The sequence below is a fragment of the Falco punctatus genome, assembly GCF_963210335.1.
Source record: "Falco punctatus genome assembly, contig: scaffold_23, whole genome shotgun sequence".
Taxonomy (NCBI): Eukaryota; Metazoa; Chordata; class Aves; order Falconiformes; family Falconidae; genus Falco; species Falco punctatus.
In genome coordinates this window covers 2593970-2664491 of record NW_027660078.1, presented here as the reverse complement: position 1 = coordinate 2664491, position 70522 = coordinate 2593970, and the positions used below count along the sequence as shown (strand labels likewise).

At 45.5% G+C, this 70522-nt stretch overlaps 2 protein-coding genes across 2 annotated transcripts; both read left to right on the top strand.

The window, feature by feature from the left end:
* The first annotated feature begins 40290 nt into the window (after positions 1–40290).
* On the top strand, positions 40291–67815 carry LOC308058098 (ankyrin repeat domain-containing protein 26-like). Its single transcript, XM_080412104.1, has 16 exons — positions 40291–40506; positions 43906–44144; positions 44984–45133; positions 46116–46149; positions 46381–46519; positions 48452–48665; positions 50797–50980; positions 51436–51582; positions 52778–53731; positions 54418–54530; positions 54947–55088; positions 56960–57241; positions 57942–58177; positions 58936–59167; positions 65755–65800; positions 67307–67815. The coding sequence occupies exons 1-16, from the start codon at positions 40474–40476 to the stop codon at positions 67453–67455; spliced, it is 3294 nt and encodes a 1097-aa protein (XP_080268230.1). The 5' UTR covers positions 40291–40473; the 3' UTR covers positions 67456–67815.
* Positions 41855–43910, top strand: LOC308058073 (uncharacterized protein; the record flags this gene model as incomplete). The annotated part of the gene is given in 6 exon segments (XM_080412082.1): positions 41855–41903; positions 42161–42234; positions 42237–42275; positions 42278–42581; positions 42584–42618; positions 42622–43910. Coding segments are annotated over 6 exon segments (723 nt in total). The 3' UTR covers positions 42844–43910.
* Positions 67816–70522: the final 2707 nt, after the last annotated feature.

The window sequence follows — 70522 nt, the reverse complement described above, 5'->3', positions numbered from 1 at the left end:
CTCCTGCCTAACCCAACTGGAAGAGTGAGTTCCACCGCATTTTGTTGTGATGTACTGAATGTATTCTTTTTTAAAAGCAGGTGCCACCTTCTTGGCTTTGCGTCACGCTTTGTGCTGTCCCCTTTTTCTACGTACAAGAAACCCCGCTGAAGACAGAGCGTTGATGGTTCTATTCAGCTGCAGGGGAACTGCCATGGCGGCTGTAAGAGAGGGGCAGGGCCGGGCGCAGGCCGGGGGGTTTATCCGTTCTGAGCCCCTCGACCCCAGCTGTGCATATCTGACAGCCCTGCCTCGCTCACAGCCGCTGTCCCAGAGGGAACAAAGCCCAGGAGAGAAAGTTCTCTGTCGGCTCAGGGGAAGCACCATGCAGGGGTGCAGCACCCTCGTGTTGCAGCCAAAGTGATAAACGGGCCTTGCTTAGCGCAGCTCTCCGTGCAAAAACCTCCGTGGCTGCAAGGATCTCAAGCCTCGACTCTGAGCGCTCGATGGAGCTCCCTCCCAGCCAGCCGAGATTCCCGACCGTCCTGACGTGGCGCTTTCCCTCCCAGCAGCGCCCATGCCCATTGAGTGCCTTTCGCTTGCAGCCGGCTCTAATGCCGGCATCAACCCTGCACTCCAGTTTTTGGCCTCTCTGAGTGTTGCTCACTAGGATAGCCCCGAGAGTGACACCCCCTCACCCCCACCCCCCCACCCCCAACCCCCCTGCCGGCTGCCCCCATTGTGTCCATAGGGATAGCGGTTTGCCTGCGGGCATGGTGGGATGGTGTTTCTTCCAGGAACCACATCTGGGGGGGCTTGCGCCGCCCGGGCTCACAGCTGGGGAGGCGGATTCCCCGCTCGCAGGGGCTGGGGGCGAGGGGAAGTGTTTTAGGGTCGGACCGTGGGGGCCGGAGGGAGGGGTTTGAGGGACGGACGCCGAGGAAGGCCTCCTGCCTGCAGCGATGGCTCAGGCCCAGGGCAGGGCTCTTCTCTGGATGCCACGGGGTCGGTTGCAAAGGACCAGGCTGCCCCATGCAGGGAGCAGGTGCGTGCCGGGGCTGCCAGGGGCCCTGCCTGCCTGTTCCCAGCCCAGCCCCAGCTGGGGCCAGCCCTGCGCTGCAGCCCTGGGGCCGAGGCGCACGGAGCCGGGCATTGCTGAGGGTGCTGCACCCTGACGGGCCCCGCCGCCAGCTGCCGGCTGCCCTGGGCTGCCCCTCGCTCTCCCCAGCTCTGCCTGCTGCCAGCGCCGGGGGCACCGCCACGGGGCTTGCCCCCTGCCCACAGCTGCCCTGACCCACATCTGCAGCTGTACGTGGTGCCCACATCGCACAGCTGGGGCGGGGGTGGCAGGTCTCTCTGATGGCAGCCTGGGACTGGGGGCAAAGCCAAGCCCATCCCTCGCTTGTGATCTTTGTCCCCAGGGAGAGCCAGTGCAGACGTGTGCTGCGCTGGGGAGTGTCCCGCGGGGAGGTGACGGCCGACTGCAGAGCAGCACTGAGACCCGCGCGACAGCAACGGCAGCCGGTGGCCACAGAGCAGCCCAGGGGAGCTGGTTCCCTCGACGGGCCCCAAAGCAGCCTTCCTCAGCCCCTGCTTTTGGTGACGTGTGGAGCAGCGCAGGGATGTCTCTCAGGCTTCCAGGCCTGAGGAGGCTTTCCTCCCCAGGGGCACTGTTAGAAATCCTGCTCCCAGGATTAAAGCACCCCTCCCCACCATGGATCCGAGGCTGTGTATCCAGCCCCCTGGAGCTGAGTACAGGTGCCCTGAGTGGTCTCTCAGGGAGGATGGGGCCACCTGCCTGGTGGCTCTGACACAGAAATGATGAGCTGAAGCCCTCTGATGGTGGCTGGCCGGCTCAAAGCCTCCGAGTGCCTCAGCCTCTGTCCCCAGGAGCGTTTATCCCAGGCCCTGTTTCAGGGTGTGAAGATGGGTGCCGGTGATGTCCTGGTGCCTCCGTCTGGCTCCCACTTCAAGGTTGTGATGCCTGAGGTCAGGGTCCACCTGAAGGCCCTGACAGAGATCTCCAGGGACTTTGTGTTCCATCTTGTGTTGCCTCAGGGCTACAACGTGCTGTGGTTTGGGGGCAACAAGGTTATGGTATGCCAGAGGTTAAGCGAGTAAAGCGTTAAAGCGTGTTATTGTTATGGACAGAATGTGGGTTTGTTGGCTCTGAGTTCCTGGGGTTATGGTAGTGTGATCTGATTACGTGTTCTGTGTGTGGTTTTGGTTTGGGTTTTTTTGTTGGTTTTTTTTTTTTTTTTTCGTGTAGTGTGCCTTTTTTCATCTTTTTGGCCTTTGCAGGGTTTGGATGGGTGCCTTTGGTTTTAGGATTTTGGGGTTTTAGTGTTTTTAGGGTTTAGGATTTTTAGGTTTTAGGGTATTTAGGCTTAAGGATGTTTAGGGTTTTTAGGGTTTAGGTTATTTAGGAGTTAGGGTTTTTAGTTTTAAGTGTGATAAGGGGTTAGGATTTAGGTTGTTTAGGGTTTAGGGGGTTTAGGTTTAAGGGTGTTATGTGTTTTTAGGGTTTAGGCTGTTTAGAGTTTTTAAGGGGTTTAGGGTGTTAAGTCTTTTTAGCATTTATGTTGTTTAGGAGTTTTATGGTTTAGGGTTTTGGGGCTTAAGGGTGCTTAGGGGTTTTAGGGTTTACGGTTTTTAGGGGTTTTAGGCTTAAAAAGGTTTAGGCGTTTTAGGGTTTAAGTTGTTTAGGTTTTAGGGTTTTTAAGTTTAACTGTGTTTAGGGTTTTTAAGGTTAAGGGTCTCTAAAATTTAGGGGGTTTATGGCTATAGGGGTTTTTTGGGGGGTTTAGGGTTTTAGGGATGTTTAGGGGTTTTAGGTTTACAGATGTTTAGCGTTTTAGGATTTAGGTTTTTTTAGGGGTTTTAGGTTTAAGGGTGTTTAGTGGTTTTGGGGTTTAGGGTTTTAGGTTATTTAGGGTTTTTAGGTTTAAGTGGGTTTACGGTTGTTAGGTTTAAGGGGGTGTTCAGGGTTAAGGGGTTTTAGGTTTAAGGGTGTTTAATGTCTAAAGGTTTCGTTTTTTTAGGGTTTAGTTTGTTTAAGTTTTAGATTTCTTAGGTTTAAGGGTTTTAAGGGTTTTTAGAGTTTAGCTTGTTTAGGGCTTTAGGATGTTAAGTGTTTTCAGAGTTTAGGTTGTTTAGGGTTTTGATTTAGGGGGTTTAGGGTTTTGGCGTTTTAGGGATTGTAGTGTTTACTTTGTTTAGGTTTTAGGGTTTTTAGGCTTAAGGGTGTTTAGGGTTTAGGTGTTTTAGGGTTTACGTTGTTTAAGATTTTGGGGTTTTAGGTTTAACGATGTTAAGGTTTTTTAGGGTTTAGGTTGTTTAGGGGTTTTAAGGTTTAAGTTGTTTAGGATTTAGAGTTTAGGTTTAAGGGTGTTAAGGGTATTTAGGGTTTAGGTTTTGGGATTTTTTTAGGGTTAAAGGAGGTTTAGGGGTATTAGGGTTTAAGTTGTTTAGGGTTTTAGTGTTTAGGTTGTTTATTGTTTAGTGTTTTTAGGGTTTCGGTTGTTCGATGTTTTTAGTGTTTAGGTTGTTTAGATTTCAGGATTTTTAGGTTTAAGGATGTTTAGGGGTTTTAGGGTTGAGGGGTTTTATGCTTTTTAGGGTTTAGGTTTTTTAGAGTTTCTAGTTTTAAGGGTCTTAAAAATTTAGGGGGTTTAGGGTTTGTGTTTTTTAGGGGGTTTAGGGTTTTTAGGGGTAAGGTTTTTTAGGGTTAAGGGTGTATCGGGTGGTTAGGGGTTTTAGGCTTAAGGAATTTAGGGTTTAGGGGGGGTTAGGTTTAAAGCTGTTCTGTTTTTTTTAGGGTTTATGTTGTTTAGGGCTTTGGGGTTTAGATTGTTTCAGATTTGGGGGTTTTAGGTTTAAGGGTGTTAAGGGTTTTAAAATTGTTTAGGGTTTAGTGGGTTTAGGTCTAAGGGGTTTTAGGGTTTAGGGCTTTTAGGGTTTAGGTTGTTTAGCTTTTAGGGGTTTTAGGTTCAGCGGTGTTAAGGGTTATTGGGATTTAGATAGTTTAAGGCTTTTATGTTTTAGGTTTTTTAGGGGTTTGGAGTTTTAGGGTTTAGTTTATTGGATTTTTAGGCTTAAGGGTGTTTATGGTTTAGGCCTTTATGGTTTTTAGGATTTAGGTTGTATTGGATTTAAGGATTTTAGTTTTAAGAGTGTTAAGAATTTTTATAATTTAGGTTTAAGGGTGTTTAGGTTTTAAGGGTTTTTAGGGTTTAGGTTGTTGAGGGTTAGCGCCAAGCGACTGTCGTTACAGAAGACAAAGGGAGAAGGAGAAAGAAGTGTCTGAACTGTCACATTCTTTGGACACCGCCAAGAGCGAGAGTCCCAGTCTCCCTGTAGAGGATGAGGCTGGGTTAATTAGCATTGATAACATACAGCTGTGGGCTGGCTGGGGGGTGGGTGGGTTGTCTGTTGTAGACAAGGTGCAGGTGTGGCTGGTTCTGTTAAGAGGTTGGGCAGCCAATGAAGAGAGAGGAGGAAGAAGCAGAGAGAAGAGAGTGAGCGAGTGAGCCCTGGGTGAGGAGAGACCAGGAGGAGGTAGCAGAGGGACTGGCATGAAGTGTATGTTGGTATGTGGTGGTAAAAGACCTTGTTGTAGCTTCTAGTTTGGAAAGTGCTGTGACATCTTCTCTCTTGTGCGTCCCAGGCTCTACCTGCCCCTCCTCTGGCCCCGTCTCTTACCTGTACTGCTGTGACTGTTTTGGTGTTGCAGGTTGACTCGAGCCAGACCAAAACTGCTCTTATGTCTCCCCTTCCTCTGCCAGACAGGGGAGAGAAAATACAATGAAAAGTTGGCGAGTCATAGTTGAGGATGGGGAGATCGCTCGGCACTTCTCGTCACGGGTGAAACAGACTGAACTTGGGGAAATGGGTTCAGTCCATTAGCAGGCAAATCAGAGCAGGAGAATGAGAAGTAAAACCAAATCTTCAAAACACCTTTACCCTCAGCTTTCACTTCCATCAGGCTTCGCTTTACTCCCAATTTCCTTGTCTCCCCTCCCCGCTGGGGAATGGCAGTTACAGTCAGTTGATGGATGTCCCATTGATTCTTCTTCTTCCCCTTCCTCGGGGGGAGGTCTTCTCATGCTCTTTCCTGGTTCCAGTGTGGGTCTTTCCCTGGGATGCAGTCCTTTAGGAACAGAGTGCTCTGGCGTGGGACCCCTGCGGGTCCCTGACTGGGATGAAAAACACTTTCATTATGGATACTTCCTCCCTCAGAAAGACAACCATGTGAGCAGAATGTACTACCTGGGACAAATGTCCTTTCCTGAACAGTGGCATGAAGTGGACAGACTGTATTTTTAACTGTCTGCAGGGTGCTGAAGAATGGCCTCATGAGGAAGGCAATCTGAGTCCATGGGCTTCAGTGGGCATGGGCTCACACACTGAGAGACATAACCTTGTGCCATGTATTCCTTTGACCAGGTAAAATCCATGGACCATTCCTGAACCGATCCCTTTCTTAATAAACCTCAAACTTGTAAAATAATGACAGTTTTAATAGGCCCCAGGACAAAAGTCAAAGCCATGGTCTTAATTGGTCACTTCACTGAAGAGAGAGACTGTGTTTGTAAGCTCAGTCTGCTTATAGTCACCGGATTTCTCTTCTGCTTTCTTCTCTGAGGCTGGGGTTCTGCTAGAGCTATTTTAGACCAGGTCCATGTGATGCAATGCAGACTCTGATCAAGACCATTCCATGCTCCATGTCTAGAGGTGGTAGCTCCCTTCTTCCCTCCAAACAGTGAGTTTGAAACTTCCTATTGTATCACATAAAGGTATTTTTGTTGACAGCCCAAAATATTATTGGTTTATGATCTTCTCCAAATAGAAGAATCCATTACATGTGCCATTTCACCTGTAGCTGTGACTACTTTCATTGCCCTCTCAGTCTTCTGTGCGAGTACAAGCAGGTGGCCATCCAGTGGGTTAGCACATGGGCGGACGAGAGAGGCTGAAATCTTTGAAGTGGCTTGTTAGAAGCAGGCAAGGCAAGCAAAAGAATTTACAAGTGCTCATGGTGCTGCAGCCAAAGATATATGTCAAAAAATGTCTGGAGACAGGCTGCAGGGCAAGCATGGGACTGCCTTTTCCCATCATACCCAGAGAAGTTACCATAATTTGGCGTTCTGCTCTTCTGGGCTGGTGGGATGAAGGTTGGGTATAACCTTGAGAGCTTCCGTGCTAAGGAACTCAGAGGAAGAGTCAGGCACAGAATCTAAAAGAAGTGCAGTCACGGGCATGTCCTTTATGGAAGTGCTCTGAAGACGTTCTCAGACTACAGCACACACAACAATTTGGGAAGCATATGGGAGATGACTCAGAAGGATGCAAATAATAATGTCATTTACCATAAGGAAAGGTGCAATTTCCACATTTCTTTCTCTTCTTTGTTCATTATAGCATTGTACACTATTGCCCGCAGCCTGGGACAAAGGGACCTCTGCATGAACCACGACCTCTCTACCATGCCGGGGTCCCACAGGAAATCGGAATCAAGACGCAGCTGTGGACAAGTGGAACCCAGAAACACACATGCTATCTGTATTCTGTCTTCACCCCACACAGTCAAGAAGAAGGTGCCCACAGTGGGGACTGCTCGTGGTCGGCCACCTCACAAAGGGATCGGTGACACGGTTGCCCAGCCCCAGGCATAAAAAGGGCTCTGCTGGCTCAGACTGCCAGACAAGGCAGGTGAGCGACAGCTGCGAGGAGCAGGCACCGAGGGGAGGGCAAGGGGGCTGGGGCTGCCCACAGGAATGGAGTATGACTTCTCTTTTGTTGTTTCTCCTGGGAATTACAGCCAGACTCTTGGAAAAGGACGCAACAAGAGCACGGCTCCTGTCCTTTCTCAGCTCATCACTTGGCGTGAGAGTTCTCAGCATTCTACAGGACACATAAGACGGTCCTGGCTTCTACCCCATCCTGGTTTTTCTGGGAGCCTCCCAACACCATAGGCAAAGGTAGCTTCACAACCCTCTCCCCTGGGTAGCCCAGGGCTGGCCACCAGCCCCGGGGATGTCCCGTCCCGTCCATGCCACAGCAGGCAGAACAGCAGCAGTGGTCCGTGTCATGGTGGCTAAGGGACAGCCTTGGTCCAGGGCAGGTGTTGCCTGGCTGTCTGGGATTCATATGATAGACAGCCTTGGCACAAGGCTGGCCCTGTTCCAGGCAGGGAAGCTGGGGCTGCTCATGGTGATAGAGAGTGGCTGCTGAGGTCCTTGCTTCTCCTGTCCTTGACAGCCACACCTTGGATGAGAGCACTACCACACAATGGCACATTCCTGTGGTCTCCCACCACAGGGAGAGAGCTCTCAACACTGCAAAGGACAGATAAGACAGCCCTGCCCCTCTACGCCATCCCGGACTTGCAGGGAGCCCCCCCAAAACATGGGCAAAGGGGGCTCCACAAAATTCTCCCCTAGGAAGCTGAGGGCTGGGACACAAACAAGGCCCTGGCCCAGCACTGGTCATGTCAGGGCGATGTCACAGGGGGCCAACTGCTTATGCTGGTCAACCTTGCAAAGGGGATGGTGATACGGTTGGCCCCAGATGGCTATAAACAGGGCCGCACAAGACCAGAAATGGCAGAGGAGCAGATGGGCAAGAAAACGCTGAGAGGCTCCGCAACACCAACCGTATCAATAGCCAGTCGTGACCACAGAGACAGCCACAAGATGCCCACAGAGGTGGGCATTGTAACTGTTGTGCCACCCCCCTTATCTCTACTCCATCCAGGTACCATAGGAAGATCAAAGGTGCCCACAGCCATGGATAACGGGAGCATCAGAAGACCCACCTTACCTGCACCCCGTCATCATCCAGCAGGCAACAAGAAGGTGCCCACAGCCATGGGCAAAAGGAGGGATACAGCACCCACCCTGCCCTTATGCCACCCAGCTCCCACAGGCAGCTCAAAGGTGCCCGCAGCCAGGGACAACAGGAGAACCACAAAACCTGCTGTATCTGTACCGCGTCATCCTACAGACAGCAAGAAGGTGCCCGCGGCCATGGGCAAAGGCAGAGCCGCACCACCTGCACGATCCACAACCCACCCTGCTCCCACGGGCAGCTCAAAGGTGCCCGCAGCCAGGGACAAAGGGACCTCTGCAGCAACCGCCACCTCTCTACCATGCCGGGGTCCCACAGGAAATCATAAGCAACACGCAGCCGTGGACAAGTGGATCCCTGCAACACGCACGCTATCTCTATTCTGTCTTCATCCCACTGTCAACAAGAAGGTGCCCACAGCCATGGGCAAAAGGAGGGCTACAGCACCCACCCTGCCCGTAAGGCATCCAGCTCCCACGGGCAGCTCAAAGGTGCCCGCAGCCAGGGACAAAGGGACGTCTGCAGCAACGACCACCTCTCTACCATGCCGGGGTCCCACAGGAAATCATAAGCAACACGCAGCCGTGGACAAGGCGACCTCGACAACACGCACTGTACCTGTTCCCTGTCTTCAACCCACAGTCAACAAGAAGGTGCCCACAGCCATGGGCAAAAGGAGGGCTACAGCACCCACCCTGCCTTATGCCACCCAGCTCCCACGGGCAGCTCAAAGGTGCCCACACACACGGACAACGGGAGCACCACAAAGCCTGCTGTATCTGTACCCCGTCATCCTACAGACAGCAAGAAGGTGCCCGCGGCCATGGGCAAAGGCAGAGCTCCAGCACCCACTCTATCCTCACCACGTACAGCTCCCACAGGCAGCTCAAAGGTGCCCGCAGCCGTGGACAGAGGGAGAGCTGCAAACCCCAGTGTTCCTCTACTCCATCCAGCTCCCACAGGCAGCTCGAATGTGACTGCAGACACAGACAATGGGACCACCAAAACACACATGGTATTTGTACCCCGTTGTCATCCAACAGCCAACAGGAAGGTGGCCACAGCCGTGGGCAAAGAGGGCGCCGCACCACCTACCCGATCTACACCCCACCCAGTTCCCACAGGCAGCTCAAAGGTGCCTGCAGGATTGGGCAAGGGAGCTTTGCAGCAACCACCACCTCTCTACCATGCCGTGGTCCCACAAGCAGCTGGAAGGAACACAATACCACGGACAAGGGGACCTCTGCAACAGCCACTGTAGCTGTACCCTGTCATCATCCAACAGACAGCAAGAAGTACACACAAGAGCATCTGGAGTTCTAGATGAAATTAAATCATTCTTCTCTTATTCCTTCCAAGTATTTTTGGATCCTTGGATGACAGCGCTACCACACAGTGGCACATTCCTGTGGTCTCCCACCACAGGGAGAGAGCTCTCAACACTGCAAAGGACAGATAAGACAGCCCTGCCCCTCTATGCCATCCCAGACTTGCAGGGAGCCCCCCCAAAACATGGGCAAAGGGGGCTCCACAAAATTCTCCCCTTCTCTTATTCCTTCCAAGTACTTTCAGATCCTTCTCTTTACACTGAACAGAGGCATTCGTTCTCAGTGCTCAGCAGTACCTCATGCACAAGCTGGCCTTATTCCAACTTTGATACTTTCTTAAGATAATTGGACAGTAAAGTACAAAGTTTTGCTCCTTAGAGGCAGGTGCCAAGAAACACCATTATCTTCATGGAATCCTGACAGAATTCTGTTACAGATACCGCTTAAATATTTTTCCTGAAAACCAAGGGTGCCTGAGAAGACAGTCCAGGCTGTGGGACCTATGGCAGTTTGGAAGGACAGCAACACAGAGAGAATTATTTGTCCATTTCTGTACCTCACAAGCACTAGGAACTAATGAATTCCCTATTTAGGGAATTAAGTTGTAAATGAAGGATTAGACTGAAATAATTCAGGACATTTCCTTCAAAGACCAAAGTATTCCTTTAATAAATCGCTACTGGTTTAGATTACCCAACACAAATACATCTGGAGCTAGGTTCATTTTCCTCCAGTCCTGTCACAGGCACATGTCGTTTGTCCTAAGAGAGGTCTCAGGACTAGTTTTTGAAAGGGAATCAGACAGCTGAGGTTATCTTTGTCCCAAAGAGTCACTCCCTAAGGGAACACACTGGAGAGACACCACAGTGGAACGACCTACTGCTGGCATCCCTGTCTGGCTTCCCCCCCCAGAGGGTTTTGGAGCTTTTTGCCACCGGGCACACCACCATCTTCTTCCTCTTCTTGGGTGGCATGCTGCCCCGTGGGGACGTCTCTGGCATCCTGAGGGTGTCAGCCAATGTGGGGCACTTGGCCTGTTTGCCAGCAGCCTTGCCTGATCTGGGCACCACCCGGCAGGAGGAGATGCCCGGTGGTGGTGGCAAGAGGGTCAAAATGACCCAGGGCTGCCTCCGCAGCACCTCCTCCACCAGTTGGGCCATGCAGGGTGGATGATGCTGGGGTGCAGTCGGGGGCTGGCCAGGGGACTCTTCAGCAGGATCTGCTGAGGACTCTCTGGGAGACCCTGGTGGGGACCCTCTGAGCATCCCTTCAAGGGGCTCTCCTCTGAAGTGTCCATAGGACCCTCCTGAGAGGGCTCCATGGGACTCTCTGGCAGCCGGGTGGGGAAGACCGCTGCCAGCCCACCCTGCTTGCCTTTGGCGTCCAGCAAGGGGGATGTTGCCACCCTCTGCCAGGAGGGGTTGGTGTCCTCCTGCATTGCAGCCACCACTTGGTCCTTGGGACAGTCGCCCTCCATCATGCACTCCAAGAGGTCAGGGATCCTGTTGAGGGTGGTGGTCAAGACAGGGACATCAGGGACACCACAGTCAGTGTTCTTGCTGTCCCCCAGCCCTGCCACCAGTGATTGCTCCTTGGAGCAGCCACCCTTTGCCACGTACTCTGAGAGCTCCGGGAGCTTGTTGAGGAGGGTGGTCAAGAAGGAGCCGCTGAAAACTTCAAGGAGCTCCAGGATGCTGTCGAGCCAGGTGAGCAGGTCACTGCTGTCCATGGTGGCCGAATGCTCATCCTGAAACTGCAGTTTGTCCTCTGCCAGCTCAGGAGAGGCCTCGTTGAAGGCATCTGGCCCCAGCTTGGGCAGGTCCAGGAGATTCTCTGGGCTTGGCGGGGTGGTCACCACTTCTGAAAAAGCAAACGAAGCCAAGCCACCCCCAGGGTGATGCAAGCCTTCCTTGGTGCAGGTCACCCCCTATGGGCTCTGCCACGCTGCAGACCTCACCTTGGTGCTTGGTCCTGCTTCTGCCAGAGAGCATATCCAGGGTGGGCTCGCAGGGGGTGGCAGCAGGGATGCCATCCTCATTGGCCACCACGTCGTTGTTAAAGGCCTCCAACAGCTTCTGGGCGCTGCCAGGATGGGTGCAGAGCACAGGGGGGACCTGCACGCAGTGCTGAGCCGCAGGGTGTTGGGGTGGCAGGGCCCAGCATGGGCAGGGACGTTCAGCACAGTGCAGCCCGTAGGGTAGAGGGGCTGCCCCTGGCCCACGTCCCATGGGCCCAGTCCCACTGGCTGGTGGGGCACAAGTGTCCCATCACCACTTGCTGTCCCTGGCCATAGGCAGAGGGACAAGGAGCAGGCAGAGGGGGCAGCCGCACAGCGCTGGGGAGCTGCAGCACGTGTGGCAGCTGCACAACCTGCCCCGAGTCCCCCAGGGGCCCCTGCACCCCCTGCCAGGTTGCCTGGGTGGGCTGGTGGGTGATGGTGTGGAGCTGGGAAGGCCAAACGGTGATCAGCAGCCCTGGGACAGAGGGCAGCACACCAGCAGTGACCGATGGCGGCATGGTCAGAGTGGTGAAGCTTGTGCCGGGCACCTCTGATGCCGTCGGCAGCTGGAGGAGGAACCTCTCTGTTGGCAGAAGCGAAGGGGGGTGATGGGGTGAGATGCTGGCCGGCACAGCTGGTTGGGGGTTACCCGGAGGGCAGGAGCACCACGAGGAGCGTGCTGCTCTATGCCGTGGCAGTTGGCCAGCGTGGCGTTTGTTGGGGCAAACAGTGTTCTGGGGTTCCGTCTCCATGGCGATCATTCCGCCAGCACCTGGGTCAGCCAGCGTTGTGACAGTTTGACTTTTAATGACAGAACGACTTCCCATCTCAATGGTTTCCCATCCTGCTGATGCTTTCCTGCCCTCAGCGCTGATTTCCCACCCCCACCATAGTTTCCCATCACAACTGTTTTTTGGTTTGGGAGTTGAGTTTCATGTGAAAGGGGAGTTTTCACCTAAATTTCTGTTGATGTCAGTGGATCCCAAGACCTGGTCAGCTTGTATTCTCTTGCAGCCAGAACTTCCCTCATCTGAAGGCTTCCTTCTGCCTTCTTTCAGCCAGGGCAGGGCTGGGAGGGAGTTTGAGAGAGCCACTCCTCCACTGCCTTGCTTAGGGACCCTGTGGGGAAATTGCTTTGGGGTGGGGGCAATTTGAGAAAACTGGGACCTCAGAGAAGCATAGTATTACAGGAAGCTTTTTAGGGTAAGAGACAGCTGTCGCTTTCAGGATGGCCGGCATTCACCATCCTAAATGTGTGTTGCCACGGCTCCCTAAGCAGCGCAGCCTGCAACCTCAGCACGTGCTGACAGGAGTAACGGGGGCTGGAGCGGAGTGGAGACCCCGCGGCCAGGCTCTGTTATGCTCCTGCAGGAAGGGGAACTTGACGGTACCACAGAGCTGATGAGATGTCCACTGCCATGATTTTCCCTTTTATAACAAATTCTACCAGGGACGAGCAATGACAGAAAAGGCAGGAATATGGTTACACCAGTACTTCACAGTCCCTTGAACTTGTTGTAGTTCCAGCGTACTGGATGGATTGTGCCCAGATTCTTTCTTTTCCAGTGAGTCTGGTGGAAGAGAGGCAGCTCCTGCAACCCACCAGACTCCTTGGAATTTAACTTCTCGTGCTGGCCCTTGGCACTTTGACTCTGGGACTTCCAGTCCCAACTTGATTAGTGTTGCCCAAATGTTTTTCATTGCATCTGTAACGCTTTCTGGCCCTTCTGCCCTGCTGAGGATGCCATCAATGTATCGATACACTGCGGGGCCAGGTGGAATGGTGATCTGTGCTAGGACTGTGGCCGGAGCATTGTGAGCGATAGTGGGGCAGTGTTTGTATCCTTGCAGAAAACTGTTTGAAAACATACTGAGTCCCGCTCCAGGCAAAGGCAAACTGGGCTTTTTCTTGTGCGTGGAGCAGAATCACGAGGAATGCATCCCTAACATGTAAAGCATCTAAAGCTAACCTAACATCTATGTTAACCCTAACGTCCCCCCAAAATCACTGGGTAGCTAGGTTACTGAAAACGAAAGGAGAGGAAACAGCACTGTGAGAATGAAAATACCCCACTAAATCTTTTTGTCTTTTTGTCCCACAAATTTTTTTGTCTACCTATAAAACAGAAGTGTTCTTTCGTGTTAGTCAGAGTATGTTCTGATTTGCACTGCCCCACTAAATGGTTTTATGCTGTAAAGGTTTACTAAGAAATAATTGTTAGTGTTCTTCTTGGTTATGCACCCACATCTTATAATGAAAAAATTAGATGATAACGTCTTTGCTGTGCTACACTGGTCTATAACTGAGAGTTAGGTTGTGTTTTCATTTTAAGCATTCTCAAAAAAGTACGGATAATTACAGCTTTTACTAACAGCACTGCGGCAAATGTGAATTCACTGGTGGGCTTTTAAGCCTCACCTCGGCATGTTTGATGTAGGAACAAACATTACAAGTACTCTAGTATTTTTGCCAATGCTTTCCTGCACAAATTGTATTAAAAGCATAGATTCTTCCGGTCTTCCATGCAGAAAGTATGGTGAGAATAAATCTGATATTAAAATGACTTCTTCAGATGTCAGAGGTTTATTTAGAAATGTCCACTACCTGTATTTTTTCTTATTTACTTGCAGTGGGTCATAACAACCTGCAGAGAAGATATGCAAAGTATGTCATCCCTATTATTTCCATTCCTGGGTTATGATAGCATTTGGCACAGAATTTTAAATCAGTTGCAAAAAGTAATGCTGGGCCACACATATACAGATTGATCCATGATCCCAGGTAGCTGTATGGGATTTGGTAATTTTCTTTAACGAGTAAAGGAAAACTGCATGTATTATGGAAATGAGAATTTAGTGAGACAAAGGGCAGGTCCAGTTCCTTTTTCACTAATACACAGAGATGTTCTAACATATCAAACGAAAAGAATTTCTAAAGAAGTAGACCTTTCTGAGCTGGAGAAGAGGTAGATGAAATAGAAAAGATAGATCTAAAATCTGCAGCAATATATTGCCTCTAAAGGAAGATGTGTTGGGGTTTTTTTCTTTCATGGAAACAAATGAACAATTACTGTGCGATTCTCCAAACTGGAAATTTGCAAAAAGCTGTGTAGCGTGGTTTTCAGTAGTATAAAAAGCAAAAGCTCTTTAGGGTTTCAAGTACCTCTTTGCAACAGCTGTTAAAAATATGCAAACATGCAGATTGTTCCATTGTATGAAAACACCTTCATTTACTACTTATTTGTTATACAGGGAGTAAACTAGCAGTGACAACCGTTGGAAAGTTTTAGATGAATAAAAAAATCCTCCAAACCAGGAAAAATACTGTGCTATCAGGTAGCTGCAGCTTTGCTGTGTGAGCTTATTATTCACGTAGAGACTTTTTCTAAATGTGTCACTTAAGGCAGGGATGGCTTCTAATTCTAAAAAGCCATTTGCCTAGAGCAGTCGCTCATGTGCCACATACAGGATTTTTATGCTAACACTATTAAAAAATTTCCCTAGAAAATTATCCACCTCCTTCAAGTAAATACAACCGATGTCCCTAACTGTCTCAGTTTCCTATTCCACCATAGGTTGCTGTATTTCAAAGACAAAGTTAACCAACGGCTGGTTACTAACCGAGGGCTCAAACCAATTTTTGCAGCAGTCAGGTAGAGAGTTGCCATTTAGTCTGGACCCACTGAAGTGCCAATGTAAATATAAACAAAATAAGGTATATCAAACTTTAGGTTCTCTAGCAAAACAACGGAAAGGATATGAAGAGCTACGTCTTGTCTACTGTCTGTTCCCCATTTGTGTGGTGATCGGCTCCCTGGAAAACAAGAGTCTGGGCTGGTCCTGGCTGTGCCCATGAATATGCCAGCTGAGTGCTGGGTGGTAGCAAGGAGAGCACTAGAGAAAAGCACAGACCCATTGACCCAGCACCGCTGTTCTCATGTTCTTCATGCCTTTGAGGCCTGTTACCCTAAGGCTTAACCCTTAGACTTAATCCTATCTTAAGACTTAACCTTAAGACCCCTGAGACTTAAACTTAAGAAGTAAAGCTGAAACTTAAAGTTTTTAACACTAAGAATTGACCCTAGGTCTTAAATTTAAGACTTAACATTAAGACGTAACCCTAAGACTTAACCTTAAAACTTAACCCTGAGACCTAACCCTAAGACTTAACATTAAGACTTAACCTTAAAACTTAACCCTAAGACTGAACCATAAGACTTAACCTTAAGACATAACCCTGAGACTTAACCCTAAGACTTAACCCTAAGACTTCACCTTAAGACTTAACTGTAAGTTTTAACCTTAAAAATCAACCCTAAGACTCAACATTAAGACTTAACCCTAAGACTTAACCCTAGGACTTAACACTAAGACTTAACCCTGAGACTTAGCCTTAAGAAGTAACCCTGAAACTTAACCTTAAAACTTTAACACTAAAACTTAAATTTAAGACTTAACCCTGAGATTTAACCTTATAAGACTTATCCCTAAGACTTTAACCCTAGGACTTAAATTTAAGACTTCACCCTAAGACTTAATCCTAAAAGTTAACCTTAAGACTTAACCTAAAGACATAACCCTGATACTTAACGTTTAGACTTCACCTTAAAACTTAACCCTAAGACTTAACCCTGAGACTTAATCTTAAAGATTTTAACCCTAAGAATTAACCCTAGGTCTTAAATTTAAGACTTAACCCTAAGACTTAAACTTAAAACTTAACCCTATGATTTAACCATAAGACTTAACCCTAAGACTTAAACATAAGACTTAACCCTAAGACATAACCCTGAGACTTAACCCTAAGACTGAACCCTAAGACTAAACCCTAAGACTTAACCTTAAGACTTAACCCTGAGATTAACCTTGAGACTTAACCCTAAGACTTATCCCCAAGACTTAAAATTAAGACTTAAACTTATTACTTAACCATAAGACTTAACCCTGAGATTAAATCTTAAGACTTTAACCCTAAGACTTAATATTAATACTTAACCTTAAGACAACACCCTAAGACTTAACCCTAAGACATAAACCTAAGATGTAACCTTAAAGACTTAACTATAAGTCTTATCCTTAAGACTTAACCCTAAGACATAACTCCAAGACTTAATCTTAAGTCTTAACCGTAAGACTTAACCCTAAGACTCATCCTTAAGACTTAACCCTAAGACTTAAACTTAAGACTTAACCCTAAGAATTAACCCTAAGACTTAAACCTTAAGATTTAACCTTAAGTCTTAACCCTAAGACATATGCCCTATAGAATAGGTTTTGTATTTGATGTTTTTTATATAAGTATTGCACCAATGACATGAATGAGAGTGGTATAAAAGCAGGAACCGTCCAATACACGAGGGCTGAGAAATGAAGATGCAGACAAGTGAAGTGGTTGGGGTTGGATTTATATGAAGCTTCTACAGAGGGGAAAAAATAGTTTCTTGTTGGAAGAAGGGTTCGCTGGGGTCAAGAAGACGCTCAATATGAGTTACGCATCTTGCTCAACTTTATTAGTTTCTAACACTACTTATATAGAACTGATACACATGCATATTCGTAAAGCAGAAATAGAATTGGTTAGTAGTCTCTAAACGCGCGCGGTTCTCACACCCCTAATTATCATGACTAAAATAAGCATTCTATCCATGTAGCTAATTGTGTTGCTGTGCTTCAGCCTTGTAGTTTGTTACTCCCTATTTTCCCATACCGCTCCCTCTCTTTCTTGGCCCTGCACCTGCTTTCCCAGCAGCTGTAGCTTGTTACAGCCACGGCCTGTTGGCACAACATAATTACTTGGTCTCAGGATTCAAGAATAGCTCAAGGCTACCTTTCTTGTTAACTTCAGCACAGCAACTTCAGCACAATTCTGATTACAGGCCTATTCTAATACCAGGCCTGGATTGTGCAGATCTTCAGAGATTCTAAGGCCACGCTTCTGCAGCCATTCTTCTACAGTTTCTCTTTTAGTTGCTATCTAGATTGAAGAGTATTAGTAATGTCCAGCTGTTGATTTCTGTCTGTGTTTTGAGGATTCTGAGGGGCCTGCCTGTTCCTCAAAGTTCATGTCAGACGGTGACCTTAAGCTTTCCCTTCTCTTTTATGATATGTAGCCACACTCCAGCAGTACCGTCAATCATTTTAATCTGTGACTTGCTTTGTATTCTTACTACCAAAATAACAGGCTCCTTTTGAAGACTGTGTGTGTATATATATATATATATATATGAGCTATCCAGAATTTTGTAAACCTAATCTATCAGTATAAAGGCAGTTGTTATTCTAAAACGAGCTCAGTAAGAAGACTACAAGAGGATGTAATTCAACATACTCTTAAAGTGTATCTCAAAAGAGCTTTCAGATATTTGTATTCGTTTAATTGTACTTGTATAGTGAAGAAACAGAAGAAAGAACAATCTAACACAAAGTCCTGCCTTCAGTCACCAGAGTAATATTTGCAGTCAAACTATGGCTCTTAGATCACAACAGATTCCTTTGGGTTTTGTTAGAAAAAAATACCCGATTGCAGTGTGTGCTTGTGTATTGTTCAAGGAAGAACAATACCTGAGCCTTTTTTATGTGTTAGGAAACAGAAATCCTCATGAACAGCTGCTGATAGTCGAAGGTGCTCAGCTGAGAAAGATGATGAGAGGTTCATCATCTGCGCAGATGCCTGCTGGTGGCAGGCAAAATTTCATACCTTTGGGTTCAATCTTAAGACAGGTCTAATTGTATAATAAAATAAGTTAAAGGTGTATTTCATGTTCTTAGAAATTTCTTCATGCTCATTTAACTGTTTTGTTAGGGCATGGTTGGACAACTGCAGCAGGAGCTTGCTGATGCACTTAAAAAGCAATCTATGCCAGAAGCTTCACTTGAAGTTACTACACACTACCACAGTGACCTGGAGAGAGACAAGCTGCACTTGCAAAAGGAGTTGGAAAGAAAGTTGAAAACTAATGTCCTTAATGTCTGTAACTATATGAAGAAATCTGACTGTAGCTGTTGAAAGTAGGAGCGAATGTTGTACTTTTGCACCACGTTTTGCAGTGTTCTTATGAAAACTGAAGTATAGAGGGAACCAGAGGAGCTTTGCAGGAAAGCTGTAGGGTGATTTTGTGTGTGCGTGGACACGTCATCTTGTTCCCCAAAGTTGCAACCTCATCCTGTCACTTCTAGAGTATTCCTTCTTCCCATCAGCTCCAGCTTCTGTTCTTGGTTATGGTTCCTAAGGTGTGTTTTACGCTCCACATCAACCTTGGCCATAGGTCTTGGATGGGTGGAGGAGAGCTTAGGCCTGTTTCTGTGTGAGTTACTGCATTCTCCTGCGCTCTTGTCTTTTCCGGCCACCTTACTTTTTCTTCTGCCACTGTTGCTTTCACAGATGCAGAAGCAGAACATGCTGGCTCTGACATCCAAGGACTTGCACAGCACGTGGGAGGAGCACTTGAAGTCACGATCCCACCTTGGAAGAGCGCGTTGCTCATCTTGACGAGGAAAAGGCTGAACTGTTGGAACAGGTGAGCCCAGAAAATTCTCCGGGCACCGAGGCAATACCCAGGAGAACCACATGCACCTTCTGGTCAGGTTCTTACATATCATTGCTTTCTGTTATCCCTGCCATTCAGGCTGCGAGTACCTTATCGTCTGGGGGTCACGGAGGAAGCAAATAAAAGCTAGATGGGTATCTTTGTGTAAGTTCTGGAGTGGCTCTGTTGGGAAGAGTTCCCAGTTACTCCCTCTCGGAAGAGAGGGGAGTAACGCCACCGTCACTCGGAACAACTCTGTGCAGTTGGCCTTGCCCAAGGTCACCCCCTGAAGCCTGTCTCGGGCACGAGTTGAGCAGGAGGCAGGTGGGGGTTTGCTTTTCAGAATGGTGTCTTTGCTTCCCAGGGCACAATGCAGTGTGAGGTGATGCAGAAAAAATGAATGCAGTAACTTATTGCTTACTAGTAGCTGACTCAGTCCGTCTTTCCCTTGTCATGGAGACCCAGAAGCAGAGTTCCCAGAAGTGCTGTTGAGGTTGCTCTGGGTGATAGATTCTAGTTTTTAGTTTTGCATCCTTTCTGGCTAATAATAAACAAATAGTGGCCGTTGTGCCCATAACACTATATCCACAGGACCCATCAGCACCCTCTTACCTTCAAAGCCTGAAACTGAATTTCAGCCCAGCCAGCTACCAAGTCCCTGCCAACTAAAACTGGGTAATCACGGGGGGGTTTAATACCATTCTGAAACATTTAATATTGCACAGGAACTGTAGAGTCTCCTGGTCTTGGCTGGGGAGTGACCTGAAAAAAACCCAAGTTTTTGTGGCTGAGCATGCGTGCACTTGAAAAAACACTGGAGAGGAAATACTTCCTCCTGGAAAGAGCAGAGATTGATTGTGTTTACTGTGTATTGCCATCTTGTAAATAAAATCCTGCCTTTCTTCTAATGTCTGGAAAAAAACAAATACACTCAATTAAAAAATGCATTTTGCTCTCCATTCCCCCATTAAATGGTCCGACTGATTACAGAGCTACTCTTGAAATGGCTGCTGCTCATAGCCATTTCCCAAAACTCATAGAATTCGGGTTTTGCAACCTGAATGTACTTGGCTGTGTTTTCAGCAAAAGTCTTTTTTCTGTCTTTTTAAAATTATTATTATTATTATTATAGCTCTTCCTTCTAGAGATCATGTCTGCAATAACGGAATGCTGCTAATACACTGAGGATCAGCTAAGGAAAGTGACTGTACATCAGCCACTTTGGTCGGCGAGAACACTGCCAGAGCAAAGAGGCTTGATAAAGCTGTGAAGGCTCATTCCAGAAAGGAAAAGGAAGGTTCTAGGAGCTGTACCATTATTAGCGATGAAGAAAAAGAAGGTATTTCAAAGGGCTGAATCTCCTTCCTAAAAAGTGGTACCAGATTCCTGTCCTGTTGTAATCAGTATTTTCAGCGCTAATCACAGTGAAGTGTGTCCCTCTCTCTGATGGAGGTTTTCTTTGCCATCTCTCCCATGTTTCACAAATTCATTGGCAAGAGACAGTTTCTAATAGGAAGTAGTGTGCTGGCAAGGTGTTCCATGAGTCAAACCATCTAGGGTATACTGGACTGTGACATCACCCCACAACCATATGGTACTTATAGCAAGGTTTCACCACGCTGAACTACTTAGTGCCATCACCGCAGCAGTAGAATAGGAGGATGGTTCCCAACTTATCTATACCAAAGGCATGACCTGTCTTTAGATTTCTGGACGTTTCCATACCCTCAGTGCGCGTTTCTGTTCTTTTGTGGCAGTGCCAGCTCGGCCACGTTTACTGGAAAGTAACTTTCTGACCCTGTCCTGGCAAGGCAGGTAACTAGATGATGCCTACAGCCCCCCCCCAGCCCCCCTCCCGCTATATTAACCCTTGCTGTTCGTTCCTTTGGCATCCATTTGCCCAGGGCTAACGATGGCACACAAGCAGGACTGCTCAACAAACTAGGAGGCGAATTGCTCGCAGAGCTGTTTTGGCCATAACTCCCTGACGAGATGCCCTTGCCCTGAACGACAAGCGCTTTCCCAGTTTGAGCCATTTTCTTTTAAAACCAACTCGCCCGAGCCGCCCCGCGAGCTCGCAGCGCGGGCCCCGCCGGGGCCAGCGGGGAGCTGCTGCTGCCCGGTACGCCGGCACCCCCCGGGCTTCCCGACAGCGGCCCGAGTGCTCTGCGGGGGGCGCAGCGCCGCCGCCACCCGCCGGGCCTCTCGCTGCCCCCGGCCCCGCTCGGCAGCGCCGCGGCCGGGCACCGCGCGGGAGCCGCCGGGCACCGCGGGGCAGGAAGTGACGTCACTCGCGCTGGACACGCGCCGGAGCAGACCCCGCCCCCGCCAGCAGAGCCCGCCGGCCGTTTAACCGCCGCGCTCGCCGCTGAGGGAGGCGCTGTCCGCCGCTGCCGCGCTGAGGAGCAGCCTGTGCGCTCGGCTTCCCGCCCTCTGGTGGTTCGCTCTGTAGACAGCCGTACCGGGCCGCTGCCCGGGGCCCCCCGATCCCCCGATCCCCCTGCCCCGGGGCCCCCCGATCCCCCGATCCCCCTGCCCGGGGGCCCCCCGATCCCCCGATCCCATTGCCCCGGGGGCCCCCCGATCCCATTGCCCCGGGGGCTCCCCGATCCCCCGATCCCCCTGCCCCGGGGGGACCCCCGATCCCCCGGCCCTGCCCGGGGCCTGCCGCAGCCCGCCGCGTGCCTCCCGCCGTCTCTTCCCTGAGGCGGGACCGTGCCGCGGGATGAAGAGGTTTTTCGGGTTCGGGAGGAAGAAGAAGGGGCGGCCGGCAGCGGCCGGCAGCTCCGCCAAGCCCTTCCCCACCGGTGCCTACGAGCTCCGGCTGAAGGACCTGGGCAAGCTGCACCGTGCGGCCGCCCGTGGCGACCTGGGTCAGGTGCGGCAGAGACTGAAGAAATGCGGCATCGACGAGCGGGACGCGGCGGAGCGGTAAGCGGCGGGGGGCAGCAGCGCCGGGCGGTGCTGGGGCGGGGTGTGGGGGGGTTGCGGGCAGCGCCGGCACCCGCAGGTGCAGCTGCAGCCACCGGCAGCTCAAGGGCGCTGGGAGCGAACGGCAGCATCGCTGCGGGGAGCCTCAGCCTGGGCGGGGAGCCAGGGCTGTGCTGCCAGGAGCCCTTGGAGTCGGCCGAGCATCCCCCGTCTTGTCCTGGTCTTGCCCCGGCCCCCTCCGTGCCCTCGTTCCCGGGGGTGTTGCCTTGCCTGGGGGCGCAGGAGCGGCAGGGGGCCGGCAGCAGCCTGGCCAGGGCGGGTTGCAGAAGGAGCCTCAGGGCCATTCTCCAGGCAGGCTTGGAAGGCAGAGTGCATGCACCTCGGAGGCCTCAGCGTGCGGGGTTAGTAGTTGAGCTGAGCAAGCTGCACTGCCTCAGCTGGGAGTAAAAGAGGGGTAAGCACTGCGTTTAGGAAAGGGTGAATGTGCTGTGTATTGGTGCTGTGTGGACGGTTGCCTGATGTGCCTTTTGTGACTGTGATGTTGCAGCCAAAGCAACATCAGTCTGATTTTAGGTGGCAGTTACTTTGCTGTTTGCTCTGTGGCCTTGGTACAGCTAATTAGTGCCTTGGTTTGGAAGATCTGGGCAGTGCCATGCAGAGGAAGCTGCTGCTTCTGGCAGGTGTTAGGATGTGTGCTTTTGAGTCGAGCACAGCAAGTACTTGGCAGTTATATCTTAGGGAGAAGCCCTGGGCTGCAGCATAGCTCCTCATGATCCACCGTAAGCCTAAGGGAATCAGCTGAAGGTTTTGGGTCTTGGATGTGTCGAGCTGTTAATGCCTTTTCTGAAAAGACTGAGTCAAAACATCCATGACATTCAGAGGAGATGCTGGTTTAATCAGAGTACTTCAGCATCCTGGGCTGTCTTTTCTGAAGACTGGACTTTTGCCAGCCAGCTAGCTTATTGCCCTGAAAACACCTGAAACTGTCTAGATTTGTAGGAAGGCAATGAAGAGTGCAGTCAGTCAGCATGTGGGCTGTGTGCCTGAGTGTTGCCAGCCAGTGTTTGTTTATGCAGCTGGAGGTGGGGGATGCCATTTAAGGTGGCTTGAGTGCACTTTTGTGCATAATTCAGCTGCCAGAGTCAAGGTGCACGATGGCATTTATGGAAATAGTTCGGAACGTTTCTCTCTTTTTCTTCTTACTGCTTACTGATTCAGTCATCAGTGAGTCACCAGCTCTTAGCAGACCCTGGTATGAAATTTTGCTAGTTTTTGCGTTTCAAGTTCATCTTGTCTAGAAAGCTTTTTTTCCTCTGAAGGGTTTCCTTCTGTGTGCCAGGCAATTATCAGTGTTATAACAGGACAAATACAGTCACAAACTGTAAAAAACAAGCCGGGGGCGGGGGGGCAGACGGAGGGAAGAAAGAAAAGGCAGCATACTATGATGAGCACTGTGGTGGTTTTGCCATGATAATGCCCAGTGCTGAACAGCGAGGCTGAGAGCAATTCGGTGGACAGAGCCTGCCTACTTGCTGCAGCCACTGCCCTCTGTACCAGCCATGGGGGTTGCAAGGCCACCTGTGCCCTCTTAGTGCTTGTGGGTGTGATGTGTTGTGAGTGACCACCAGATGCAGTTGTGTTTCAGGGCTTCGTGTTGGAAGACTTGGTATCATTGGAAACAGAGGTGAAGAATAGGAAATAATGCAAAGTAACGGCAAAAATGTGTGCATTGGTTGTATGAATATCTCAGTTTTGCTGCTCAGGATTTCCAAAAGCAAAATCCTGCACCAGGAACATGGCAAGGATCACACAAACAGGTTCCTTCCATAAAGTGGGTCCTGTAGCCCATACGACCTCCCGAAAGTGTGCTTGATACAGCATCAGTTAGGAGCAGGCAGCTTTCAGAGGTGGTCTAGCAAAACCTTCAGCCTCACTGACAGAGACGGGCAAAAGTCAGCACAGAGCTGGAAGCACTGTAGGCACAATGCCAGCTAGTCATGGATCCTGGGTCAGAGCTCATCGCTAAGGGAGATTTACCGTGTCAGCTGCCTGTCAGACTGAACTCCAGCGCTTTCATTGCTTGGCTTGTAGCTGCTGGGTTGTCGGCTCAAGGGCCATTCAAAGTGCGTACTGCCAACCTGCTGTTTCCCAGTGGGGTTGTTTCGTGGCTGCTCAGCATCAGCAGTTCTCCTCTACTCTATAGGTGATCAGCGTAGCAGCAACAGGAGCAGGAACAGAATCTGGGCAGTGTCCCCAGGGCTGGGTGGCAGAAGAACTTCGGTGTTACTGGAGGCCTCTTGCAGGGACAGGCAACCCTGAACACTGATGGTCTCTGCCAGCCTGTTCCCTGAAGTGGATCTTCTGTGGAGCACAGCAGGCCTTGCTCCAAGCAGAGCCGTCTCCTGTTGACAGACTGAGAGGCTTGGTTGAGGAGGACAGCAACAAGTCCACAAGTTTTCTGAAGGCTTTTCTGTTTGCAGAGCTGATAGTGACTACTTCACGTCTGTCATGCTTCTTAGTGGTTGGTAGTAGCAGCTTTCAGAGGATTGTGGACTCCTTCATAACCAGTCCTGGTTAGCTTTCAGATAATCTCAGCCAGTCATTTCTTCAGAGATGAAGAATCCTGCATGTTTCCATGGAAATTTCTCAAAAAGTGGTGGTAGTTGCTCTTGAGCTACTCCTCTGTCAGTGCTCCAGTCTGTTCCCTGTCTGTAGCAAGACATTACAAATTCTTTGAAGTTTTCTGTATTTCTCTCATCCTCATCTTTGTTGCAGTGGAGGAGGATGTCAGCTGCCCTGTAACAAGTATCTGCATTACAGATTACTGTGTTTCTGCATCACCTGCCACTGCATTTGTGTACCTCTCCCTTTCCATTCCCACTTAGCCAGGGAGCTGTTGTGCTCCGGTCTCAGCAAGGTACCAAAACAATTGCAAGGCTAGTTGAGCTTTCCTAAATACAGAGAAGGACCTACCTGCAGCGATGTGGTTCAGAGCCAGTGCTGGTGTTCCCCTCAGTTCTTGAGGAACTGTGGGATTGTTACTGCATCACCTTCAAGGGAGGAAGGTCCCAGCTGTTTTCTAGCTTGTCTTCTGCTCTGTTGGGACAGGTGTCCTGCAGAGCAGCAGGTGCTTTGCCTTTGCACAGCGTGAAGCTTGTGCTGATTTGTGCCTCTGATTTAGGGGGAAACACATGCAAGGACTTTCTGGGCAATTTCTTTCAATATAAGTAGGCTGGTTAATTGACATCAGACCTAAGATGTTCTGTGGTTTGAAGGAGGGTTTTTTTTGGCGTGTTTTTTTGTGGGTTTTTTTTTTTCCTCTGGCAAGGCTTTAACTTGAAGAAAAGAGTTTCATTTTCTTATGCTGGTCATGTATTATGGAAACACAGTATTCCCTCCCTGGAGAGGACTTCCTCTGTAGTAGGCTTATTATGACTATTGTAGTTATACATATCTGAAGGATCAGGTATTACTTCCCTGTACTCAGGATTACAGTGTTCTGCTGTCTGGTTTGCTGCATGTGATGGGGGGCACTTTGGTGCAAGTGAGTACTTGGTTTTGTTGCAGTAGTAAGCAACCTAGAGAAAAAGCAGAAATCCTCAAAGTGCAGGGAAATGCTAATACTCTTTATATAAAGCCCATCTACATCTCTGATACTTCTGGCACATGAATAATTATAGAACTTAGAGGGTTGCTTGCCATGGTTCTCAGATTCCCAAGCTTTTTTGCTGTGCCGCGGGTGTAGTCCTGCTGGAGGCAGTGACCAATGCTTGGGCACAGGAATCTGTGCAGATTAAGTTCTAGAGTGAAGGAAATGGCAGCTTACTAAGCAGATGCTGTGGAGGGGTTTTGCTGGCCAGTCTCGGGTGTTTGGTGCGCAACTGCTGTTACTGGTAACAGAATGAGAAATCATTTCTTAAGCTTGCTTTGTGCAAAGTGAAACTTGTGGTTGTATCAATTTATCAGAGCCTGAAATTATTTCTCTAGTTGTCTGTTTGTGCTAATTTAATATGTTTAATTTTTAGGACACCTCTGCATCTTGCTTCTGCGAATGGCCATGTGAACGTTGTTACATATCTCGTAGAAAACAAGTGTAAACTAAATCTTACTGACAGTGATAACAGATCGCCGCTGATGAAGGTATGTGGAATATGTTATGCTCTTTCAAGTGGGGCTTGTCAACTGTGCATTAAATGAGAGGTGGCTGGTAGGATTCTTTACACATCTCTGTGTAGAAGCATGCATCTGGTAATCAGCGTGGAATAGGCATATGTTAGCTCAGCTTTGAAGGTGCTCTTATTTTCCAGCATTGGGAAGCTGCGGCAATTGTAACAGAGCGCTGGAAGTTCTTCCTTTTTTGCGTGTTGTTCCCAGGCAGTACAGTGCCAGCAAGAAGAATGTGTAGCTATTCTGCTAGAGCACGGTGCCAACCCACATCTGGCAGATGCTGACGGCAACACTGCCCTTCACCTTGCTGTCCGATCTCCTAATACAACTGTAGTGGGGCTGTTACTTGAGCATAATGCCAATATTGATGCTCGGAATAAGGTAAATTTTTGTATTTGTTGAAGAAGTTCTTTCAAAAAGTTGTATTAGTATTTCTCTGGTAGGGTGGTGTTTTTTTTTTTACTTTTATTTTTAAATTTATCTGCCCTTTCAGGAGGGAAACACTCCGCTTATTCTTGCTATCTCTGAACATCATGAAGATATAGCAGAGTTTCTTCTGCAGAAAGGAGCTGATGTGCATGCTCGAGATCACTGTGAAAGGTGAGTGGTTTGTCAAAACTCTGCATGGGTCTCTTTAGTATTCTTTAGGCTGGATTAATCAGAGGCATGAGAGTGAGCTCTGAAAAAAAAACCCCGGGGAGCCACATAGCAGCTATTTCTGTGTGACTTGTGAAAGCACATCTGCGCTTGGCTGTTGTCATACCTCGGTGGGTGCTTTCCTCATTGAGGATTACAAGAAGGCGTTGTCTGTGGTGTCCCTTCTGGCAGGAAACATGCTGTTAGCTCAGCAGCACTACCTCAGTTTGTGAAAAACATCTCCTGCATAGTGGCATAGTTTGTATGTGAGTGTTGTCTATGTGGAAGCTTTGTCTGAAGATTAAAGGTTTGGTTGTTTTGACTCCTTCTTGCATTTTATGGTTGCTCTTAATATTTAATGAAAACTGCGTTTTCTTTTGCTCATTCAGTAATGAGGAAAGTAGTTTTTGAGAGCAAATAGGAATAAAAATAATTACAGTGTCTGTGTCAAATGATCTACTTCATAACATATTTTTGGTGTTTCAGAACCCCACTTATGACTGCAGCATCTGGTGGACAGCTTAATTTAATAAAAGTTCTTTTTCGATATGGTGCTGATCTTTTCCATAAAGACACTAACGGATGGACAGCTGAGGATTATGCTGTTACTCATGGATATTCTAGGTAAATTTTTGACTTTATTGTTAGAATAGGTTGTCAGTTGTCAGTGTGGCTTTTGAATGTTTTTGGTAATAGCAGCAAGGTTTAATGGTGTGTTGAAAGCTGTCCTGAAGCTGTGCTCAGTGGCGTCTTCTGATACGTATCGTTCCCTGTGTCTAGTATTAATCTGTATGTTGAAGAAAATTTCCACCCCGAATTGTCTGTAGATGTCAAGTTTTGACGCTAAGCTTGCACCTGCCCAATACAAACTCTAAAACATGTCTGTATCCTACAGTTACCCAGAGGTAGAACGTGGCAAACTGAAATGCATGTCAGTCCTCTCCTCAGACCAGCACCATTGTCCTTACTGACTTCCACTACAATCACCAGGAACTACCAGTCTTTTGTTTCAGAGATCTAACAAATCCCTTTTGTTAAAGTCTTAAGCAGTTTCACCCCTCTTATGGATAGCTTTGTACCTGTGCGTATCCCTTCTCTGAGGTGGTTATGTGTGCTTAACAGCTAGGCTGAAAATACTGTGCCGAGCTGGAGCTAATAGCTTCGTAGGTGTGGATATGCACCTCTAGAGTGAACATGACTGTAGTGAACATTGAAGTAGGTAGTAGTTGTGCAGTAAGTTCTGTCTGTATTACTCTCAGTGAATGCATACAAGTATACGAATTCATACGGCTATGAATACATGTAGGGTGGTTAAGTGGCTGTTAACTGTTCTATTAAACTGTATAAGCAAGTATGTGGTTGTTTTTACCAAATATGTTTCTTCTCTTTCCCTATATAGTCTTTGTAAACAACTGGTGGAATACGCATTCCGGGGAGACAGAGACGAAGGTGGTGCACAAGGCGACACAGTACCTGGCATTCCTCACCGGGCCAGAGCTGCTGGCTTGACGTTGGGTGCACCTGCTGTGGACAGAGGAGGTAGGATCTTTAATCACGCAGGAGCTCACGAGGAAAATCACTGTGGCCTTTTCTTTAGGGGGTTTGTGTTGTCAGCGCTCACTGTGTTCGCCGTTGACTTTAGTGGAGGCATCAGGTGGGGTAGCGCAAGCAGCTTTGTGAATATGCTGACTTGTTGCTGGTTGGAGGTGCTTCTTGTCAGGGGTGAAGGCAGCTGCGGTTTGTGTGCTACGGGCCCACTTACCGGGCTGTTGCGTTCTGCCTGCCAGATTGCCCATCTGTATAGGTTTTCATACAGAGAGAGAAGGGGGACAGGGAAGGAACTAGGTGAGAGTGGTTTTGGTTTTGGGGTGTGTACTTGTACCTGTAGATGGCCATTCAGATTGTGAAAATGAATTGCAAAAGCAGTAGGTTCGTCCTGAGTAGTTGTTCATCTTCCTGTAGCTGGGAAGCAACAGATGAGTTAGCAGGGCCGTACATGTCTTGTTGATTTCCACTGAGTTTGTGCGGTAGTGTTTTAATATTAATGGTTTCACCTGCACTAAGCTGCCTTTAGTGAGTTGTCTTATTTCTCAGCATCAGTTACGATTGTTTCTGTGTAGGTGCTGTAGAGACATACTTAGGAAAAATCGTCTTGGAAAAGTCACTTTGTTAGAAACAATAATGCAACTTCTGTGTGTACTGTATCTTCATGGACATAGTTTGATTCCAGTAAAAATAAAAACCACTTCTACTTCCAGTAATTTTATGAAATAAACATTAAAAAGTCCATATTAACTTGTGATCCAGAAAAACAATTGAATTGCCTTGTTATCAAAAAATTAGCTCCTTCAGTGAGTTCATTTTAAATTAAAAAAACCCAAAACAAACAACTCCTTAATTTTTAAGATCCAGTCTATGCTTATGAGCTCATATAGCTCTAGAGGAATCTTAGAAAACTAATCTTTTAATATAGATGGAACTTCTTGTACTTTACATCTCAGGCCCTACAGTGGGAAGTTCTATCCTTTCTGTTTTTTTTAAGGGTGTTACATCAGAACTTTGTGGCAAATGGGCAGCAGACAGTGTTCAAACACAGTTTATTACTCCTTTTTTAAATACGTCGTGAAATATGAGCAAAACATGGGATATTTTTCCGAGTTCACTTTTCCCAGATAGGGGAATTTAATTTAGAGCCAAACTTTGTTCCTTTGACTTAGGAATAGTTATTTTGATCTAGTCAGCGATGTGTAAAGTTTCTTGATAGACTGAAGGAAGATGCAGAGGTTTTTATATTTTATTTTATTTTTGGAAAGGGCTTGGTACAGGTAGTTTAATCAACAAAATGTTGCTGTTACCCAAACAGCACTCTGTGGCTGCCTCCTGTGCACGTAGATAATTGCTGTGGTACCACATTGTGATGACTGACAGGCCTGGGTTATTTTAAAATATGTGGCTTGAAGAATAATACTGTTGTGTGATTCCAAAATTAATATGCCCTCAGGGAAACATGGGTTCTTGAACCAAGTAATTTGCGCAGTTCCTTGAAGACAGTAATACTACTAGCATAAGTCCACAATGTTATGGGAAATCCTCACTTGAAGAGGCCTAGTAAGTGTGAAGAGCATATTTATGTGGGTTAAGGACTTGGGAGGAGAAAGAGTGCGCTGTGGTCTCAAACTGTTTATAGTAGGGCTTGTTTTCCTTGAGTAGTACGAATCTTTTTCTCCTTGTGCTCAGTCTCCTGGAAAATGACCCCGGCCTGTTGAGTGAGAGGGATTAGTAGCATGCAGGGAGCACTTGGTGGCATTGATTCTGCAGTCTCTTGCTTGCACACACAAAGGGCAGGTCCTGCATCCTGAGTCCCTTTGACAGGCTGCAGTAAAAGCTTTGAAGCCCCTGTTAGAGGAGAAGCTCAACTGATCGTGAGACAAAGGAGGAATACCCACTTTGAATTCTTTGTTTTAATCTTGCTCTTCATTCCTGTTTTTCTGGGATTTACAATGTAGTCCTTCCTCCTTTTGCTGCTACTTTTGCACTTGTTGAACATTGTTCAAAATATTCGCCTCTAGTGAGCAAGTTGGTATATTTAAGAAGTTGGCTCATGCTTATTTGAGTGTTTACTTTTTGTCAGAACATGAACCTTTTTGTTGATTACAGACAGACTTGCAAAAACCTCCAAATGAATGGCTTCCACCTCTAGCATATCGAATGACAGACTTTTCAGATTTGAAGTTGGAATTTCTTTGGCAAAAAGTAATTATGTATTTTTTCTAAAAGCGAGGGTTCAGATTTCTAGTATGTCTTCAGTGGCAGCTTTTTTTAGCTGCTGCACTGCATATTGGTGTACTGTTCCTACAGAAACCATTGGTTTTTCATCATAGAGCTCTTGGAAAAGAAACGAGTGCTTCAGTGTGCTTTATATCTGCTGTATCGCCTTTTAAGAAAACAGAAATGGAGAAGGAATGAGAAACAATCTTGAGGTCCTTTTTTTAACTCTTACATGTGTATTTTTGATAGGAGTCCTCTTGCCACATCCATTCCATGTATTTGTGGTAACATCAATATAAGCAGGACTCCCTGTTGCTCTGAGGCAAATGTTATGGCCTTGTCACACAGACGTTTGGTGTTGGGTAGCTGCAATAACAGAACCACACCATTCATTGATATAAAAAATAAAATTTTACTAAGTAGGATGAGTAGAGCAGGCGGATGGTGATTTATATTCTAAAGCTTCTGTTCCACGACACATAGACACGCGTACACACACAAGCACACACGCATGACACTCACACCAGCCAGTGCACCCGTTCTGGTCCAGTTGTGGCCTGCCCTATAGCCCTGGGGGAACAGGGTATTCACTCTGACTGCTTGTCATGCCTGCGTTCTGGCTGGTGGCGTAGCTTCTCTATGTGAACAGTTCAGCATGGTCAAATCAATATATGCAGGGCTTTTACCTTCAGACTGAGGTAGGAGGGGGCTGTGTTTGCATCCGGCACCATCTGACACAACTGGCTAGTGTATCTCCAAAGTTTGTTGGCACCTACAGATTTTTGGGATGCTTAAACGGAGGGATTTTAAGTGTGCCGTATGTATAAAACACTCTACAAATATGAAGGAATTGCATTGGCAGTCAGTGCTGGGCAAGGACTAGTCAAGCTGAGAGAAATTCAAAGTTGGCAGTACAGTAAACTGCCAAGAATCTGTTTCAGTGTTTCAAAATATTGGAATATAGGTATTTTACAATGGAGCAAGTAAATTAAGTTACACTGTTTGACACTGTCCCTTAAGAGTAGAATTCTGTAGGTTGTGATAGGTTTGGCTTCTACTTCTTGTAACTGTAGAGTAGGCTGATGGTCACAGTACATTCTCCCATTGCTACAGCTTTGTTAATGTACTGGTTAGGTTTTCCAAATTTCTGGGAATTCACATTTACTCTGGTGTCCTTGTTTGGTCTGTCCTTGACATGCCTTTCCCTAAACGGATATAGGAATGCCACAATCTCCTAGCCAGACATCAAGAACAGGAAAACCAAAGAAAGGTATTCTATACAGTAGCATTTCAACTGTGAAACATGTTGTGTGATGTACAAATACTAACACACCTGTGATGTTTATTATCTTGGAGGTCTCTATTCTGATGGTTTTGGTTTTATAAATCAGGTTTGAGAGCAGGCTTTGGGCGCTTTTTGTTTGCGTGTTTTGCACGGGTCCTTTATTACTGGATTGAGTGATTGCTTTGTGTCATTAGTGATAGTAAATAATATTTAAAAAAAAATTATGCTCTTCTGTTACTCCACAATGAAAATGGACTTCAATTAAAGTAGAAACAAGTGATCCCTAGATACTACTTTTCTAGATCCCATTTCTACAGTAGGGCATCAAGATCTGTCTGAAAACTATCTCATAAACTTTCTCTCTTGCTTTTTAAAGGAGAATGGGAACTGGTTTTGATCATTGCTTAAAGTTACTATCCATGGAAAGCAAAAGTTCAGATAACTTACTCAACACGATATGCCCTTTGTTTTCTTTTCCTTTTAATGATTTTGTCTAAGACCTCGGTTTGGCTGTCATCATACAACTTTATGGAAGGCCACCAATCTCCTATTTATAAGCAAGTTCATTTTTGTGATGATAGTTAACGAGAACTAATTATCGAGGACTTGAGGAATGCTGAAATAGATACGATGTGGAGGCTCTATTTGTTTTTTTCCTTTCTGTCCTGGGAATTGAAGAGGCCTTTTATTTCCTCTTAGTTGTTGGTAATTGAGAGGTTTTCGCACTCTTCAGGCTGGATTCCTAGAGTTCAGATTTCTTTAGTACATCAGTGGTGTGCTAGAGTGCGCTGTCGTTGAGTTTGCAACATGTGCATCTGGGCCACGCTGCCATTCGGAGGGATCTTGACAAGCTGGGTAAATGGACTGTCAGGCCTGTCTTAACAGAATTCAACAAGGGCAGATGCCAAGTCCTGCGCATGGAAAGGAACAACCGTTTGCTACAGCACGTGCTGGAGCTGCCTGGCTGGAGAGCTGCTTTGCTGGGAATAGCCAGAGGGTCTTGGCAGAAAGTGAGCTGAGAATGAGCCAGCAGGGTGCCCTGCCGGCTGAGAAGGTTAACGGTGTCCTGGGCTGTATGAAGAGCAGCATAGCCAGGGGACTGAGGAAGGGGATTGTACGCTGCTACCTGGCAGTCCCTGGGTTGTGTCCAGCTCCCTGGGTATAATTTTGAGCCCCCAGTGCAAGAGAGAGTGGTCTTTCATCCGTGAGCGAGTTCGGTGGAGGGCCATCAAACTTTGCCAGGAGCAGGGCTACTTGCCTTTTGGGGAGAGACTGGGGGAACTGGGCTTGTTCAGTGTAGAGAAGAGATGACTTTGAAGGGGACCCAGCGGCAGCTTCCAGTACGTGTAAGGAGAAGACAGAGACAGGTGCCTCCCAGTGGTGTGTCACATGAAGCAAAGGTACAAGAGGCATAAATGGAAACAAGAGAATTTCTAATGGAATGTGGGCAGCTTCACCATGGTGAGAACAGTAAAACAGAGAGGTTGTGCAGTCTCCCTCCTTGAATGGTTCAAGATCAGAGTGGAAAAAGCCCTGTGCAGCCTCATCTGACCTCAGAGCTGAGTCCGCTTTGAGGAGGCGGTTGGCTGAGAGACTTGCCGAGGTCCCTTGTGACCTGATTTATCCTGTGATCCTGTGTGCAAGTTGCTGTCTTAACATGGATGAAAGCTTGGAGCGTAGTATAGAATGCCCTGGTTACGCCTGTCTTGCCTCTTGAATACCCTTTTTGGTGCAGCGTAGAGAACTGCTGGGGATTTTTCTGCCTGAGGATAGGCATTAGATCTTGGTTATGCTTTTTGACGGTTTTTACCTTTTCAGGATAACCTGTAAGTGGGTAGAGCACCAGCTAGTATAGTATATAAACCAGTAATATCTCTGTCAACAGTGTGTGCTTGTGTGTGCAGTATGAATACTTCAGAAGTTCATTTATTTACTGTCTTGCTAAAGCACCAGTATTTTGTTAACTGTTTATTAACGTAGCATATTCATGCTATGCTGGGTTTTTTTAGTTTAGAGGTAGTTCTTAAACTTTTAGGTATAAAAGTTCAAAGGAGATAAAACTCTAGTCTTTTTTGTTTTGTCAATTCAGTGTGACTTGAGAAAGCAGTTGTTTGGAAATGCATGCATTCATTCATGCTGTCTTACATAAAGTTGACTCCCCAAAGTTTCATTCTGTTATGACATGTAGAGTTGTCCAGGTTAAATGTTTGTATGTGCTGGTTGATTTTTGGCATGCCAAATCTAATTTCAACATGTCAATTAATGTTTGAAGAGCAATAGACGACTTGTCGCAAGGAGACTCAATCAGGTAAGACTTTAAACATACCCAGCACATACCTGAGGAATGATTGGAGAGACACAGTACTCATTTTGCTTTACTTTTTAAGAAGCTTGGAGAAAGAGGGGAGCGATGTCAGTTGGCATACTTCTGAGGAAGAACTCGATTTTTCTCCCAAGGTATGGTGTATTTACAGTAAATGTCCTATAAAAATAAGTGATCTGAAGGCAAGTTTTCTGGGGGATTGAAAGAAACTACAGTGCTAGCCAATATTGTTTTCTCCTTAGAAGCAGTCTCTGACCTGCCAGCCTTTCTTTTGCTGTGAGTTTTTCCTAAAAGACCTGTAGCTGTGGCAGAGCACGCAGTAGATTTGTGGTTTGAGGCAAAAGAGCCATAGGCGACGAGATAAACCACCACAGTTTTGTTTGTTCTTGGTCATTTGAGTCAGATTTTCAGTTTATAAGTTACTAATATAACCTGTTCTGTTCTTCCCCAAACACTGTTAATGTTTCCTGTAGATTTCGTGATAGAATCCTAACTGATAAAGGGCACTTTTTAATGAAGAGGTACTGAAATCCTTCATCACCTAGTTCTCCTTTCCTCCTCATCAGGTTACTCAAGAGTGCTCAGCGGATGAGTTACTCAAATGGGTCATCTTTTTTTCTTCTATTGAGATGGCATTCTGTGCTTGCACGTAATCTCACATTGCATGTTTTCCCTCCTTTTTTTGAATGCTTAGGCAGTATTCTTTTTGTCAGCTACAAGCTCTCAGGCCTGCTTTTTTTGCTAGTGTTCTGAAGAATTATTAACTTCTGCAGGGATGTCTGGAGCATCTGTTCTGTTGCTCTGGGATTCTGCAGCGATGAGGAACCGGTGTTCTAGTTCAACCTACTCTGTAATACTGGAGGTGCAAGCATGTTTAGTTTTAACATGATTTCATTTTCTTGCACTGATTTAAATATAAATTATGCATTTTTTGGGCATGTTTTTGAAATGTAAGGATATTCTGGTAAGTGTACTTGCAGGGACTAATCAATGCATTAAACCTAGGGTTCTTAACAGTTACTTCCCTTGTGCACACTTGCAAGTAAGCATCCAGAAGCTGCGATCTTAAATATAACTGAATTTTACTGAAGTACTACAAATATTAAACCCAGATTTTTAAAACTGCTATGCATGTAACCATAGTTGTGGAAACAATTTTCAGAAGGGTGCCTGCATGGTATTTTGGGGGTGAAATACTCACTGAATTGCGTATGTGAGGAGTGTTTTTGTAGATAGTGGTCAGGTGTTGGCTCCATCCTATACTTCTATCAAAAGGACAGCCTGATTACATTTAGTGTTCAAGGTTTGATGTGACCAAAGGATTTGTTGTTGTCGTTAGTGTTCTAAAAGAAAATAATCATTTATTTACAGAAGCTGCAGAAGCCAAATTTGACATTGTTAATGAATGTTTCCCAGCAGTTCAGGAAAAACAGTAAGCTATTTGGAACAGATTGCATAGTATACTAATGTTTAAAAAACTACTTAGCCAATCTACTTTTATATAATTCTTTTCCTATAGTAAATGAGAAAAGTAGCATTTTGAAAACACAGCACTTGGTCACTTCAGAAAACATAAGTCATGTTGTTAAAATGAAGGTATTATCCCCTCCTAAGCCTTTGTCCCTGGCCAAGTCCTTTCTCCATCCTGCCCATCCTTGACTTGGTTCCTTTTCCAGACATTCCCAGATTACTCCATTAATCTGGTAACATGCCTGTTGCCATTTCCATAACTCCTTTTGTTGTTTTGACATAACTGCCATGTCTCCAAAGACGGTGAATAATGAAGTATCTTGCAAGTCAGTACCAAAGCAAACTGTCTTTCAAAATCTAAATAATTTGCAAGATAAACAAGAAAGTTGGAACAAGAAAAGCATGACTGGGGTGAAGTTTCGCAGAAATGATGACTCCCTTTTTGCAGAATCTAAGATGACAGACTGGAAAAAAGAGACACCTCAGCTTCTCTCAGATAGTTGTGGTCTTAAGGAGGAAAAGTCAAGCTTCAGTAATGGCTTTGAAAGCGATAATAGTTCTTTGTCAGCAGGAAAAAACCCAAGGCTTGAAAGTCAAAGACCAAACTCTGTCTTTCTTGAACATGTGGATCATGAAGATACAGAAGAAGAGCAATGTGAAGTAGATAATAATAAAGTCTGTGAAGCACTGAAACAAGAAAGTGAACACTTGTGCTTGAATAGGCATGAAGAAAATGTAAGAGCAGCATTTCACTCAGGCACCAAAGTAAGTTATATAAGGATGATTCAATCACAAAGGTATTTTCTAAGGGTGATAAAGGTAAGAACCAAAAGGTAAACTGGATTTCTGTTAATATTTCATGTATATCCATCTTTTGATCATCCTTTTTTTATATTAGAAAATGCCTTTACTCCTAACCAAAGCAGTTTCTTAGGTATAAGAATAGTGTTGGGCAGTATTTTCAATATTTTTTTATTGGTTGCAGTGGTTTTGCAGGAAAACAAATAGGCAGTATAATTTTTCTGAAATAAATTCATTTTTTCTCAGTTGTATGTACAGTTTTTATCTGTCAAGATTTATTGCCATTTAGTAAAATACCTGGTGTGATGGCTGAAATAGAGGAAGCAAAAAGTTTGAATAAGATTGAGAGCAGGAAGTTAGTGATTTTCCTGGAGCAAAGTAGAGGAAAAGGAGCGTGTTCCAAAACAATGTAACTGAAATGAAAGCTAGAGTTAGGCTGACATGAAGAATTGCTTCTCCGGAGCTTTGCAGAGCCAGGGCTAATGACTTAGGGCTAATGTCATTGCTGTCTCCTCATAGAGTCCCATGGAAAAACTGAAGGCCTTGTAAAACAAAGCTCAACAAAGTTTCCCTGTTGTCTTACACAGGAAAAGCATTTTTAAAGTTGTCGATGGGTGGCTAAGAAGGTGCTTGCTTCTGCTATTTCCAGCTGTTTGGTCAATCTCTTTTAGGAAAAATCACCTGAACAGGAAGAAGAGGAGAAGGAGCAGGAAAAGGAAGACACAGGTGAAGAGCTACAAACTGCAGTTGTTGAGGGTGTGAAAAACTCTATTTGTAATGATAGCCATCAAGTCCACAGTGCTTCCAAAGACAACACTGGTGAGAGAAGTGAGTTAGTGAATACTGATCCCAGTTCTTCCTCTATAAATATTAATGCACAGTAAATGAACTGAAATGGTGATTGACTTCTGAAACAGTAAGGTTTTCCCTTGCCTGTGAACCCTAGTGGGCATTGGCAAGGAGGAAAGTAGCTTTTGTTCCTTTTCATTCATTCCTGAAGAACAAATTGTGGCCTTGGATTCCAAACGATGCTACATGGAGCAGGTGTCATTCTTTGTTTTTGTTGCTGTGTTCTCCCTGAAGCGATCAGAACAAAACGCACAGTTGAAAAAGAGGAGGATTAGAGAGTCTTGGTGTGACAGTAGTATTCCCCTTTCTGGCCCGTACTGTCAGACTGAAAAGTTGTGGTTGCTCTTGGCTGAAGCTTGGGAAAGATTTGAGTCGATCTGAGAGAAAGCTGTTCTGTTCCAGTGCCTCACCTTGTCCAGTTTTAAAACGTAGAAAGTCTCTCCAGTGCCACGCTTGAGTGTGCTCGAAAGCATTGCCCCGTCAGTCAGGGCTGAGCACTCTGGTACTCACCTCAGGTCTTGGAGCAGGAGGAGAAGGCACACTTTCCACTGTGTGTCTCCAGAGAGTAGAGTGGTGTGGTAGATGTTACCAGAGCGTGTGTAGCTGCTGATCAAATGCTACAGAGCGGGCCTGGCAGAACCTGCTGTATTCCAGGTGTTGTGCCTATACATGCTCTTCTGTCTGTGCATTTTGCCATAAGCCTGCATTTGGCACAGTGTGAGTAGTCCTAGCTGAGGCTGGAACCAGCAGTTCCCCTCTGCTAGGACGGGTGCCCTCACTGGTCTCTAGCTCCTTTCCCGTTTTTTGTGTGCATGTCTCCACAAGAGCGAATCCTGAATCAGTTTTACCTAACGGACTAGCTTAAAACAGAGAAATGAAGATAGTTTAATCTGGCCAGGAACCTACTGAGACTGAGCCTTGCGTGTGTCTGGTAGAGAAGAGATTCAGATGTTAGCCCCCTGAGATAGAGACAAGTTGTGTGTTTGGGGTGAGATTTTGGGCGGTGAGCCTCTCCTCTTTTTCAATGGCAATGCTTAGGTGTCTACCTTCTGGGAAGGTGCAGGGTAAAAACTGCTAGTCAAGGAAGGTCTTTTCTGGTAGTGCTACAAAAGGAGCATTGTTTCTTGGTGATTTTAGCGTGAAGATGTGTCGGGTGGTGTTTCTATGGTACTTCTTGTACAGTGGATAGTGGTAGTCAGTGGCAATTTCTGGAGCTGTGGACTGGAGAGCAGGTGACCTAAACTCTGTATGCCACAGGGCTGCAGCGTGCTGGAGCCTTTTCCTGAGTGTGACCCAAACACGTCTTCAGTGCTGCTTGTAGCTGTGTCAGCTGTTGTGCATAGCCATCTTCTGCTGGAGAGGTGGCGATCCAAAGGAAGTACCATGATGTTGTGTGCTGGGTGTGAAGAAACCCTTGAATTCAACACTCACTGCTTAGTTTGTCCTCAGCAACAGAACTGCTGTGCATCTTTTGGGCGCAGGGGTGATGGGGAAAAGCAGAGTGAAATAGAAGGGCTCAGTGTCTCACCTCTTACTGCCTTTGTAGGTGCCCTGACTGCGGTGGGAGCAGAGGAAGAGGAAGATGCTGAATCTCCCTGGGATTCTGAGGTATTTCCCGTGAAGGACACCGGGGTTCCCAGTGGGGCGGGGGTGGGGAGCGAGATCCAGAAGCACTCGGAGCTTGGGCCCTGCCGCGGCTGAGGCTTATTTCCCCTTCTCCTGGTTCTGCTGTATGTTTGTAACTGGGGGCCCTTGAAATACTTGTGCTGTGTGCTAGCTGTTCAGCGAGGCTTGGGATGAAGGTAGGTCGAGCTAATGCTTTGGGTCTCATGGCAGCTGGCCCTTGGAGTTGGGTTTCTGGTACAGTATTGCGGCAGTGAAGTTTCTTGCTGCTTAAAATAGTCTGAGCTCCTCACGGGGGCTGGCGGGATTGTTGCTTTTTCACCACACAACTCTATTCCGCTGACGTGTTCAGTGGTTGCCCTTAGGGTCTGCAGCCTAGATGATGAGCTGCTTTGGGAAAGAGCCTTTCTACCTTTTTGACCCTTTTTGAGAGTAGCGTTCAACAGAAATACCACACGTGCTGGCTGTGTTTGCCCTTTTAGTTCTTCCTGTCTGTGGGAATGGGTTAGAAGAAAACGAGCAGAGTCTGTAGCTTACGCCCTCTGACTTTTCTTGTGAGGAAGAAGGAACTCTTCCCCGTCTCCTTCTTACAAATACAAGGCTAAAATATTATTGGGGGGGTTTAGGTAGCTTTGGTTTCTGTAAGCTTTGTCTTGCTCGTCTTTGTTCAACCCTTGCAACTGGGAATAGCAATGTGTTCGCTCCCCACTGCAGGACGTGTGCCTGGGGAACGTCAGCACAAATTTGAGTATTCGGGTACCAGTTCAGTCTGAAAGTTGGGTCCCCCCCAGACCTGCAGTTACGGGTTGGCAACCCACAGCTCGAGTTACCGTGTTAATTCTCCCTTGCGGCTGTGCAGTTTGCCAGCGTGACAGACTAGTTTAGATGAGTTGTGAGGTTTTTGCCTAAGATCTGAAAACACACAAGTCTGCTGTGATTTTCCCATATACTGTGTCTTGACGTGCCCTTTCCAAGGGGCTGATCAAAGGCTTTTGTGATTCCATGCTGTGCAAGTTGGCTTAGCAGGAACATTTTGCGTAGAAATGAGTTGAGAATTTGTACCGATGCTCACGCCCATGTTTTATGCTCTACAGACGGATTCTGAAAGTCCGGAAGAAGGATCACCTGGTGTGTTGCTTCCAGCTGCAGACAGACACGGAGCACGCTCACGGATAGTTTCAGGGGAGCGCCACACCGGTAACTTCGTGGTGGACTAAATGTTTGTCTGTAAACACGTACAGGCTGAAGTGAGCTTTTATCGATGTCTGCCTTAGGAATGCACTTACGGTGTGGGTGCGCGCTATAGCAATGAAGGGCTTAGTATTTGTTAATTAACACCAGCTGTCACGGCGCTTGCTGGCAAGTTGTAAAGGAAGTTACCTTGTTTGCATTACGTGTCCTTTGGATGTGTTTGTATCTCTTTGGGTTCGGGTTCTTGTGGCATAGTGCTGAAAGTGTATGTGGTTTAGGGCTGACCTGTCTGAACACCTGGACATTCTTGGATGATAACGTAGCAGAAGAAAGCTATGATCTGGCCAAGCACTTTTCCCCCCCGTCTTAATTTTTGATACCTTACTGTTACGCTTTGCCTAGGAGCTAAAATGTGACTGAAAGTTCAGGGTTTGTTGTGAAGGGCTTCTGCCTGGAGTTTGTGATGCTGTCTCTTGAGCATCTGGAGTGTAGAATGGCAGGGAAGTTTTTGCTGTTGGCGTAGAACTCTCATCTGAAGGATTTCTCCTTTACTAAATGGCCAGTCCTGCATGTAGTATTTTTTTTATTTTATGTTAAGATTTTTGTCACAAGTAGGGTGATTCAAGATGCACTCTAGGTGTAAATAAGTAGTATTAAGTCATACTGTTTATAAAAATGTGTGGTTTTTCACTGCAGGTGAGAACTCGGGATCTACCTTTCATATGTCATAATGAGCTGAAAAAGAAGACATGAATGGTGGCATTGAATATTATGGGGTGCAGGTATGTAAACCCAAGTATTTTGGATTGCAGTCTGATTCAGTAGGCTGTGTTATACACTAAGGTAAAGAAAACGTACCAGTTGGGGAATAATGCAGAAGGGACGTCCTGTAGGTGAAGGCTGTGTTTACAGTCTGAAGTAAAGTTGGATACAGTCTTCTTATGGTGGGGTTAAATCCTTGTCACTATGTCGGATGCTTGCTGTTACACTGATTTGTTTTCAGTTGGTTTGCTTACATTTTGAGGGGTGTTTTTCCTCTTGTGCACTTCTGAGAAACAGTGCAGCCAAATGTGGGTTTTATTGCCTGTGCAAAATGCACGTTCAAGTGAAGAGGGAGATTTGTCTATAATATGCTGATCTGTTTGATGAAACACGCCGGTATTCCTCTTTTGTAAGACAAAGATCAAAGAGAACACCTTGAAATGTGGTGACCTTTCTGAGGCTTCCCCAGCCTCCGCAAAATACGCTCTTGTTTGGCCACGTGAAGTGTTTGAAAAGGGTTTTCTCGGAGGGTATCCTAGAGGGGAATAAGGCAGGCGTCCTGCTTGTGGCGGGCGTGCGGGGCAGGGCTGCACAGCGGGGTCTGGCGTCCTCTGGAACACCCGAAGGGACAGCGTAGCAAATGATTTCCACCCCACAGCCGGGCGTCACGAGAGAGGGACGTGCCTAATTCTAGCAGGCAAAGCGCAGGACTTAAGCCTGTTGCAAGGTGGTAGTAGTTGGCCAGTGAGCTTGGGAAGGGGGAGGGTGAGACAGGTGGTGTCTGGCTGAGGTGCTCCTTCCCTCTTGTGAGCGGAGGGGTCTTTGCCGCGGGAGAACAGGGCCTGGCTGACGAGAGGAGCGCGAGGAGCATGACGGTCTCAGCCCGCTGGGACACCAAGGCTGCAGGCCCTCTTCAGGAGGCACCACGAGGGGAAGGGGCGTGTGGGCAGGACTGTGACACGGGGCAGAAGCAGTGGGAGCTGTTGAGAAACAGAGCGTGGGGACAGGGACTTGAGGGGGCTGGGTAGGGTTAAGGCATGGTGCGGTTTTCCTGCGAGCTTGGGTTCCTGATTCCTGGGATGAGGGCAGGAGCAGGCAGGTTCCCCTAATAAATCCTTTCCTTTGCACCTTGGAGTGGAATTTATTATTTCTGAAGCTTGGGTGAAGAAATAATCCTCCCTTAGCCAGTTCTCTGTGTGGTGAACGGTAAGAAGCTTGTCATGTTCATTCCCGTTGGGTTAGCTTAGGTGGCCGGGGACTGTACAATGCCAGACGGTAGAGCGCGATGGAGGGAGGAGGGTGGGTGAGAAAAATGTTGGCAGTTTTAATGAAAAACGGTATTAAAGCAATAAAACATGAAAAATAAACATGCTCTGTGACAAATGCCGGCAGTTACAGCAAGCAAGCAGGCTAAAAGGTAAAAGCAACCCTAATGCCTAGGCAAACCTAACCCAAGAAACCGCTGTCTCTGAGTCCTTCTCTTGTTAAGAAGATGGTGATGCAGTGAGCCTTTCATTTAGTGTCCCTTGATTTTTGTAGTGAAAATGGCTTTCAAAATGCTTTATTTCTATTATAGGATGAGTTTGCAACAGAAATTGCATAGATTAACTGTAGTAATTTTTCTTGATAATCTTTCTGTCTGTACCTGTTTACTTAAGGATAAATATATTTGAGAAACTATCAACTTGATAGAAAAAACAGCACATGAAAATCACACTGATAAGGCAGAAATTTTCACATCAGAAATTTCACAGCAGAAAATGAGGAATTGCACGGTGCTGACAAGCAGTTCTAAGTCCAAAACCTTGGAAAGAAAGAGATGCAAGAATGTGGGTTGAAAATGAGAAGAGGGAATTGAAAACAAGTTTTAAAAACGTTACAGCAGAACTAAAGCAGCTGCTTGGTGAAATTAATGAAAGTGGGAAAACTCCTTCCCTTGTGGAAGAAATGTCAGAAGATGGCTTCAGTGCTGAGCTGAAGAGTTCTCATGCTGTTTCATCTCATGCAACAGAATCAAGTAACAGCTTAGAAAGTAAAGGTGAATTTGGAGACATTAAACTTACGCTAGGTGGAAAAGTACCCAAAATGGAAACTGTAATCCGAGTCTTGGTGTCCTTCCTGATCAAGATAACTGAAATGCAAACATGGAAGATACCTGGAGTACAGATGAAGAAGATTGCACAAATAATATGGATGATACAAAGGTGCCTCTAGCAAATGGAAGTAGTAGAAACGTAGTGGGAGGTCCTGAATACTCCCCGAGATACAGCTTAAAACCCAGTCTTTTGGATGACATTTCTGATACTATTCCTACAATAAGACAGTTTCTCCACGTGGTGAAAATGCACTTTTTGTAACAGAGAGGGAACTTGGAAAAGACTCTGGATTTAGTGATGACTTTCCCAGGGACTGCTTTATCGACAAAATAGGAGAAGCAGAAATGGAAAGTCTTTTTGCAAATGCTCAGCAATCATACGTCATGCTGAAAAGGAATCTTGATGAAGAACTAAACCAAGATACGGGAAGATTTAAGGGTAAGGTAGGAATGCTGCAAATAGTATTCCTGGCTTTGGAGAAAGAGAAGGTACAGCTGCCAGAAGAGGTAGTTCACCTGCTACTCTTTATTCTTTAATCTCGCTCTGGATCAACGGTCCTGTTCACTTTAGCTGTTCATCATTAAAGGAGGATGCTTCCTACAAATTGGGGTTTGTTCTAATGGAAATGTTACTTGTGAACAAAGAGAGCAGTGGAGAGTTGTCTTTTTCCCCATTTTTGGAAAACGGAATGCATTATTGCTCCAGTTTAACAGCAGGTGGCACTGGGTTCCAGTGCAAGTAGTTATCACTACATTGCCTTAAGAAGAAATCCATAGAACTCTATCGGTTCTGATTCTGAATCAAAGAATGAAAATAGCTTCTGAACAGGGTCTTGACTAATAATTCATGTGCTGTGATATCTGCATGGTGTGTCCTCATTGCCTTTCACTAAAATTCCTCTTTCCTGTGAAACCATTTGTGTTTGTGGGTTTGGGATCTTTTTTTTTCTTTTCTCCCCTTGTTCAGGGAGCAGGAGCCCAGCGCAGTTCCACTTGATATTCTTTTCTGGCGGTGTTACAACTGACATTGTGCAGTCCTCCTAACTCTTTGTCCATCAGTAATGCTTTCACTTCATTGTTGTTCTCATGTTTTAAGAGACACTATTGTTTTCTTTCTAAGGGCTGTATTCTTGTTATCTTTAATCATGAGTGAATTCAAAGCACTTTCAATGACATGATACGCTTTGTAGTGTAATTTTGTGAAAAGGCTTCTCTAATGTTATATTATTTCAGGGGTAAACCCTGAATTAATCAATCTTGGATGTGGTGTTTCTGTCTTTTAGAACTACTAAGAAATACATGAAGCTTAACTTTCTTTTTATAGGTTGAGAAGGAAAAAAGCAAACGAAGAATTTCAAAAGTGCAGGCGGTGGCGAAACAGGAATGTCTTGGTAAATTAAATATACCATCAGACAACATCACTAATCGGCAAATGAAACAAAAGATTACTGTAAGGAAGAATGACTGTTTGAAAATGGAGAATGAAAACACTATAGAAGAAAAAGACAAAAAGAATTTTTCATCTGGGGAGAGCTCAAAATTGATTGAAATGCCAATGAAATGGTAAGCTAAGGAAATGATCTCTAGTTCTTATTTGTAGTACTATGTAAGTGTCTTAGGTTTTCTAATACTGTGGTAGGTGAAGTAGTTTCCTCAGTGGTGAAAGCCATAGTGAGTAGTCCACTGCTTCTCCAAAAGTGAAGAAAATGTCTTTTTAGAAAACACAACGCTCACGATATTCAAATCTATTGCCTGCTCTAAAAAAAGAAAAGGAAATAAAAAATAAACCCCCCACCCAAATTCCTGTGATTTCCTTGTCAATACTGAGGCAAAATGCATCTTCAAAACCAGAACTGAAGACTGGAAAAAGCAGTTATTTTTGTAGGAAATGGCCACCTAGAAAAGAAAAGTAGGAACCTGGGGTTTGCTACTACTCCCTTTTCTAGGTGATTTTAGTGATCTCCGTGCAGTTGGTGTTTTCCTTTTCATTAAGTTAATATGCCCTTTGTCGGGAGAGGGGAAAAGATGACATTACCAAACGAATCTCAAAAGTCTAAAGAAGGCACACGTATTTTTATGTAAACCTAAAGCAGGAGTTTTTTCCTGTCTGTCCTTCAAAGGAATCTCTGCTCTAGATGCTTTCTGTAACATGGATATTATAGGTATTCCAGCTTAACCTGGCTCTAGCTCAGATTCCACGTGTCCCCCTCACTCCTAGGGGCAGGTTTTTTAAGTACTTGGGTATCTTCCACGATCTTTGCAGTCAAGTCTGTGTTTTTATAGTAGATATTTTTTGTCTCAGTCGTTTCTGGACATCATCTTATGTCTGTTTCACAGAAATATTTTTTGTAAGCCTACTCACTTGGTGATTTACTTTTTTTTCCCCTTTCTGTTTAATGCAGTAAAATTGCCCTGAATGCCAAAGTTGCAAAGAAAAGTAGAAGGCAGCCTTCAAAGCAGAAGGCTCATCAGCAGATGAGCTCTTCCAGTGGCAATCATGGTCAAGTACGGGATGATAGCACTTCCAGTGAAACATCTGAGGATGAAGGAAGGTATGCATAAAAGGAACGTTGAAAACAAAACTTACTTAATGATGTAAATTGGCCTAAGAGCTAGAGGCAAGTTTGGGGTTTTGTTGTGTGTTGAGGCTTTTTGTAAACCTGATGCATATGAAGATTTTTGTTCTTTCTTGTGACCACACTACCTGGTGCACTTTGTGTTGACAAACACTTTGCTGTTGTTTAGAGTGCTTTGAGCATGCTGGCCAAGTTAATGATAAGGTCACTGTGCACAAATTCTGATTAATTACATGAGTGTGTGCACAGGCCTAGAAGTATTTTATGTGTTTAAAAAGGGCGAGGAGAGACTTACAGAAAAGCAACATCACTCTTTCACTGCAGGTATCTCAGGATTTTTTGCCCTGCTCCCCGCTCCACCTTTTCTCTTGCAGCTGTGTACCCTCCTGACTTCTTGCCCACCCTGAACTTACTTGTGCGGGTTGTGGCAAAGTGAGAAAAAGAAGTTGTTGACACTGTTCAGCCCTAGCTAAAAATCTGGTGTGTTATCAACACTGTTTTGGTCAGAAATCTAACACACAGCCCTGTGTGGGCTGCTGTGAAGAAAATAAACTGCATCCCAGCCAGACCCAGGACACCAGAGAATCCAAAATTACAGTTCTTTGACCTGTAGGAGAAGGATTCTCGGTACTGAAGGGAGCTAAACCCCTGGTATTAAACAGGGAATGCACGTAAGCGTATAGCTACATGTCTGTAGCTGTAAGATTTCTGTCACTTTGCGTGAAGTTTAGGGAACAGTTATTTCAACTATTTGCTTAATATTTTGCGGAAAAATTAGCCTTTCGGTAGACATTAATAGCACACAATAATTGTTTCAGTCTTGAACTATATCTAGCGAAGTTACTATACCAGATTTTAGTTTAATTCACTTCTGAAATGAGGTTTTCAAACGAACTTCAGGTATTATTCATACTGCAATGTAAGCATTCCAGTACTGAAATATATTTCTGTTTTCTAGACCTGCAGCAACAACTGGGAGTGAAAAGAACAAGGTACTGTAAAACGAAGTTCTTGATAAACAGTTTCTATCAACTTTTAATCACTTAGATGGGAGCAGTGTTTATGTAGTGATCAACCAGATGTACAAATTGCTGCTGGTATGCAGCTTTATTGTATTTGAGACAAATCTGTGGGCTGTGAAGGAGAGAATGAATCATTCATGCATTTGTAATGGTCTGTAATACTAGAAAGTGGAATTACAGAAAGTACTGTATTTTTTGTAGGTCAGCATCCCAGTGGAAGTAACTGATGACCCTGGTTTAACTCGCTCATCTGACCCAACTTCAGAGGATGTGGAATTACGAACTTCAACCTACAAGGAGGCTATGCTGCTGTTAGAACAGCTTCGTGTGGATCATACCGGTATGTTTTCAAGTCACCGTCTTCAGCTGTTACAAGTTCCCCTTAAAACATGGTTTCTTTGTATGCACTCCTAAGTATTGTTTTTTTGATATAGTATCTCTTTATGATTAGAGATCCCCCTCAAAAGCTGTGAAACTGTCACCTGACCCGAGATGTTGCCTGTATTATCAGCCAAGTGCCTTACATTATCATTGGTTCTCTGTCTAGTCAGAGCTGGAGAAGCAGTTTCTTGCAAAGTACAGTTCAGCTCCTTCTAATGCGGTCATCAAAAGTCAGCAAGAGCTTTTTCTTCTTTATATCCCCCTGATGTGGTTTAAGCCCAGCCACACCTAAACACCTAAGCACCACACAGCCACTCACTTGTTCCACCCCAGTGGGGTGGGGGAGAGCATCGGAAAGGGAAAAGTGAGAAAACTCATGGGTCGGCATGAAAACAGTTCAATAGCAAAAGCCACGCACGCAAGCAAAGCAAAGCAAGGAATTCATCCAGCACGTCCCATGGGCAGGCGGGTGTTCAGCCATCTCCAGGACAGCAGGGCTCCATCACGCATAACAAATACTTGGGAAGACAAAGTGCCATCACTCTGGATGTCCCTCCCTTCCTTCGTCCTCCCCCAGCTTTATATGCTGAGCATGATGCCGCGTGGCATGGCACATCCCTTGGGTCAGCTGGGGTCAGCTGTCCCAGCTGTGTCCCGGCCCGGCTCCTTGCGTACCCCCAGCCTGCTGGCTGGTGGGGTGGGGTGAGGAGCAGAAAAGGCCTTGGCTCTGTGTGAGCGCTGCTGGGCCATAAGGAACACATCCCCGTGCTACCAACCCTGTTTGCGGCACAGCTGTAAAACTTGGCCCCGTACCAGCGACTGTGAAGAAAATTAACACTATCCCAGCCACAGCCAGCACACCCCTCAACAGCTAATGACAAGGAGTACAGCAAAATAATGGCTTTGCTTAAAAATAATAAATAAATAAATGTATAACAGAAATCAAGATGCTTGCATATATGCACAAGGCATTATATAAACATAAGCAGCACTTACTAGGGCTCTTAAACTATGCTAAAATTTCATTAGGCAAGTGTTAACCTTGGCTGAAGGCCAAACTCCCCGCCCAGTGCTGCCACTGCCCCTCCTTGACAAAACGGGGTGAAAAAGCTTGTGGGTCAGTGTGAAGGCAGGGCTGTCACTTCCCAGTGACTGTCACTGGCCAAACAGACTCCACCGATTAAAATACATTTGGATAGTGAGAAACAAAGACCCAAAACCTGAGAAGGACACGTCGGCACCCCCCCTGCTCAAGCTCTGCTGCGCTCCTTCCCGGCCACCTCCCCAGGCAGCACGGGGAGGCTGCGGTCTGCAGTCGGGACGTAGCAGTTTCTCTCTGCTGCTCCTTCCTCGTCCCTTTTCCCTGCTCCAGTGTGAGTCCTCCCCCAGGCTGCAGTCCTTTGGGGAAAATCTCCTCCAGCCTGGGCCCTCCATGGGTCGCAGGTCCTTCGGGAAGGATCCGCCTGCTCTGGCACGGGGTCCTGCGCAGCACTGCGCTGTGGGTATCTGCTCCAGCATGGTTCTCTCAGGGGCTGCAGGGGAATCTCTGCTCTGGCACCTGGAGCAGCACCTCTCCCTCCTCCTTCGCTGACCTGGGTGTTCGTTTGCGGGGCTGGTTTTCACATGCTTTTCCCCTTCTCTGCCCGTGTGGTGGTTTCGCCCTTTCCTACGTTTGTTTTTCCTGAGGAGCTGCCAGCACGGCTGAGAGGCTCAGCTGTGCCCTGCGGTGGGTCCATCGAAACCGTCCATGTCCAGCACGGGACGACCCCTGGCTCCTTCTCACAGGGACCTTCCCGCTACCGAGACCTGCCACCTGCACCTAATGCAGCAAAGCATTGAACAGCATTGGGCAGTATTTGTGCAGCTTTGTGTCTTTTCTGTCTCAAACCAGGTTCTGCTACTTTGTTGAAAATGCAAAACATGCTTCTTGAATATGAACAGAGAATAGAACGTCAGAAAAATCAGTATAAAGCGCTCTCAAGAGAAGTAAGGAAATTGGGAGATGAAAGGGAGGAGTCACAGTTCAGAGCGGAGAAGACTCAAGATTTGAAATCTGTATTGGCTCACCAAGAAGCAGAATGGAAAAGGGATATCCAAAGCCTTAAGTATGTAAATTGTGGTCTGATAATGTATTATCTTGTCAGTGGTTTTGTTCCGAAAGACACTGATGGTGCAGGCAACAGGATGAGAAGTTTCCAGTCTTTTGGGTTTGGGTTTTTTGAATCCCGTGGGCCAGTTATGCTATGAAGTAGATAATGGGAGAGGGGAAAAACATCTGGATACCAGCTCCATGTACAGTCTTCTGGATGTTGTTCTAACTTTGTTTTCTAGCAAGAAAAGAGCAAGAGAGTGTGTATGGGGAAATCAGATTTATAAGAGAGATTTGAGAGATGTTTGGGTGGTGGGTTTTTTTTTCCATTTTTGTCCTTGCAGCTTCAGTTGGCCTATAATACTAGGGTTTCTGGTAACTCCACCCAGTGCAAGTCAAACCAGAGCTTAGAGCATTTGTTTGCTTACCTGTTTGTTTGTTGGAAAGGTCAAGTTTGGGATTGCCCCTTTCCCCACACTCCTGAGCTAGACCCGGAGGCGTGAGGTTTCTCATCGCTGTTGACATCACGTCAGACAGGGGTGGCCAGCAGGCACCGTAGGCAGTTCAGCAAGGACAACTGCAGAGCCCTGGCCTGGGAGGGGAGATCTCCTTGTGGTGATCCCCGGTGGGACGGCGTGGCTGGGGAGCGGCCCAGGCAGAGAGCGAGCTCAGCAGGAGCCACCGTGAGCTGGCAGCTGGGGCGGCCCGCAGCGGCCTGGGCTGTATGGAGGGCAGCAGTGCCAGGGCACTGGGGGCAGTGAGTGCCCACCCCTCCGCAGGGCTTGCTGAGCTGTGTCTCGAGCCCGGGGCCTGGTGTTTGGCCGCCCAGCCCAGGAGATCTTGCCCAGTCCGTGTGAGGTCGGCAGGGAGATGCCGGGCTGGCCCGGGGGCAGGAGCACCAGCCCTGTGAGGGGAGGCTGCGGGAGCTGGGCCTGGGGGAGTTGGGCCTCCCAGCGCGGGGGAGGGGGGTACGAGGAAGACGAGGCCGGTCCCAGCTTGGCCTGGGTTTGACTTCAGCAGGTGTTCAAAATCCTCAAACATCTGTCAAGTATAAAGAAGTAGTATTTTCATTCTAAGTGAATTCTCCAAGCAGCGTTAAATTTATACTTTCAAAAGTTACACTTTTTGCGAAATTACACTAGAAACTACATGTAAAGCTTTCTCCTTGCAATATACGCCATTCAAATACAAATGTTTCTGTCAGTCTTTCAAGTAATTTTAGTGGTGGTTGATTCTTGTCTTGCAGAATTTCTAAAGCAGGCTTTCAATTGGCAGTTCTTCCCTTACGTTGACACTTGATTTTTTTTTTCTTGTTCACTGTTGTGAATATATGGGAAAAAATAGTCAAAATAATGATCAAACACAAAGCAGCTTTCTTGTTTGGGTACCATGGGCACACCATGGACCGTTTTTTACCATGTCAGTGCTCATTGCTGATTGTTTCAGTTGGTAAAGAAGCTGACCTTCCATAAGGCTTTCCTTGTAAGTCAGCTTCAAAATGAAATTGCTGTAGTTTCTCCCAGAGGTAGATCCACTGAGGTTTTAAACCTGGTTTTAATCGTATTCAGCTTAAACCCCATGCATTTCTGAATCTGGTTTTGAACACTGACATCCTTCTCGAGTAAACAGAAACTGCTTGTTCTGTCTGTGGGCAGCCTTACAGAAGGCTTGCTGAAAAATTGTTGCCATAGATAAGTGGCGTGCTGATTCACCAGTATTACTTCTGGTCACTGAATCCGTAATATGTAGGCTCAGTATACTAAGAAAATGTATATTAACCATAGTAAGAGTTTATGATGCTTTGATCCGATGAGACTACAAACTCCTTTTTCAACATAATGGCTTTAATATGAAGAGGATTTATTTTTTTATGACAGAAGTGTACACACTAGTGTGCATTTCCCTGTGTAACCTTACAAAAAACTGGTAAATCAATCAATGGTTTATTTCCGTATTTTGTACAACTGATACCGTGGACAATGGAATGAAGTTAGAATTCTTTAAAAAGTTGAGAAGTACAGTAAAAATATGGAATCTGGAAACATTTAAGTTTTTTTATGGTTTGAGTTGTCTCTGCAAGTTCATCATGTGGAACATCTACTTTTGTATCAGTGCTTTTGTTTCTCAAATACTCTGTTACATCCCAGGTGTTCTTTGAAACAAGAAGAAGCAAAGAGACTCAGAGTAGAAGTGCTCTGTGAGAAAATGAGAGAAAAACTGCAAATGAAAGAAGATCAATATTGTAAAGAAAGGGAGGAGAAACAGAAACTTGAGTTACACTCAAGGAATTTAGAAATGGAGATAAGAACACTGAGAAAGCTCTTGAAACAGGTATATTAAATAATGAATTAAACACTTTCTTTTCTGCTTCTTTTCACTTGTATTCCAGTATGCCTAGAGAAGGAGGTGCTTTGTTCATGGAAGAGGCATTGGATAACTATTGCCAAATTTTGAGGGCAGTAGAGAACAGTTGGTTCACAATTGGTCTGTTGTTGTTTTGTTTTGTTGGGCTTTTTTGGCTTTGCAGTTTATTAATCCTTTTTTTCTTTTTCAGAATTTAGGTTTCATTTGTATTTCAGGCAAAGCCTGACTTTTTTCGAAATTACTACAAAACATCCTGTATTTCTTCTTCTTAAATTTTCAGAAGAAAATTAAAATTTATTCTTTATAGGTGGATTATCATAGCTGTGGGGAATCAAAAATCTTTTCAGGTATTCTGGGGAGAGTGGGAAGATGTATTGCTAGCTCTGATTTTTCTCGAGATGCAAGCAGTTGTATTACTGTAGGTTGAAGAGGAACGTGATGAAACACAGACACAGCGCTCTCAGGAAAAGAGGGCCAGAGCCCTTCAAGAAGGAATTTTGAACAACCACCTTGGGAGACAAATGGAACTAGAAGAAGAGACAAGAAGATCTATAGGAAAAAATTCAGAGGTAAGCAGATATTTTTTTTCGAATAATTCAGATTTCACCATATTTGTTTTAAAGTCATAACAAATCTTATATAACTTCCCGTGTTTCTTGATGGTTTATTTACTGTTTACCGGTGTAACTTAACTGTGTAAATACCTTTCCTGTTTTCTCTTACGTCTTTAAAAGTTCTGGAAAGCAGCATCACTCCTGTATGTACCTGAATTACTTGTGCAAGTCGGAAACTAATAGAACACACTATTTACCCCGTTTCTTAACCTATCTGTTATTTGTCATTTCACAGACATTTTATTATCACTTTTTAGGGTTTCTAGCAATGAGACACCTAGCTACCTATGTCAAGGTTGACCAGGAAGAAAGTTGTTTGACAGTGTTTGTGTTTCCATTCCTTCTTTTTTTTTTTTTTTTTTTTTTTTAGTTATTCCCTTATTGAACTTACTTACTTCAAGTATGCCTTTCTTTTCCACCTCCACATACTGAAATTTTATGATCGAATATCAACAATGAATTCAACTCTCTGTAGGAGTTAGAGTAACTGGAGGAGAAAAAGCAACCATAAACACTGTATTCAAAGAGATCTTGAAAAGAGTTTACTGAATTTCCTGAGAATGTGCAGTGCTTGGAAGCCTTGTTTGTTCTTGGCTGTGCTGCCCAATAAATGTAGGGTGAATGTGTTTAAGTCGAAAAAAGTTAAACATATAATAAAGAGGGAATATACAGGACTATTGCATTCCGGGGGTGATTGAGTTTCATAGCTAACTTCCAGTAACACAAAAGGATAAGTGTTCAGAAGACATTTGAGAAGGAAAATACCCTTTCTAGCCTTGTTTTTACCAGATCTGTAGCACAACTAATTCAACCTTAAAGGCAATATTATAAAGGCATGCACATACAAGAAAGCACTGTCATTTTAAAAGCTTTACACTTGAGATGTTTTAAATAATTTTATTATTTGGTTGTAGGTTTAAGGGGGTATTGTGTATTTGGGATGTTCATTTAGGTTTTAAGGATATGTTGCACTTCCGTTGTGTACGTACATTGTACATGTGCGTGGGTTCACAGAGTAGCTTATTGCCTGAAACTTCATCCTTGAAGTCATGCTTCAGTATTAGAAATGTTAAAATGCAGTTTATTGCTGAAGTTTTTTTTGTAGATTCATTTCCCAATTGGCTCTTTATTCATGTTCCCTGTCATTCAGGAATCCAACACTGAGAGAGAAAAGGATCTGTTGTACAAGAATCAGTTACTACAAGATGAGATTGCTGTGCTAAGGCTAGAAATCAATCAAGTAAGACTTAGGCACCAGGAGGAAGAAGGAAAATCTTTAGAGGAAAATAAGACCTTGAAAGAAAAAAATGAAGCTCTCAAAAAGGAACTTAAACTGAACAAGGAAGCATTAACACAAACGGTTCTTCAGTACAATGCACAGCTGGACTTACTAAAGACAGAATCTGCAGTGCTGACTTCCAGACTTGAGCAGACAAACGAAAGCAAAGACAGACTAGAGACAGAAATCAAATCATTTCATTCCCGCCTGAATGCTGCTGTTCAAGAACTTGAACGTCATCGGTCATCAGAAAAGGATGCTGAACAAAGATTTCACAGAGAACGTGATGAATGGCATCGCTTGCAAGACAAGCTCCATCATGACCTCTCCGACACACAAGAAGCCAACAAGAGCTTGTCTCAGCAGCTGTGTAAAGCTGAAAGCAAAGCTAATAGGCTAGAAAATGAGCTTCACCAGTTGGAGCAAACCCTCAGAGAAAAAACTTTGCTTGTAGAAATGACACAAAAAGAATTAAGTCAAGCCCAGCGTCAGGCAAAGGAATGTGATCGTGCTCAACAACTTGAGAAAGATCCAGTAAGCGAACTTGTAATAAAACAGGAGTCCTTGCAGGAGCGATTGGCCCAGCTCCAGAGTGAAAACCCTTTACTGCGTCAGCAGCTGGAAGATACACAGAGCAAGAGGATCATGAAAGAAGAAGTAGTGAATGATGTGCAGGACCGGTTTAATGATACTCTGAACAAACTCAGAGCTGATAGGGAAAAGCAAATTTATCTCATAGAAGAGCAAAACAAGGATTTAAATGCCAAGTGTACTGATTTAAGGGAACAAGTCTTCGAATACGAGACTGACAAAGTAGAAAGAGAGGTAAAGGATATGCTTAGAAAGAACAATTTAAAGTTTGTCCATTCTTGAAATTATTTTGTTTCTACAGTGTACCTGGTATGTTATGTGCATGGGACCAAAGAATACTGATTTGTTCTGGTTTGTTATGTTTCTCTCGGAATTGCGGAAGGTTTTGGCAAACGGGATGTTAGTCCTCAGATCTAAGCAGAGAGCCGAAAAAAGGTATCCAAGTCTAAGCTTTGATCAAGAAAGGTGATTCTTCTTACTTAGTTCATAAAATGTTGAAGAACTCCAAAAGATCAGATTCCTCCACAAGCCCCTGCCTGCTGGTTGGTGGAAGATCCCATGAAAGCTTTAGATGGGTCAGTGTTGGCCCATGAAGTGCATTCCTACGTAATCCCTACTGTGAGCAGAGGCACTGCCAAAAGTGTTCTCCAGCATCTTTTCCACCTTTTTGTCTAGAAGAGGATGGCCTTTGCTTCAGCGAGGGCATCTGTTTCTGTAGTTACGTATTGGTCTGTTTGATGTGAAACCTGAAGGGATGGAATATCCTCAGGAATTCCGTCCCGTGGCATTCTGTGGAACGTGGCTACCGGATAGAGACGTCCGGCAGCTTCTCTGTGGAGAGCGCCAGATGCACAGACGGTACGTAGGTATTTTTCCTGTGCTCTGTGTGTGTGATACATCTTTCTTTTCTCTTTTGAAAGTGCGAGAGTGAAAGAAAGGAGGTGAAGAAGCTGGTAGAGTTGAAACACGCAGTTGAACTACGTCTGGACCAAGAAATGAAAAGAAACCTCGATCTGCAGAAAGACTGTAAGAGGTACGGCTTTTTAGCGTGGTGAAGAGGTATCCCTGCGTAGAAGTCATGTTTTATTGAACTGTAATGTAAAAAATAGGTGTACCTAACTGTGAGCAGATGCCAGCCTCGTGTTAGTTCTTGCAAGGTACTTCTGTACACCAGCCCCTAGTTTTCAATAGCTGCCAAAACAACTGCAGATGCAGGTTGCCCTGCAGTTCTCCGGGCAAAAAGGGAGTCTTTCATTCCTCTTTTCAGGTGAAATCTGGACTCTCCAAGCGTATGTGGCACAGGAATACTGGTTTTTCCTGGTAATTCCTGGTGTGTCAAGCATGTTAAAGATGAAGCAAGCCGTGTCTGTGCTGTTTACATGAGAGTATGTGAAAAAGTCCAGTTTTGTTTCTTTGCTTCATTGTTTTTGTGCCTAATTTGCTGTGCAGGTTGAAGAGGCTGCTGAGCAGAGCTACGAAGGAACTAAGGGTGTATGAGGCGAGAGGGGGACTGTCCCAGCTGAATTTGCAGGGAGAAGTGAAGAACGGGTATTCTGAAATGGTCAATGAAGCTGACAGATTAAGAGCAAAGGTGAGCTTTGCTTTGTTTGGGTTATTTTGGTGGTGGTGGTTTTTCTTTTGGAACCTCTGTTCTTTCTTCGTACTTCTTTTCATGTTGTTGACTTTGACTTTTGTTTTCTTGGCTGTATTTCTGAAATTATTTGGCTGGTTTTTGATGTTCCTTCTATGGTCACAGTAGTAGGCGACTGTAATACTGATGTAGCTCTTAGGGGTAAAGATGGAAGTGTTACGTACACAGCAGTATCTGCGAGGGCGCATCAGGGGTAGGCTGTCCTGCAGAGGAAGGGCAAAGCAAGAGCCACAGCAAGGCTGGCAGGGTCTGTGACCACACAGGCCAGGGATCAGCCCCACAGGCCCTCACCAAGAAGAGCAGAAGAGTTCTGGGGACAGTTCTGGGGACAGTAAGCAGAGTCCTCCAAGAGTGCAGATCACCAGGCCGGTCCATAGGGATGGGCAGGTCTGCAGTCCTACTGGGACGTCACGTCCATGGGTGAGGGCCAGGGCTGAGAGCAGTGAAGGCCCAGCACAGGCCTGGCTGCAGCTTGAGGCCGTGGCAGCATCGTCGGGCTCTGACGGATGCATTCCCTCTCGGAAGAGAGGGGAGTAACGCCACCGTCACTCGGAACAACTCTGTGCAGTTGGCCTTGCCCAAGGTCACCCCCTGAAGCCTGTCTCAGGCACGAGTTGAGCAGGAGGCAGGTGGGGGTTTGCTTTTCGGAATGGTGTCTTTGCTTCGCAGGGCACGATGCAGTGTGAGGTGATGCAGAAAAAATGAATGCAGTAACTTATTGCTTACTAGTAGCTGACTCAGTCCGTCTTTCCTGGTCTTGGAGACCCAGAAACGCTTTTGAGGTTGCTCTGGCTGTTTGGTAGCATGGAACCTTTTATCTGCTTCTCCGCTCATTTGTTGCTAAAGTAGCTGTGTTTCAAAGTTATGCTCCTTTTTAGAAGATACTATTGTAGAATGAGTCAACTGCCTTGAGAGTGGCTCATTTTTAGTTCACAGGTTAGCAGCATATTTGTGTTCCTGTTGGAAGAGTTATTTTGAATGACAGGGAATGGAATTACGTTTCAGCAATTTTAAATAAGTGTAAAGTTTCTACGTATTTTAGAGACTTTCAAGTGTTGACTCTGGTGGTTTCCCCATCTTTTTTAAAAATAAAAGATGATGGGATATCATGTTTTATGGTTAATAGGTATAGACGATGGATGTTTCTGGAGGGGGAAAGAAGGGGATAGAAGCTGTAGTTGACCATTGGGACCTATGGGAAGTCTGATATTTCCTGGAAATCTTTTGAAAACAAACCGTAGCTTTGACCTAAAGAGACTGTCTTCTGCCACCACTGCTGCAAAAGCGGTGTTCTGAACCACTATTTCCAGATCTATTAGCGTAATGGAAGGAAAGGGTATCCGTTTCTTGTCTTGTCAGTTCTGTGACGAAGCTTTGACCGTGTGACAGCATGTGACAGTTCCTCTGAAGCATGATACATGGGGCTTTTTTCTGATGAAACCAGAATGTGGCTGTGATGTAACTGGGTATGGGTGTGTTTGATTTCCTATGATCGTATGAACATCTCGCAGAAGAATAGCCCTAGTGCTTTTCAGCCTAGCCCTGCGGGTGTAATGCCGCTGGTTTGGTACCTCTTGGTCTGTGACCCACTGCAGAACTGAGGAAGGATGGGAACCTGAGGAGTGCTGTCAGAAATGATGTGAAAGCTGTTCTTGTTTTAAAAGAAGAGCCTGGTTTCGCTTTTGTTTTAACACTGAATCAGCAGATGATAAATACAGTGTTGATGGCCAACTCCTTTACCAATTTTCACAGATTTGACTAATTTTAGATCCCTCTGAGTTCCCTGTTTTTTTCCCCTTTCCTGTCTACAGGTTGATGAACTTTCCCAGCAGCTGGAGATAGAGTCTAAAAAAGGCATGCAGCTAGAAGCAGAAAATCATGATTTGCGAGAGGAGTTGTCCACCATGCGTGGGAGCCATGAAAAACTGGAAAAGAGCAAAAGCCAGCTGAAAGAAGAGGTGGCTAATCTCAAACACCATATGGAGACTAACATGGTGGATCGCAGCCAAATAGAACAATACAAAAGAGAGGTGGAAGAACGAGCTGCACAAGAAATAAGGCAAAAACTGCAAGAAGTCAATCTGTTTTTGCAGGTAAGTTAATTTCTTATGTGTGTCTGTTATAGACTTCTGTTTTGGTTGTCATTTTTAGGGGTGGTGGTGGTGCCTGATTCCATGTGTTACGCTGTACTTCTGTTTTTCCTGAAGGGCAGTGGGAGAAGGGAATATGGTTGGGCAAGATGCTTTCATGTGCGTGCAGTGTGCCTGCAGGCCCTGAATCAAAAACTTGCCCGAGGTAGGTTTTCATTTTGCAGTTCTTGGAGGGGTATCACTGCCCACTGGTCTTGTTCTCATTGTTTAGGTCTTGTTGTCATTGTTTATCCTTGAATGGGTATTGCAACTTAAGAGTTGTCACAGCCAGCCATACACATCTTCCGTAGTCATTGCACAAGGGGCAACGCTCAGAAAAGAAGTCACCAAAGCTGCAGGGTGGGGGCTGGGGGTGCGGCATCTCCATGATTTCTTTGAGGAATGCTATGCCCTGTCCTACAGAGATAGTGTTCTTCCATCAGTAGCTTTGATGAGTAATAGTGCTAAGATGGGGGTTCTTTCTGAATGAAAAGAATCATTTGGTGTGGTAGTTCCAGGGTTGTGCCCTGGTCGCTGATGGCAGTGAGGAGGCACAGTTGCCTCGCTGAATAGAGCTGGGCCCTTGAAACTGGGCACACGCAATTGACTGGCGAGGAGAGTTCTCTTTTTCTTTGCGGTGGTTGAAAGTGTGTATCTACTTCAGATGCAGGCAGCCTCCCAGGACAGATTAGAACAAATCAGAGCCAGTCGTCATGCTTTGCTGACAAACCAGCTAGAACACAGAATTGGAGACCTCGAACGTGAATTGGACAGGATAAAAAATACCCAACGAGACAGTATTTTTCAAAAAGAATCCGCACAGGCAGAAGCGGAAAAGTACAAAGACCTGTACCTGGAGGAAGTTAAAAATGGAAGATGCCTAGCAAAAAAACTGGAAAGGTAAGTCCCTGCTCTTTTGGGGTGATAATAAGATACTACTTTTTCCTCAAGCAGTTTTCTTCATTAAATACCTTTTCTACATCTGGTCAGCATTATGCATAAGATAGCATATTTGTGATGAAAGTACCTTAAGGGTCCCCCCTGTTCTTTGGAACTATCTTCATTTCTCTTCAGTGTTCCAGCAGTAACAGCACCGATCATGGGCGTTAATAGGATATTTTTGAAGTTGAGTTTGTTTTACCAGGCAGCCTTTTTGCCAGTCTCTAATCTCCTCTTCTTACTCTAAGTATGGCAGAAAAGATAATGTCATGTCCTTTACTGCTTGAATAAGGATAGGCCCTTCAGAGAACGGCATTTGATGCTATGAAGAAGAACAACAAAAATCTTTTGGCTTCCATTTTAGTCGCATGTCATAGGTTTCAGCTTTCTTTGGGAAAGGAAGGGTAGCCCAGAGTTCTTATGCAGGTGATGTACCTTTCAGGAAGAGCTGTGTAAACACACGGTGTGCACAGACTGCTTTGAGGCCTTAATGCTGAGAAGCCCAAAGTATTGGTTAACTCTTGCTGCTTCTTGCAGGTAGAGTGACTACTTAGAAATAGGCTCTCCAAAAAAAACCCAGATCCAGTTATGGAGATTTTTTTGGACTCTCTTAATCCCTTCCACTTTCAGAAGTCAGATAATAATCAAAGACCTGGAGGGTAACTTTGCGGAAGTCTTATTACCAAAGATAATTCTTTGTATGCTTCTGAATGTTTCAGAGCTAATGAGAGACTAGCAGAAGCCAACAATAAGCTCCTTCAGGAGTGCCATAGAAGCAAACCTTTAACTGCAAGCAGCGCTGTCAGTGGTCCAGTTCTGTATTCAACTGAACTGGGACATATTAGCAACAGTCCGGCACTGAATAGAAGTCTAAATCTAGCAGGAAGCTTCCTAACCCCGACCGTGAATACGTTACCATCAAGAAACAGAGTTGAAGCCTATGTGGCTAAGGTAAGCGTTTTTAAATACTGTTCTCAACTAGTGTTGAAGAGTATCTGTAAGCAAGGTTGTGCTTTTCAGTCTAAAGTTAGAATCCATTTCTAGTTCCAAACCATATGCTCTGATATGCTAAACCAAATTGCTCATCAAAACAGTACACAACTAGGTGGTAGAAACGAAGACTTTTGGTCATCAGGGTTATACAAATTTCCAGAAGTGCTCAAAGACCAAAAAATACTGAGATCTAAATGACAGACTGCGTAACAACATTCTTTTGCAAGAGAAACTGTGATGAAGAATACTGTGGCATAGGAAGCTGCCAGAGAAGCTCTTCAGTAAAATTTAGTGCTGATGCCCCATCCCTGGCAGTGCTCAAGGCCAGGCTGGGTGGCGCTTGGAGCAACCCGGTCTAGTGGAAGGTGTCCCTGCCCATGGCAGGGGGGTTGGAACTGGATGATCTTTAAGGTCCCTTCCAACCCAAGCCATTCTGTGGATGACCTTTTTTAAAACAGTGAACTTTATGATGAGTGCAAAATCCCATCAGACATCTTTCTTTGAGACACCTTTTCCTCCTTCACTGATGTTCATGCTAGCAGTTTCTTCACCGGAACTTGTTTTAGTACAATACCAACAAAGGGATGCTTCAAAACTAGGATGGTATGAACAGGACACGTAACTTCTCACTTGAGTGCGGGACGTATGCTGTGCATAGGAGGCATTTGATTTTGTGGGTCCTGCTATGTGGTGTTATATGTAACTGCTCCTCAGGAAGTCTACAGAGCTTTCTAATTTGGTAAAAAGCTGCAACCTCTGCATACCTCTGGTCAAAGTATGCCCTGTAATTAGCAGTCAGCATGATAGCACATCCCTCACAGACGTAATATCACGTAAATGTGATATCATGAGAGTTGGAAACCAGATGTCAGTCGTTGTAATCCGTTTCCCACCTAGCATAGGACTGAGGCATGGGCAAGCTTGCCTGTTCAGTCGGTGTCTGTCCCTCGCATATTCTGTTGTTGAATGAATGTGAGAAGCATTCGCTCACTTTTAAGTCTATCTCGGTTCGGTGGTCCCACCTACACTGGAAAGAATCCATTTAAATAACGTGTCTGCATACTGTGCCTGGCTTAAGAAAAAGAAAAAAACAAACCAAACAACAAAACAAAAATGGACAAAGCGGTGTGTAGGTAGTGCGTAGCAGCGGCAGTTAAGAGATGAACTTTTCTGTATCGTTGCGAATGTGTTTTTTGTGTCAGAGGGGTGGACGTAACGCTGCATAAAGAACGTGGGAGGCAATTAGTACTGTACCACCTGCAGGGAATATTCTGCACGCAAGCAGCAGAAAGGAGGCGAAATTCAGGGATCCACTACAAAACTGAAGTAAGGAGAAAGCCAGGACAAGGGAACAAGAGGGACAGGGAGCAGGGAGCACGTGAGGGCAGGGGAAAAAGAGAGAGAGATGGGAGCGAGATGTTACAAGAAGAAAAAGGCAAAGGAGGAAACCATCCCCCTTCTAGGAAAAAAGCTGTCCTAGTTTAAAAGAAAAGGGTTTAACAGTTGTGGTTTCTTTTTTTGAAGAAGAAACAGGAAAAAAAGAATAACCTCCCTGTTACTAAATCCAGCTGCACATCTCTTTATGATGTTTCTTCCTGTAATCACCAGTTAGGGAACAACTGAGACTAATTGTAGTGGCACTGCCTGTAGCCTCAAGTCACCTGACGTTCAGTGTATTCAGGGAAGTCTTAAAACCTGGTCTTCTCTGGAGTCCTTCAGAAGAAAGGAACTGAGTTCTCAGAGGTGCAGTAGTTGCTAGAGGACTAGGTGAGTATTTCACTTAGAACTGCGGGCTTAATTGTTCTCAGTCGGGTGCAGTATGTCATGTGCATAACATGCATCTGAGAAAAGAGGATTGAATTGGAACGTAAGACTTTGAAGTCAGGAAGTAACAAAAGGGAAAAACTGCATGTATCCCTCTGCATACAATAACGGGTGGCAAATCTCAATCAGTTTCCAAATGCAAAATCACCAGATGCACAGTCTGTGCTGTCATTTCCGCAGGAGTCCCGTGCCATTCAGGAGGCAAGTTGGAGCATGAGGGAAGAAACCAGAGATTATAGTTTTAGTCTGTTTTGAAATGCTTTGCTGGTTGTGCTGCCTGGTATTCTGTCTGTTCAGCAGACTGTTTCAAAACAGAAGAATTTCTCTGACACAGCCCTTTCTTCACTTCACTGTTTACTTCAGTTATGCCTCAGTTTTGTTTTCCCACTAACCTGGTTCCCTTCTACAGAATTTGCCTTGCCTTTAAATTCAGGATGCGCAGTGCTGCCTTGGCTGGAGATGACACATGTTTCTGCCACTGAAGCTCTAAATGACAGGGAGTTAAGAAGCTGAAATTGCAGTGTGCCTCAGGCAGTCCTTTGAGGCTTCTTTTTTTAGTCAAAGCTCTCTGCAGATTTGGTGTTCCTTGTGGTAGCTTCCTCAAGGTGAGAAGGGCTATTGGAAGTAGGGAACATGCCAGCCATTCTGAAGAGGGAGATGTTTGTGTGAATTTCGTTTGTGCAGAAGCTTTGAAATAGCTTCAGGGGCAAAGAGGTGAAAATAGTTCACACTGCTGTTATTCAAAATGATGGTATTCATTGGTCCTGCAGCTGTTGGAAAAAACCCTGGTAAATGATGCTGACAAGAGGAAGGAGTGCTTCACTAGCAAGTGGACACAGTTTCTCCTTTAGACTTAACTAAGGAATTTGGTGTTTAAAGGCTTGAAAGATTGCACCGTTTTCCTAAACATTAAGCATGACTATCAGTGATTACACATAGAGCCGTACATGTTGAAGATGGTCATATCACAAGTTCAGCAAAAAATGAGCGTGTTATTCTTAAAAAAGCATAAAGAAATGTGTTCCATTACAGTATAGCCCCTTCCCCTTTATCAAATATATACGCTACAGAAATGAATAACCTTGAAGTGCAAAAGGATCTTTAAAAATACAAAAAAAGTTCATATTGGCACAAGCTTATTAACCAGTAGAATCCCAATCACATGCAATGTCTTTGGGTTTTTTTTGGTGTTTTTTATTTGTATTAGAGCTTCAGTAATGTGGAATAAATTACAAGTACTTGACAAATTCTGTGCATGTAATTAGACAGTGACCGTAGCAACTAGCAATTCAGTATTTCAGACCTGCTCCCTTAGTCCATAGACTAAGGCAAGGAATGTCTCCTGCAAGTGCTGCAAGGAGGTTTTGGGACTGGAGTCCTGTTGTTAGGTTTAACAAATGTCAAGCTTAAATCCTAACAGCTGTGCCAAAGGCTGGTGAAAATGAACATGGGTGTCTTGACAGACAAGAACAGTGAACTCTGCAACCAGGGTGAATCAGTGGATAAATGAAACCAGTTTAATGTGGGAAGGGAAATGTCTGCTTCCTACTTCATCTTCCAATTTCTGTTCCATTTCTGATTTGGCTTTCTGCACTCTTGTAGCAGTCTTTGTTGTTAGCTTTTTTACTTGCTTCATTTACATGTAGGCCACGTTCTTGTTTCTCACTGAAGACCTGTGAACTTCAGGCTGTTTTTCTTTCTTTTTCAGCTCCTTCATCAAAAATCTGTCCGTCTCTCTTCTCTGCAGCCAGATACATGGCAAGGTTTGCAGCCAGCATTGTTTAATGTTGGGATGGTATTTTATACTGGAAATGTTGTCTGTTTATGCTGTTAGGTTTTGATTAAAACTTACTGATTGTATTCACATTTTCCTAACACTGCGCATATTTTGAACTTTAGTTTGTCCAAGTGAAAGAATGACTGCTGCAGGGGACTTCTCTGCTTTATGTATTTGTAATGCAATGGCTTCTGTGGTAGTTAACCATCTGTGAGATGTAATGCAATGGCTTCTGTGGTAGTTAACCATCTGTGAGATGTAATGCAGTGGCTTCTGTGGTAGTTAACCATCTGTGAGATGATAGTCTATGGATTTAATCTGTTATGATGGAACTTTGAGCTTTAGGAGTAGGCTGGTTTACCCTCCTTGCCACTTCTGATATACAAAAAGTTCTTGGTGGTCGCAGCAGTTGTGTCTAGGATCTCAACTTCAGAACAGTACTGGTACTCCAGACTCGGAGCATCATCTCACGGAGTCTTACAGGATCCAGCTTACTCTGTGCTAAAGCAGCCTGTGTGGATAAGTAGTAAGTCAACACCACTTTCTGAAAAAAGAACTGTTGAGAAGGTGCCTGCTGCAAGTGAACACCTGGTGTGTTACCACCTGAAGAGATGTGCAGTGAGGTGAGAAGTGCCTGCTCAGGAGGTTTGGGACACTCAGCTGTGATGCCTTTCCCAGGGGTTTGGGGGGAAGGAGAAAAGTGGAGGCAAGTTAAGGTCCTCGGAGGTGTATTTTGCCTGGCTCTTCATTATTCCTTTTTCAGAAATCAGTGTGTTGGCTTTACTTCCACCTATTTCTCTTCCCTCAGACATGGATGAGAATCACAAAGACATTGATGGAATGAAGAAGAGGAAAACAAGACCTTTTTCTTCTCTTGATTGATTTGTACATGTTGCAGAGGGTCCTGTGGACCTTCTAGTCATTGTGAAGACTCAGGAAACCAGGGAAAGTGGTTTCTTCTAACACCACTAACTACTACGTCTTTGCTTGGGATTGGTCCTGGGTTTGGGCCGTATTTTGGTCTAGGCATTAGTTTTCCTGCTTTTTTCTGTTACCTGTGTCTCGTCTCAGGAGTTAGGGGGTCCTTTCTCCCCAGAATTTTGCTTCTGCTTGTACCTGCTTGAAAACAATTAGAGATTTGGGGGGTCCTTTTCCATTGTTCATGCAGCTCTGTTGGCACAGAGTATTTCAATGAAGTATCACAGAGTGGTGCTTCTCCTGCAGGATCTAGTGAATGTGGTCCCAGCTATCCCTGTGTTCCTGGAGAGAGAGCCCTTCCCTCCGCTTCGCTGGTTTACAGCCCCGCTCCTTTGACCCTTGCAGTTACTGCCTGTTACTGCTCCTCTTGTGAGGGTAAGCAGAGTGGTTTCCTTCCTGAGGCTCTTGCTCTCTCTGTGCTGTTGAGTACCCTGTGCAGTGTTTCCGTTCTTCTTGTTGTTGTTATGCTGCTAGGTGGGTCTGCTCATTTCATAAAATAAATGCTCCTTCCCCCAGGAATTCAGTACTAAAATCAAGAGAGTCGCAGAATGAGTGAGGGGAAGGGGCCTCTAGAGATGATCTAGTCCAACGTCACCCCTGCTCAAAGCAGGGTCAGCCACAGCAGGTTTTGTCACTGTTCTGTCAGCCAGGTGTTATACATCTCCAAGGATGGACACTCCACAACCTTTTCTGGCAACCTGTTCCAGTGTCTGTCCATGCTTACAATTTTTTTAAAAATAATAATTGTAAAAATCCTTGTGTTAAAATTTCCTCTATCTGGATTTGTGCCTATTCCTCTTGTTCTTTTGCTTGGCACTGCTGAGAAGAGTCTGGCTCCATCTTCTGTACTCCCCCCACCAGGTATTTATACACATACATAAGGTCCCGCTGAGCTTTCCTGTTCTCCAGTAAAGAAACAGTTGCAGCTCTCAGCCTCTCCATATAGCTCATGAGGTCCAAGCCCTGCAGCATCTTCATGGCCATCGTAGCCCTGGAAGCTGTATGATACGTGTTTTGAAATTCACTTCTGCGTGTCACAAATTTGATGGAAAAAATGTAGGAGTAGCAGGTATCATCAAATGTAAACAGCAGCATATAGCGCTTGGACTGTGACTCTTAAATTAAGAGATGTGATTCCTTCTTGTGAAGGCTTCTGAAGGCAGAATCGTAAGTGAGAATAACTTAATTGGTAACAATACCCACTTTCTAGGGGAGAAGAGGCATAAGTGCTTCTTTGTAGTGATCCAGGCTGATTCCAGCTACATAATAAACCCCACAGCACTCGCTGCGTAGAAGCTGTAGCTGTGGTTATCTTTTCTTAGTACACAGTTTGCAAGAAAAAATTGTGTGTGCTTTTATGTTTTTATAAATGCGTGTCGTGGTATTTGCAATAACAATAAAGAAGTTTTGGCATCATCTGTAGGAGCTCTTTCAATTTCCCATCTTAAGGTGGAGAAAAGAAGAATATTGGCACACGCTTTTTTCTATACAAATGGTGTATGTCAATCCTGCAGCAGCTGCTGGTGCAGCTCTTCTCTCTGTGAAGTTGCAGAAGCCAGCCTCAACTGGCTGATTTGTCCCTGTGGGTGGCATTTGTACCTATCTCGGCATGTAGCTGACATTCTGTTCGTGTGTTTGATGATAAACTTCAGCCATACCTTCACTGCAATAACTGCGCTAGGCTTTCTTGCTTTCTTCCTGTGTATTTTGTTAAATGCCCAGTAATAATCCAGCTGGTGAGTTACAAATTGTTTTGTTAACGTTGCTGAGCAATGAGGCAGCTGCAGCCCGACTGACCAAAAGTTTCTCTTCAGTAGAAATCAAACCCCAAACCAAGATGTGTCTATTTGGAATTATATTTTTAGGTTTTCTCTCATTATGTGTGGTTTTTAAGAATGTTTTAGAAGTTTAATATTAGAAAAATGTAACTGTTAAAATATTAACTGTATTTTCTGTATAATTCTAGGTACGGCAGGAACTAGATGAAAAAATCGCTAAAGAACTTAAACAAGGTAATGTGTCACTATGTTAGGGGCATTTTTAAGGAAAAAGAGGAGTGTTCCTGACTCTTGAACATAATGGCTTGAAAGCTGTGAAGTTCCTGTGCTAAGCACAGGGAGGTTTTTCTGCTAGCTTTCCAGTTTAGACTTGAATGTGAAAATTTCCTGCTTACCAAAAGATTGTGTAGAATGTTATGCAGTTGCCTGAAAAAGACAAGTGCAGAGAAAACTAACCCACTTCCTCTACACGGGTGCACTTGGCGTAAGCTGAAGTCACGTTTTTCTAGAGTGAATCCTTGAGCACAAACGTCAAATGTAAAAGAAGCCCCGAGAGAAGACGTTTATAGACTTCAGCCATCACTGCTTCTTCCATGTGCATCAGTTGCATTCCACACTAAATCATACCGTGCACTTCTCTGCTGTTGGACCTTGGTTTTTTGCCATTTCTTATTCATTGCTTGTATTTGTAGCTTATATGTTGCAGTCTTTTTTGAATAAGCAAGAAAAATGTAATCAGTGATATGAAAGATACCCTTTCTTTGGGAAAAGATCATTTCATAGCACTTAGGCAAACATAAGATGAGTTGAATGCTTTTAACACATAGCATGAAACATGCTCTATAATATGAGGCCAGGTGTCGAAAGAGGAATTCCACCTGTTTCAGGGTAGTCGTTCCTCCAGAGTCACTGCTTTGCTTTGCAGTGACTGGTGCTATTTCAAAGCAGGTAGCCCCTGCGAGAATTTCCTTCTGTTCCTGCATGCTTTTAGTAATACAGAGAGTGTTCAGCTGTAGCTTCACAGCTCGTTCCATGTGTCCGAATGGACACAAAGCCGTTGCATTTCATCCGTGTGCATTTTGAACCTGACTGTGCATCTGCTAGGTGTCATAGAGTGCGTTTGGTTTCAGGACCTTGTCTGAAAAACGTGGCTGGAGAAGAACAGGAAAGGTGGGCTTGCTGTCATTGAGTATGTGTTTTTGTGGAGGAAAGAGGGTTTTGCCAGGGTGAGTTACAAAGACGCCCCTCAAAGAAAGTGCCAGGCTAGGAGACTTGTCCTGGCCTGACTGCACTGCAAAGGTGTTTGCGTTTTCACCGGCGGATTCTTTTTAAGTTTGTCACAGAGAAGGCAGAAGCTGGTTTTTAGGAGTAGAGTTCCAATAAATCACTGCTTTGAACATTCAAGGAAAACAGATACTGGAGGTTTGAGAGATCTGCAGGGGGGCTTAGTTTAGCACTGGTGTAAGCCGGAGTCATTTGTGGATTCCCTGAAGACGTTCGCTGTGTAGCCTATAGAATTTCTTTCACTGGCTTTAGAAATACTGTTGACTGGTAAGCAAATGTGGAAAAAGATTGTTTCTTCCTTTGTGCGTAGCCCTTTGATTGTTACGATCCCTTGGAAGTTTTTAAATCTCTTTCTGGATTATAGTCTCTCCAGTTATCCATGATGTTTTCATAGTGACTGATTTGGCCCTGTCTAGTGTAAAAGCAACACCGGAATCTTGTTTCTCTTCTCCCTAGCCACTGCTGAACTTGAAGCTGGATCTGCTGGAGCTTCTCCCATGGTATTTTCCGATGGATCTTCAAAAAGTATCCACGTTGACCAGGATCCCCTTTGCAGGGCAGTACAGGAGTACCGCGATGTTTTAACCAAAAATTACCTGATTTGAACAAAATGCTGGGAAAAAAGCTCCGGAAAGGATTTTGTTTACATAGCGCGTCTATAGTTTCTCATCCCACAGTTCAGATGTGCAAATGTGTTTATTGCAGTCCGAATGTGAATTCTATTAAATGGATGTCAAGCACATTGCACTTGCCTGTTGGTTTATTGATGCATAGGTGTTTTATTTTGCACTCACCATAAGAAGCACACCTGTTTTTTTCTGACTAGCAGAATGACTCACCTTGATTCTTGAGCGTGACAGAATTGTCAGAATGTTTCTTATCAACGTAGAAGCTTTATTTTTTCTCCACTGATGTTCTGTGTTTTAACGAAAGCATTCCCTTTGTTCTGCTTAATCCTTTCACCCTATGTGTTGTTCATGTTTCCAGTGTTACTTTAATGCTTAGGACATCGTTTGATGTGATTTGAGCCTGCTGCTTTAGTCCAGATGCCGTGACTGTTTCTGCCGATAAAGTGAAATCTTTACCAGTGGTCATGCTGGAGGACAGGGCACTTTACGTTGCTGTCACCTTATGCGCCTTAGGTTTAACATTACTGTGAGTGTGTAGCAGTGCCAAGAGAGTTATGTGGTGGGTTTGGTATGTTTGTTTTGGATCACAGAACCACAGAGCGGGTGAGGTTGGAAGGGACCTCTGGAGGTCATCCGTTCTAGCTCCCCTGCTCAGGGAAGACCACCCAGAGCTGGTTGCCCAGGACCGTGCTGGCTTTTGAGCATCTCCCAGGATGGAGCCTCCGTGGGCAGCCTGTGCCAGTGCCCAGTCACCCTGATCGGAAAGAAGCATTTCCTGATGTTCAGCCCCAACCCTCTGTGTTTCAGTTTGTGCCCATGGCCCCTCACGGTATTCATCTTGGGGTTCGTATTAAAGGTCGCTGCAGCTGTAGACATTCCCAGTTACTACATCAGCAGCTGTGCTGTACCTGAAACACTTCATGTGCGGGAAAAATGAATGTTAAAATATTAACTTCCAGTCTCCTCAGTACTTTCCAAACCTTGTATGATAGGACAGCCAATCTTTTTGTTGCTGCTAGCAGCTGATGATGTGGTGGCTGTAGCCCAGATGGTAGCCAGTGTTCTGGGACATTTGTGTCAATAAAAGAAGCAGGTTTACTTCTTTCAGGGAGTTACCTGTTACTGAAGATCTACATTGTCATTTCCTGTCCACAGAAGTCAGTAGTGATCAGAAGATGATAGAACAAAGTCCCAGTTCTGGGAAAGGAAGAATGGTTGTCCCAAGATCAATTAAGACTGGAAAAATTTGGGGGTTTTACCCACTAATTCAAGGACTTGAGTTAACAGGCAGTGAGGAAAGCAATGAATGTTGCTGTGACGCTGTTCCTTTTTATATGAATACATATTTGTGAAGTTAATATACTGTATTTAATTCCAGATATTCTGTTTGAAATTTAATAAACCTTGTCATCTAATATATGTCTTTGTTTTATCGTTTCCCTTCTTGACATCGCTTTCTACCCCTTTCCCTAACCGTACAGCTCTCCAGAGCGCTCTGCTCCTTTCAGCTCTGTTCACCGCTGCGCCTTCAGCCTGTCCTGGAGGCCAGGCAAAAGGCCAGCATGTGTGTATGTCCTTCTCCACAATTGTGTTAAGATCAGTTCCCAGACTTTCCCTGTATTTTAGAGCAATCCTCCTTGTGGTTTGGGCAGAAGGTAGCAGGTGAGCTTCTGGTGGCCGTGAAACGCTGGGAAATCCCACAGGTTTTGATCCCCTGCAGAGGAAAAAGGTGTAACGAAATTTCTCCAGCCTGCACCGGAGTGGTCAAAGAGAAGTTCAGCTTTTGCTACTTTCTAGTGTCTCTCCACAGAGGAAGCAGGGACAGAACATCTTGACATTCACGTTGTGTTGTCAGTCACTGTGATAAACTCAGACGTGACCTGTGCTCAAGTTTCCTCACCGCTCTCTGCTGCCAGCTCTTAGTGAGAGGGGAGAGCTCTTGGCTGGTGGAGCAGCAGAACAGAAATTCGGTGTTGGCATCTGCCATAACCGGCATTGATAGCAGTTATGATGAGGCGTGAGGGGGTACAGAGAAGTCCAGGCAATTCCTGCGCTCGAAAGTCCATCCCCAGTGTCACTGTGGGGACACTCCTGATGAAGCAGGAGAGGGCATGGCACTTGGGGGAGGCTCTGAGGCCTGGAAGACAGGGAATGTCTGTCCCATCTTCAAGAAGGGCAAGACCGAGGAGCTGGGAACTGCAGCCTCACTGTGCTGCCTGGGAAGGTGGCGGAGCACGTACTCTGGGAGCCGTTTCCAAAGATGCTGGGGACAAGAAGTTGGTAGGGAGGAGTCAGCATGGGTTTGCAAAGGGTGAAATCATGCCGCACTGACCTGGTACCTCTCTAGCGATGTGTGAGTAACTGAGTGGACAGAGGAAGAGCAGTGCGTGTTGCTTACCTTGACTTTAGCAAGGCTTTCTCTGGCTTGTGCCCGAACAGTCAAGTTCAGGTTCAGGAACTTCCTGATCTCTTTCCAAAGAAGAAAGCAAGCGTGTTTCTTGATTTCTTTGCTCAGGTACCTTAGAAACCCTTTGGGGTCAGTAGCTACAAGCAGGTTGCAGATCTTTGCAATCAGTTGTATGGAATAAACAACTCTGTTTCAGAAAATCTTATTATGCCAGTTGCTTTTTCCTCATGAGCAAAAGTGTCAGGAGTTTCCCAGGTTTTGCTGTCTTCAAAATACCATGTTGAATTGTTGCTACAAAACATTAGTTTTTCAGTTACTCATTGGCAGAGTAGTGGTTGAGTAGTCCTGCTGCAGCACTAGTATGTCTTCCCAGTGAGTCCTGACCTCTGAAACATCCAGGCTTTTGCTTATAATTCATTGCTGATCGCTGCCACTCCGCTCCACTGATGCTCTGCAGAGGGAACATAACTCTGGTACCCTGTAAGCATGCTGACCGCCTGTGTCCTGTTTTCATCCTGCCTTTACCTCAGAGGTACCCCTCGCCACACTTCCCTGGGTATAGACATAAAGCACTTGTGACTAAAAACAAAGCAGCTGCACGTTCTGTGTGCCTAGAAAAGCCAGTGGTAAATGCTG

Bases quoted from the DNA above. Each gene is read 5' to 3' on its own strand.
- LOC308058098 (XM_080412104.1), top strand. From the start codon at position 40,474: ATGAATGGTGGCATTGAATATTATGGGGTGCAG. The intron at 44,145-44,983 runs GTAAGCTAAGGA...TGTTTAATGCAG, and splicing joins ATTGAAATGCCAATGAAATG to TAAAATTGCCCTGAATGCCA. The intron at 48,666-50,796 runs GTATGTAAATTG...GTTACATCCCAG, and splicing joins AGGGATATCCAAAGCCTTAA to GTGTTCTTTGAAACAAGAAG.